This window comes from Takifugu rubripes, chromosome 21 (assembly GCF_901000725.2).
Source record: "Takifugu rubripes chromosome 21, fTakRub1.2, whole genome shotgun sequence".
In the NCBI taxonomy this organism is placed as follows: Eukaryota; Metazoa; Chordata; class Actinopteri; order Tetraodontiformes; family Tetraodontidae; genus Takifugu; species Takifugu rubripes.
The window spans coordinates 5,503,125-5,575,213 of NC_042305.1; the positions used below are offsets into that span (position 1 = coordinate 5,503,125).

Sequence of the window (72,089 nt, forward strand, 5' to 3'; positions counted from 1 at the left end):
AGTTTTACGAACGAGGTGTTTACGGTATCTGAACGCATCCCTCGCGACCCTCCAGTGTACAAGTTAAAAGATTACGATGGAGAACCCATCCAAGGGTCATTTTATGAGCCAGAGCTACAAAAGGTAACGATGGGGGAAGACAGACTTTTCCACGTAGAAAAGATTCTGAAGCATCGCGTCGTCAGGGGTGAAAAGCAAGTCTTTGTAAGTTGGAAAAACTGGCCGGAGAAATTCAACAGCTGGATCAAAGCCGCAGATTTAAAGAACGTATAAAAATCAACTCGCGATCGCAACGGATATCATTTCATCATGTACGGTCCGAAGGACGAGGGTTTTTTTATTACCCTACCCTCCAACGCCAGCGTCGATGTTTTTAAAGAAAACACGAGTTCCAGTTACCGCGTGGATTTGCCTCAACATATCGATTTAGAGGGAAGCTGGGAAGTAGCTTTAACGCAGATTTCATACCCGCACACCTTTTATCACCTTTCTCAGGAGGATGCCTACTTTTACTGGAGGGAAAACCCTCAAGAACCGGCCACGGAGAGCAAGGTGCATCGTCAAGAGATGAAACAATCATATTTCAACGGCTTCTCAGCCTTTAGATTCGAGATGGACGGACAATTTAGAAGAATAAAGTCTGATATTTACCTCGTCTATGACAGTCTTCTGAAAAGATTTGATTTCCAATCGGGAGGTAAAACCCACGTACTCTTCGAAGGACCCCTGGCATATTTGATGGGTATGAAATCAGGGGAATGGTTTACGTTTGACCAAAGGTATGCGTACTATCCCTGCGATTTACGAGCTGGGTTTTATCACATGTATTGTTACAGCGACGTAGTTGCACCGCAGATGGTCGGCGACGTTTATGCGCCACTTTTGAGAACGATTGATGTAAAAGGAACGTTCGGTGAAATCGTCACACAGTATTTCAATCCTGCTTACTATTTACCGGTGTCCAAAAACCACATTGAAAACATTCAGGTGGAGATAAAAACGGATCAAAACAAACCGGTAAAATTTTCATACGGCAAGACTATCGCGACTCTCCACTTTAGACCTAGAACTTGAACCCCAGGGTTATATATATTCCAATCGCCCGCGTCCTCATCATTCATTTTCAGGAGGCTGATCAGCTATCCACACACAAAGTGTTCAAGGCTAAGAGAAAAATAGAGAAAAAGAAAATGGCTCGGGTAGGTTTGAGAGAAGATCCTCACCGATTTGTACAATATTATGAGAGTCAAGTAGGGGGGAATTTGCCGGGGTTTTACGGTGCACCGGTCATGTACGGTCGGGGGATAGGATCTTTGTTTTCTAAATTATTTCGTTTCGTCAGCCCTTTGGCCAAGAAAGGTTTCGAAATAGCTAAACCTCATCTTAAAGCCGCTGCGAGTAACATCGCCTCCAACGCCGTCAAACACGTGATGGAACGGTTCGCCGGTGATCAAGAAGATGATCAAGAGATGAAGCAAGAAGGATCCGGGGGCATTATGGTGTTGTCGCGTAGGAAGAGAAGACGACCCCCCGGAGAACGCATCCCCTCGAGCTTTAATAAACAGCCGTTCGGTAAAAGGAAGAAATCAGTTGCAAAAGGCCGTCGTGTGAAGAAGAAGTCCGTCCGGAGCGCTGATATTTTTTAAGAATATCTTTTCTTTGAGAAAAAAGAAAATGGCTCTAGTACATCAGAAATCTCCAGAGTGTACTCTGGCCGAATTGGATTTATTTTCAGCACCTATGACGCAGCTGTCTATCGATGAAAAAACCTACACGGAAATTTCTCCCCTGTCAGCCATCACCGACGGGGGACCCATTGAGTTTTTCATCCCCGGAGACGGGGACCGGTATCTGGATCTGAACGACACTCTGTTGCATCTCCGTGTAAAAATCACCAACGCTAACGGATCGAACCTAGCTAATGACGCAGCGGTGGGTCTTATCAATTATCCTCTAAATACAATTTTCAGTCAATGCGACGTGACCCTGGGGGATCGACTCATCTCTCAGTCGAGCGCTACCCACCCCTATCGCTGCATGATTGAGACCCTGCTCAACTTTTCACCGGACACGCTCTCCAGTCAGTTTACCGGGGGTCTTTTTTACAAAGATACCGCCGGGTCAGTGGACTCTATCGTGCTCGTGAACGGTCCAAATAAAGGGTTAACGAGGAGAGCCGCGTCCACAGCCCGTTCCAGAGAAGTACACCTGCTCGGTCCTCTCCACGGGGACATCTTTTTCTGCGAGAGACTATTGCTCAACTCTGTCGATTTGAGAATTAAACTGATGCGAGCCAACGATGCTTTCTGCCTCATGGGGGCGCGTGACTCTACTTTTAACCTAAAAATACTGGGGGCTTCCCTATTTGTTAAAAAAGTAGCCGTGTCCCCTGCAGTCAGGTTAGGTCACGCCGCCGCCTTAATGAAGGGCAACGCTCTCTACCCCCTTTCACGCGTTAATGTGAAAACTTACTCTATTCCGGCAAACTCTAGGGTTTGCAACCAGGAGAATCTGTTTCTGGGTAGCATACCAAAGTACGTGGTTCTGGGTATGGTACACCACGAGGCTTTCACAGGAAGACGAGACCTGTCGCCTTTTAATTTCAGACACTATGACATCGAATACCTGGCTCTCTGTCAGGACGGCCGGCAAGTTCCGGCTAAAGCTTTCCAACCCGATTTTAACAACGGGGTGTCCGTCAGAGAATTCTACAACATGTTCCTGGCTACCGGGAGACATCTCAAAGATTTACCCCTGAGTATCAGCCGTGATGACTTTAATGACGGCTACTCTCTGTTTGTGTTTAATCTCAATCCGAGCGATGACAACGACGCACTGTCTACCGTCTCAAACGGAAACCTCAGGCTGGAGTTGAGATTTAGAACACCCCTGCCGCACACCGCGACCCTTATCGTCTACGCCTGTTACGATTCTATTCTGGAGATCAACGCCAAGAGGCAGGTGCTGGTGGACTATTATTAAAAGATGGACAACGTTCAACTAGAGAACCTTCTGCATAGCCTGCTGGGAGATGTGTTTTGCGGGGTGTGGGCGTCCGATCAACTGCCCATGCTGAATCCCTCTTTTAGAACCCCGGCCTACTTTATCGTCAACACACATCCGGCTCACATGCCGGGGGAGCACTGGTTAGCTTTGACGCTGGAAAATGGTGGCATAGCCACCTTTTTTGATTCTTATGGATTTCCGCCGGACTTTGATCACTACCCCCCGAGCATCTTACAGTTTCTGGAAAAACGTTCTAAAAACATTGAGTACCACGACGTTCAGTTGCAGCACCACATGTCGACGGTCTGCGGACAACATTGCATCTATTACCTCTGTCACCGCGCGTGCGGGCTATCTTTTGATCAAGTACTGTCTTTGTACAATGATGATGTAATAAAGAATGACTTCATGGTGTACGACTATGTGAGGAAATATCAGCGCTGTATTAGAAATAAAATCAATGGTCCCTCCAAGCAGGGGTGTTGTTTTTTGCAATGTTTTAAAGATTTTTAAAGTTTTTGAATGAATGACTGTACGCTCGAAAAAAATGTTTAATAAACGCTTTATTGGTAAAAGACAAAACTTTGTGTATTACATTTATTCACGATGAAATGTTAATCCAACGCGGGGGGTCATTTGTTCGTCTTCTAGTTTTTGACGGTAGATCCGCAGGTGTTTCAGAGTCTTGAGATCCGATCGCATCCATCTTGAGGAGTCGGTATTGATTACGCGCTTTTGGGTTACTTATAGAAGACAAAGGGATGTTTAATGCTGAGAGAGTATTTAAAAAATGTGTCCATCCGGGAGGTTCAGAACCCTCTGATTTTTTCTTTTTAAAAGGAAACAAGAGTCGTTTGAATAGATCGATCATGTGAGACCCTTTTACAACGTTGCCCCGGTACACAAATTCCCCTTTTGTATTCCAAACATCGTGACGGTCGGATAATTTCTTTAAGACGTATTCGGCGTTCTTGCGATCTCGCGGTGGGAGGCTCTGCAACACGTCGTCGATGATGCTATCGGACGTCCGTACGTCCGTCCCAGAATCTGCCTCTGCCTCCGTCTTTGTCAGATTCTCTGTCAGATTCTCTGTCTGATCCTGCTTCACAAAGGTCAGATATCTTTGCAGTAACGCGTTATATTTTTTAATTTTTTCATGAGAGCTCAGCCCCTGCTCGTTTAAGATGGCTCTCATCCTAGCATCCAAATCGTCCTCCGCGACATCTCTGATGGACTGGGAGGGCCGCGTCAGGCGGTTGAGTTGATGAGGGGTGACGAGAAACATTTTTTGGGCCTTTTTCAAAGTCATTTTCGTATCAATCCTCCGACGAGGTTCCCGATCAAAGGTACCACCGCTGAGAGGAGAGGTAAAAGAAATCCGCCCGTCTGCTTCTTTAGAACCTGTTGCTTCCTCTTTAAACTGGTTCTTTTATCAGCCAACAGTTTGATAATTTTTTTCTGTCTCTTCAGTTTTTTAAATTGAGAAGGAGTCAGGGGGACGTTTCCTTTTAGAAGATTTAAAGAAATCTCACACAGTGTCTGGATAAAATCCGGGGAGCTGTGAATAAGAATGTCTCTACGTTTCTTGGGTGTGGCACGGTACAGGGCCTTCAGCAGGGGTGCGTTTCTTTTTATACGCGCTGACATGATGATCTACGTCGACGCTCTGGGGATGTAAACGGCCGCTTGCTGGTGAGGAAGTACACCCGTCCTCAGTCTGTACGGATCTGGGCAGACGGGGGTGAGATCCACTATTAAATACCCGTGAGGGTCTTTTGTGGCGTCTTCAAAACTCTCCAAGAAAAATGTCTTTTGTGATGGAAAAATCTGATGAGCCAATATATTCATTTGTAGTTTATCCCGTGGGTTTTTAAACATGACCAAATAATTGCTGTTCAAACTGATGGTGCGACTGTGTTTACCCTGGTGAAACACGTTTTGAGTCAACATCATAACACTCATGTTTCTGTGGTGGCGATACTGTGTAAAAATCTTTACCACTTCAGGATGGTCAGAGGCTTGAAAAATAACATCGTCCAAAATAATCAAATGCTTTTGATCAGGAGGAAACAGTGTTTCATCTTCAAAAGAATCAGGCAGACCTTTGACAAATTTAATGTTTTTAATCATCTTTTGCAGTTCAGTGTACATAGGTTGAAAAGAGGTATAAATCCACACGATATTGTCAGGTACAACATTTATTACACGGTCACAGTTTTCCAATACATTTTTTACAAAATAGGTCTTTCCACACCCGCTCGGACCCACGATTAAACAAGAAAAAGGAAAGATAAACCTAGGATCAAATTCAATTTCCTGCATTTCTAATACCCGAAAGGCAGAGTTGTTCCGTCAGCAAAGAGTCGTCTTTTGTCATACACCACCCTAAATTTTTTATCAAATGACACATTTCTCAATGCGAAACCCTTTTTATCACGTCTGATGCTGTATTGACGGATCTCGATCGTGTTTCCCTCTTGTTTATTACTCAGGTAACCCTCCACCAGCTCTCTGACACTGTCAAAGCTCACACGCTCACAACATTCCCGGGTCTGAGTGATACCTTTCACACGCATGACGACTTTCTTTTTATTTCGTGTTTGGTACGCGTAACTCTTGGGACCCGCCGCTGCAAACTCTTGAATGCTGTCACCATCCAGTTCATCCGTCAGGTCACCTAAATAGTTACCCAGCTCTAGAGGTTTCTCACCCTCTTTGACCAGATAGATTAAACTATCTGTGTCGATGTAAAACACTCTGTCTTGTAGTTTTTCCAGATAACTGTACAGCTTCAGTCGTGCGTGTGCTGTGGTGAATGCTGCAATAAAAACATTACTCTGTTTACCTGGGGGTTGAACGTACCTGTCGGTGTATTTCCACCTGATGAGAGCTCTGTTGCTGTGGAGAACGGAAAAGTATTCGACTTTGTATTTACCTGAAAACATGTAACTAAAGAATTCTTTAGGATCTGAGACAATGGTGGTTTTAAACAAATTATCTCTCTGTGCAAACTTTCCCCACAAACTGTTGAGACACAATTTAGCAACCTGTCTTTTCACAGGATTGGTCTCGATTTTGCCAGCATCTAAAAGAATGCCCTGATGCTCCTGATAGTCCCTGATGTATTTTTCCCTGCTCTCTCGGTCCGTCGCCTCAGCGGGGTAACCCGAGGGTTCCTGCTTTCCTTTCAAAAAGGTGTGTATGTAGTCGGTAAACACAGTGTCGCTGCTCTTGTCAAAGTGCCAGACTTCTGTAATTTTACCCACCCTGTACCCCACCTCCAGAGCTTTGATGAATTCAACGGTGACCCAGACCCCCGTCAGAGCTCTGCCCTCATCGTCGTGTTCGCAGGGGCCACCCTCATTGTTAGTTTCGGCACAGGTGCGACACAGTGTAAAGAGTAATTTACCTCCCTCACTTTTGTGCGGTAACACGGGGAATAAAAGACCTCGAGGAGGATACACAGTGGCTCTGATGAAGCCGTAGTAGCTGCGTGGGTCCTCGAAATCTTTGTAGATGATCACGGGGTGACCAAAGGGGTAAGAGCAAGTACTGTTGACAAACGGGTACAGTGAGGTGACATCAACATAGTGGATGGTTTCATCGGGCGCTGCCGTGTGTCGCAGTTTTAAAGCGCTCGTTCTACCTCCGAAAAGTGCTTTTCGGGGGTTGAGAGGCTCAGGAGCGTTAAAGCAACGGAGAAATTCTTTAACCTCCGTGCATGTTGTTTTCATCTGGTTCCACGTGTGTTCTCTCATGACTACAACATGAACCCCATGTGTGGTCTGTAGCTCACTCACCCTCTTCTCACTTTTGTAGTGCAGTTCACCAAAGGTGACGCCTCTCATATCGCACTGTACTGTGGGATCAAAGCAACTGGGACAGCCGTGGTAAAAACATCCATGAAATTCCCAGACATGTTTTACACCGTCAATCTCAGCATATCCGTCTACGAAAAATGCACCAATCTGTTTTTCACCCATGTTTAGAGCATGCTGTATAAAGATTTTTTCTTTGTGCATCAACCATTCTAACCATTGAACCGATGCGCTAGAGAATCTTTTGCTCTGATTCAAATAGTTGTGAGGGCAGGGGATAGCCAGAGTGTTAGGAGTCAGATAATTGGTGCGAAACACCTTCATACAGGCTCCGGCTATGGTGATAGAACCAAAAGGGTCTACCCCCGTCTCACCTAGGAACTGATCTCTAAATTTAAGACTGCCCTGGGTGAGAATGTCAACATCATTTTTGCAGTACAGCGAGGCCTCCTTTTTGAAGTCAAAGGTACCTCGGCTGACCTCGTTGTACCACGGGTCAAATTCTTCCCGTTCGCGCACCGTCATGCGATCTACGTCGTAGTCGGACGGAACGGGATAGGGCCCCACGTAATTGAGGTGAATTTCTGAGCTAAATTTGTGTGGGAAATACCCCTTGGTCTTGTCAGTGAATCCTAAGGCTTTGGGCATAGCGCTGAGACGCATGGGGAGAAATGACAGGGAATCTATGAATTTGAGACCATAATGGGATTCCTCAAAACTGAGGATTTTACTCCCGTTCATCAGAATCTGTTGTGGCGTCACATCCAGTTCCAACATACCTTTTAACACCAGATAACTGTCAAACCCCTTGGCATTATGGGCTATAAAGATGTTCTGTTTGTATCGTGGCTTCCTGAAATGCAAAATAAACATTTTAGCACAGTCAAGACCATAAAACGCCTTCTCTTCACCTTTGGATGTTTTTGTATGCACTAAAAAAGGAACATGCTCTCCATTTTGACCCACAAATGTTTCAAAATCATAAAAAACCAAATCAGGATGTGAGATGTCTGGTTGGAGGGTAGGAATGTAACAACTATGATCGACTTTAGAGTCGCTCTGCAGTTTTTCACCACAGATTTTACATTTTTTCACCGCACAGCGATGCTTTGCATCGTCTAACGACAAATTGACACTGTAGTATAGTTCGCATCGTGCGCATTTTTTGATTTGGTCGCAGAGGCTGGACTTTCTGCTTGAACCGACCAATTTGTGTCTGGTGAAACAAGAGGGTGAGCGACACGTTCTGTTACAGTCAGAGCAAACCACTGTGTTGAACCCTTCTGTGGGGCAGGCAGGATCGTTGCACACTGCGCAGTAACCTTTACAAAAGTGGGTATAGGGGTGCTTAAAAGTCTTGTAACAATAATTACAGACTGACGACCCCAGGAAGGCTTTGAGATTTTTTATCCCATAATAGTGATTTTGTAGTAAAAAGAGAAACAACTGATTGGAACGATCAGAGAATTTTGTCTCATAATGTGAGAGGGGTTTACTGTGGCATGTTCTGTAAAACACAACAATTTTACGCCCCAGAATATTTTCAAATTTACCAATGTCACTGAAAGTGACGGGGGTCTCATCATTTAAACCAGCCTGATGCTGCAACTTCCTCGCAATATCAAGGCATTCTCTTTCAGTAAGTTTCGGGTAGATAACGTGAGCTAGACTGATGGCGAAGCAAAGCTGGTTGTCTCTGTTGTCTACGATAAATAAGTGACGTCTTTTTTTGTCAATGATTTCACAGTCTAGAGTTTTCTCCATCTTACGTTTGGCACCTCCTCCTGGGTTCTGCACCACGTGAAGGATGAATTCTATATTCTCATCCGATGAAATGATACCGTTTGACTGCACAATCCGATCTAGCATTCCATTAAAAGCCGGTAGAATATTTTCACCTTGTTCATCCACAGCAACTGTAACATGATTGTGTACGTTTTCACCCACCACCTCCAACTGTATTAAATCATTGCGACTACTATGTCGTCTGGCAACATCCACCAATTCGCTGATAACCCCTGTTACATCTCGATAGAATGTTGCAATGTCAGGCACATTTCCCCGAGTGGGAATGTTAAAGGAGCGTCTTGTTCTCCATGTGTTAAAATCATTAAAAAACCTCTCACCCCGCTCAGGAGAGAGATCGGATGGATTTTCTCCTAGCCCTCCTCCCCCTTGCTGAGGAGAAAGTTTAGGACGGGCCATGTGTGTAAGGGGTGATGGTCTGCTCTCTGACCCCCCTTCTCCTGGCCTCTCATCCGGTTCAGGAGGGGGGTTAGGAAGAGCCGATTGTGTCTCTGCTGAATCCGTCTCTGATCTGATTGTTACCGCGTGTAAGACATGATCACTTTGCGTGTGGAGAGCTGATGAAGGAGAATGATTTTCAAACTCTACTGCATTAACTGCATTAAGGTTTTCGAGGGCATCATTTATGAGTTGTAAGGTGTCAAGTTCTAGGACGTTTTCATTTTGCTCTGTAAATTGTAAATTTATTGGAATGGAGATTGGAATTTCACTTAATTGATCAACAGCTATTTGTAAAGCATTCGGTACTTGATTAAAATATTCAACATTGAAATCCTCATCACTTAATTGATCAACAGCTATTTGTAAAGCATTCGGTACTTGATTAAAATATTCAACATTGAAATCCTCATCACTTAATTGATCAACAGCTATTTGTAAAGCATTCGGTACTTGATTAAAATATTCAACATTGAAATCCTCATCCATATCTTAAACAAAAGACAGAAAAAGGAAAAAAAAAATTACAGCTTTTTCAACACTGTTTTAGTACACCTTTGGTTACAATTGGAGGAAACAATATACCGTATGACATTATTGAAAATCTCCAGCACTACCTTGTCTTGGGGGTGTTGGGAATGAATGTAGCAGCCTGTATCCTCCTCCACCCTGCCAAAGAGCGGTTCAGGAACGCTCTCGTGGTGCTCGTGCTGTTGTTGGGAATGAATGTATCCGACTGTATCCCCCTCCACCCTGTTGAAGGACGGTTCAGGGACGCTCTCGTTTAATCTCAACCCTGAATCTGTAATTAGATGAGAGATGAGTTATTATTTTTTTTATATATTATTATTATTATTAGTCAAGAAGATATAGTATAAAATATACCATCAAACAATCTCCTGACAATGTTAGACTTGTGTCTCTGGTTCCTAGGTCTCCTTATCGGCCTCGCAGGTTCGAAAGGATCTGGTGAAAGGGAGAGTGGAGCTGCCGTGGGTCCCGCTGTAAGTACAGGGGTCAGAGTGGTACACGCTTGCCGTATTCTACGTCTCCTCGCAGGGGCAGAAGGTTCACGGGAGGGTGGAAAGGCCGTGGGAGTCACAGTGCTCAGAGAGGCGCACGTTTGAAGGTTCTGTTTTGATGGTTCTGTTTAGACAGAGGGGAAAATCGTTAAAATACAAATCATCAAAACGGCACATATTTTGTATATACTTCTAATCACAGATAAATATATTACCTTGTACAGTCGACTTCGGTCCTCCTGGCTGTCTCACACGTCTTCTGGAGAGTTTGTTCGTCTGCTTACTTGAGTCAGTCCCATGTTGAAGTGCCGAGGTTTCCCTCTCAATCTCAATTTCACCAATTTCAGTTACACAGCAATTTGTCCCCTGCACGGGGAGTGGGGTTTCAGAACACAGCAATGCTTTTACTGCTTTTTCAGTTTCTTGGTTGTCTTCGGATACCAATCTTTCAGCCCTGGCTAACAGATCTGAAAAATGTATCATAAAAAGTTATATTTCAGCAATCTATGAACAACTGAGCTGTTCATAAAAAACAAAACAAAACAAAACAAAAAAAAAACTGTATGTAAAATACCAATGTCTGTTTGCGTGAGGGTTATTCCTTCAAACTCATCGGCGCTGACTTTAAAGATACAGAAAATTACACTTAAAAATCTAGAATAAAAATAGAACAACTTTCAGGTTAAAAAGATCACGGATTGCTTACCAGGATAAATTGGCATATGGTGAACCTCTACTGTAACTTCTAAAACACAGTTATTCGTAAATAGTAGTTAATCATTAATAGTTCATTCATTAATAGTTTTCTAAAACTATTTAGAAAACTACAGAGAAAAAGTTTGGGAAGAATTTGAGGCTTACCGGTAGTCATCTTTGCAGCCATCTTTGTTTGTTACACGCGCTCGCAGACGGTGAAGCTTCCGATGAAGTTCTGGAGGACTGAGCTAATGACTGTGAGATGATCATGTATATATTCGCTTTACAATGCTTGGCGAGAAGGAAAAAAAAAAAAAAAAAGTTGATTGCCGCCGAAAAGTCTGATATTGACGATTGCCCCGGTGGACCAACTGGTGGTGATGTAGCTCCCATGGGGATACCTCCCTACACGGGAACTCTACCAAACAACAGGTTCAGGCGATATAACTCATGTTAAGAATGTTTTTCTCCAGGAGGGCCTCCAGGTCTCCAGGGGATTTAAGCTTCTTCAGTTACACACCTCGGACACCGGAAGACAACGTAGGCCCCTAAATTTCTTACTTGAGGCCACCAACTCTTTTCTCTTTTCTTCTGAACCACAGTGTTAGGGTTCTAACAGTCTAACTTTCTCCAATAGTTTTCTCTTCTCTAGTTTTCACAAATGTTTCACAAAATGTTTGTTCTGTGGAAGGTTTCTGTTCTGTGTTGTTTCTTTCTTCACAGCCTTCTTCAGTCACACACACCATTCTCGGTTTGATCAGTTTCAACACACCCCAGTCATTGGAAGACATCGTAGCCGACAACATAGGCCCCTCACTGGAAGATTCTTCCCGCTGATAGAGAATCAACTCCCCCGTCTTGTAACGAAACACATACCCAAAACTCCCTGTTTGACTATAAGGCTCCAAAGACCATTCTTGCTGCAAAGGCTCAGAAGGTGACGCCTGAGAACGCTGTACAAACACCGTGGATTTTTCAACTACTTTTCCACACAATTCTCTTATAACGGTCACAGCCGTCTCACCAATCACGGATGTAGAACTACTCATGTTGTCCACAGATGGCTATGCCAGGACTATGGCAAAACTGTTTTGTAACTGTTTTGTAACTGCTGCCCGTCCTTTTTTAAAAAAGGCGGGAGGGAGAATGGCGGGAGGCGGGAAAGGGAGGTGGGGGGGGGGGGGACAGATGTGGGCGGGTTCAGGGAAAGGTCAACCTGTCACTTTGACAAGAAGTACCCCATTTCTTCTCTCTGGCATTCCAAAACATCACTGCTCTAGAGGAGATCTGCATGGAGGAATGGGCCAAAATACCAGCAACAGTGTGTGAAAGCCTTGTGAAGACTTACAGAAAATGTTTGACCTCTGTCATTGCCAACAAAGGGTATATAACAAAGTATTGAGTTGAACTTTTGTTATTGACCAAATACTTATTTTCCACCATAATTTGCAAATAAATTCTTTAAAAATCAGACAATGTGATTTTCTGGATTTTTTTTTCTCATTTTGTCTCTCATAGTTGAAGTGTACCTATGATGAAAATTACAGGCCTCTCTCATCTTTTTAAGTGGGAGAACTTGCACAATTGGTGACTGACTAAATACTTTTTTGCCCCACTGTATGTACCTTCCATTCACCCATATAATGTATAACATCACCATAATTTGTGTCTTTCATCAAAGTATATCTGACCACAGTGCAAAAAGAGCACACAAGTGCCATGTCTAATCCTGAGTTTAATTTATTTGCACGGTTACATTTTATCCTGTAATAAAACTTTACTAGTCTACTGTGTTTAGATGTGGGAGTCTTTGTTTCAAAGAACAGTTGTAGCACCTAACAGTGGATTCATGTATGCAGAAAAAAGAAAAAAAAGGAACATTAATAATATTTCAGTCATTTTCCTGAACCCTTTACTCAGTCTTAGCAACAAATTCCAATCCTCTGACACATACGGGCCATGCGCTTGATAGTTTTCCACTGTTTCTCCGTTCGTCTCCTTTTCCAGTAGAAAAAATTCATTTTCTGCTGAACTGATGTTCTTGTTTGATCTTCAAACCAATTTCATTGACAAAACACAGATTTCAAGTTTAATTAATTTGCCTTAGCTATAAAATTGCAATATTTTGCCAGTTTCTGCAACAAATCCTACGTGGTGATGAGCAGAGTTGTCAGCACACATACGTGCTGCACTACTTGCACTAGTGTAGCCTCTCTCCACCAAGGTGCTTCCAAACCAAAATGACTTCATACCAAAGAGAAGATCACATCCAGAAACAAACTCCACCCAGGGATCATGGAGTTGCAGTGATAAGTGAAGGCAACATTGAACTGTGTTACCCTCATTCACTGACAGGATCACATGAACTCCAACTCTGGGCGCCTCCCTGGTGAGGTGTTCAGGGCATGTCCCTCTGGTAGGAGACCCCCGGGAAGACCCAGGACACGTTGGAGAGACTATGTCTCTCGACTGGCCTGGGAACGCCTGGGGATCCCCCCGGATGAGCTGGAAGAAGTAGCTGGGGAGAGGGAAGTCTGGGCTTCTCTTCTTAGGCTGATGCCCCCGCAACCCGACCCCGGATAAGTGGTAGAGGATGGATGGATGGATGGATGGATGGATGGAAGTTTAAAAATTCCTCCTCATCCGGAATCACAAATTCTGTCTTACCCAATTAGAAAAAGCTCTTTTTGACATTGAATTATACTAATTAACAAACATATTTTGGGGAATAAATGATGACAAATGAACCTCAGAATTGTAATGATATAGGTGATGGAGTTTTTAAAACATCTGCCTGCCATTTTTTGTGATTCCTTATTTAAAAAGTCCAGGACTGCTGATCGTCACAGAGACGTTACTGACAGTGTCTGTCAGACAGTCTCTGCTTCATTTGCTGCTGCCTTTAGTAAAGGAACTTATAAAAACTAGGCTTTAACAAAAGCCTCATTACAGACAGATGACTTTTTAAAATGTTGTTGATCTTTCGTTGATTTCGTTAGCAACAGGATCTCTATGCTTTGCTGTAGAAGGTTCTTTTTCTGTTTCTTTGCTGTGTTTTTACTCATGTATACATGAAATGTGGAAATTAAGGTCATTGTAAAGCTTCCTTAAGAGGAATTAAATTTACCTTTGTATAATGACCCACATTTGGTGACCCCACTCAGCACAGGTTACCTTATGTACCTTATATGGTTAATTTTTTCAAAATGTTTGCTCCTTTGACAAATGTTAATGGAATGCTAAGAAATACTGATTGTGCACATATTGCTGAAAAGCTTTTGAGTAATCTCACCTTATCACCTGGGCGAGGTCTCATCACAGAGACACGGTCATAGTCTTTTCTTAAAAGGATGCACAATGCATCCATTTTGTTCTATGGGAATGGAAATCAAATATTTAAACATTAAACATTTCATTTTCTGATAGTTAAAAGCATCAATGTTCGTTGGTTGCACTGTGCACGCGGTGTTGTATTCACTTTACTTAATATTGAACACTTGGTGTGTTGTATTCACTTTAATTAAAATATGAACACTTGGGACATTCTAGTCACCTGATAACAACAGTGAGAAACAACCCATATTAAACAAATACAGGGCTTCGCCGACTATTAGCATGAGCATGGCCTCACCATCTCTTTCACCCGATGTCTTTGTCTGTTCAGCGTGTGAAATGTTTAGTTACTCCTCTGCCTCCCTTAGTGAAGGGAATAGGTGCAGAAAGTGTAGTTTATTTACAGCTATGGAGGCGAGACTTAGCGAGCTTGATACGCGGTTCCGCAGCTTGGAGTTAGCTGGAGTTGCGTCAGGTAGCCAGGAGAAGCTAGCCGCTGCGGAGCCGCCTAGCGTAGCTTCAGCTAGCGCCCCCCCGGCAGCAGCCGAGCAGCCGGCTAGCCAGGGCGGCTGGGTGATGGTTCGCAGGAAGCGTAGCCCAAAACAAAGGCCCACGGTGCACCACCAACTGCTTCCCGTGGCTAATCGTTTTTCCCCACTCGGCGACACACCCGCTGAGAAACCGACCCTGGTAATTGGCGACTCTGTTTTGCGCTACGTGAAGCCGACTCCAGCGACCACAGTTAAGTGCATTCCGGGGGCCAGAGCGGGCGACATAGAAGCAAATTTATGGCTGATGGCGAGACGTAAACGTAAATTTGGTAACTGGGCCAAGGGATAGTTAGGTTGTCAGACTTCATGCCCTGGCAATGGACTCTGTTATTGTAGGCTTATGAACTGGCCTGGAGCTCTGTAATATTTGTATCTTGAATTGGTTCTGTTGCTAAATACATTTTGAAATTGGCATTTTTCTAATTGAAGTCTTCATTCAAAGAACACGCGGATTAGCAGTTACATACAAGAGGTATTGCGATCCAACAGGTGCCTCTCTCATTTCTAGTAGTTTGGATAATTTTATTAGACCCAAAGTGACCTGACAATCCAGGGTCCAGACCAGGATGCAGAGGTGTAGTCTTACACACCTCTCTGCTGCTTCCATAGAACCCTCATCCACCAACAATAACATATTTAACACTATAGAGGTAGTCTCTGTTCCACGGTTAAAAGTTCACCAAGCACAGAGCAGGGGAGCGGTCAATCACCATAATCTTATTAAAATTAATACTAAAGCACAAGTTGGAGAAACTAATATCACAATTAAGTGTGGACTGTTAAATATTAGATCTCTTTTGTGTAAATCCCTGTTAGTACACGACCTGATAGCGGATCATCACATTGATTTATTTTGTTTTACTGAAACCTGGCTTCAGGAGGAGGAGTATGTTAGCTTAAATGAATCTACTCCTCCTACCCATCTTAATTATCATATTCCTCGTGTTACTGGTCGAGGAGGGGAAGTGGCAACAATCTATCACTCCAAGTTATTAATTAATCCTAGACCATAATATAGCTCCAGTTCATTTGAAAGCCTGACTCTTGGCATCACACATCTGAACTGGAAGGCAGAAAAGCCACTTCTGTTTGTAGTTGTATATCGGCCCCCTGCTGGGCCACATTCAGAGTTCCTGTCTGAGTTCTCTGATTTCTTATCTGACTTGGTCCTGAGAACAGACAAAGTCATTATCATTGGAGACTTTGATATCTATGTAGACGTTGTAAATGACAGCTTTAGAAATGGCTTCATTTCATTACTTGAGTCAGTTGGTTTCCTCCAGCAGATAAACCAACCAACTCATAACTTCAACCACACCTTAGATCTAGTTCTGACTTATGGTGTTGAGGTAGAACATGTGTCAGTGTTCCCTCAGAACCCACTCCTGTCAGACCATTCTTTGATCACTTTTACATTTATGATTAAGGATTCTTCTATGCTCAGAGCACAGTCTTACTATAGCAGATGTCTTTCAGATAATGCTGTAGCTAAGTTTAAGGAAGTGATCCCTGTGCTAGATTCAGATTCAGATCCTTTATTGTCCCACACGGGGAAATTTACAGTGCAACAACAGCAGCAAGAGCACTCAGAGAAAAATAAGATAAAATCAAATAGAACAGGATTTGGAATATACAAAGAGGATGTATATTTACAATAATCCAGATAAATGGATGCTCGGCCTCTGTGTACCTGTACATAGTACAGAGGGTGAATACAATATACATATCAGAATATATAATATTCAGATTGTGTTAGCGGGTGTTATGTTTATTGTGCAGTCTGACAGCAGCCGGCAGGAAAGATCTGCGATACCTCTCCTTCACACAGCGAGGGTGGAGCAGCCGCTCACTGAAGGAGCTGCCCAGTGCTGTCAGGGTGTCCTGTAGGGGGTGGGACGTGTTCTTCAACATGGATGACAGCTTAGCCATCATCCTTCCGTTTCCCACCACCTCCACCGAGTCCAATAGTAAAAGAAAATAGTAAATCAGAGGAGGTGTGCCCCCTGGTATAATTCACATATCAGGACCCTCAATCAGAAAGTGCGAAGACTGGAAAGGAAGTGGCATTCTTGTAAAATAGACAGCTATCATGTAGCCTGGAAAGACTGTCTATTAGTTTACAAAAAGGCCCGTCGCAAGGCTAGAACAGCTTATTTTTCTTCTTTAATTGAGGAAAATAAGAACAACCCTAGGTTTCTTTTCAGCACTGTGGCCAAATTAACCAAGAGTCACAGTGTTTTAGATCCAGGTATCCCTTCTTCCCTTAGTGGTGAAGACTTCATGAGCTTCTTCACTGATAAAGTTCTAGCCATCAGAGAAAAAGCTAACCAGGCCATTCCAACAACTGGACCATCACCAGATGTGCTGACTGTGGGAACATACAGATTCTCCAACGAGCCCTTAAACTCCTTCAGCCCTATATATTTTTCTGAGGCGTCATCGCTAATTCAGAAATCCAAGACCACCACGTGTCTTTTAGATCCCATCCCAACACACCTGTTGAAGGATGTTTTACCATTGATAGGCAGTTCTATCCTGGACCAGATCAATGGTTCTTTAGTGACAGGTTATGTACCCCGTTCCTACAAAGTGGCAGTGATTAAGCCGTTGCTTAAAAAAACATCACTAGATCCTGATGTATTAGCAAATTATAGGCCGATATCCAACCTTCCTTTTATCTCTAAAGTTCTTGAGAAGGTGGTGGTGACTCAGTTACTGGAGCACCTGCAGAGGAACAGCCTGTTTGAGATGTTTCAGTCAGGCGTTAGAGCTCATCACAGCACAGAAACAGCACTTCTTAAAGTTACTAATGATCTTCTCATAGCTTCAGATCATGGACTGGTCTTTATGCTGGTTCTGCTGGACCTCAGTGCTGCTTTTGATACGGTTGATCACAGCATCCTGTTACATAGACTGGAACATGTGATTGGGATTAAAGGGACAGCACGAGACCGGTTTACATCATATTTATCTGATAGATACCAGTTTGCTCATGTCCATGGTGTTCCCTCCTCATACAGTAGGGTTAGCCATGGAGTTCCTCAAGGTTCTGTACTTGGACCAATCCTCTTCACCTTGTACATGCTTCCCTTAGAGAACATTGGGCCGGATTCACCAATATGTTCTGAAGAATCTTCTTAGATTCTTTCTTAAGTTGTTCTTAAGAAAACCCTACGTCGGATTCATCAACGCGTTTGTAAGCCCCAGAATTGTTCGCAGCTGTGTTCTTAGATTGATGAATGCCATCTGTTCGTAAGTTGAAAGCGCGTGCCAGGTGAGTCTAATTAATATGTGATTAGCATAAGTCACCGCCCACTAATGCCCATAAAAGGAACTGCAGCAGGACCCTGTAGACAGAGCAAAAAGCAGCAAAATGCCCAAAGCTTGCCTCTCCACGCCTGATTTCTGACGCCGTGTTGAACAATTAAGAAAGGATGGCTAACACGCTTGATAAAATTGCCTCAACCCTGATGACTATAGCCAACACGCTTAAAGAAATCAACGAGAATGTAAAAAAAAAAAAGAATGTAAAAAAAATAAACGTGTAAAAGCTGTGCTCTGAAACCGGTCTCTCTTTTTTTTCTTTTTGAAGTGAATCAAGACTGTTAGACTGAAATTGTGACAATAATGCATTTTATTCACAAACGGGCAATTAATCGCGCTCGAACGTGAACCGCGTGCCTGCAGTCTGGCCCCATCATTGCGTCAGGACGCACATCCTCACGGGGTTGTGGCTCTGTCCAAACACATCCAGCGCCCCTTTAACATGCCGATGGTGCGTTCAATGGTGGAGCGACTGCGCGCATGCATCTGATTGAATAAAATTTCCTGTGGAGTCTGAGGGTTGGTCAGTGGTGTCAACAACCAGGGCATATCCTCGATCCCCTAATAAAACGTTCTTACGAACAAATTTGTTCTTAAGTCCCACTTACGAACATTTTACGAAGATTGTGGCATTCACCAATTTCTTGTTATCCTGGATTTATGCGTAGGTAAGAACAAATCCTACGAACACTTCAATCAATCAATCAATCTTTATTTATATAGCGTCTTATACAATCAAAATTGTTTCAAGGCGCTTTCCAGAATCCCAGGGCCTAACCCCAGACAAGCAACAGTGGCAAGGAAAAACTCCCCTTTAACAGGAAGAAACCTTGAGCAGGACCAGGCTCATGTAGGGGGACCCTCCTGCTGATGGCCGGCTGGGTAAAGAGAGAGGAGAAGAGGGAGGACAGGTAGAGGATAGAATAGGTAGGAGAGGAGAGGAGAAGTAGAGTGAAGGGGAGGTAGAGGAGAGGAGAAGGAGGAGGAGGAGGAGGGGAAAGAGGAGAGGAAGGGAGAGGAGAGCAGAGGAGAGGGAGAGGAGAGGCACAGAGCACAGAAACACACACAAAAAGACGATATACAATCACTTCAGCGGGGCGGAGGTCATTATGCAGCTCCGAAGGCGGCGATACCTGTAAATAAATAGAGAGGGGAGGGGGGGGGAGAAGCAGAAAAACTACACAAGAATCAGCAACTAGTCTGCTTGATGAGGAGGAGGAAAGGAGAGGAGAGGAGAGGAAACCATGACCCAGTGGGGTGACAGCGGCCTGTCAGGTGATCATGATTCTGGACCCCGGCAGCCTTGGCCTATAACAGCATAACTAAGATGTGACCTAACGATTAGACGACCCCCTAGGTATGATAATCTGTCTGTCTATGATAGTAACTGGAACTACAGAATTAGTAACAATAAGCTTTTTCAAAGAGGTTTGAAGTTTGATCTTAAAAGTAGCGATGGAGTCAGCCTCCCATACCCGGACAGGGAGCTGGTTCCATAGCAGGGGGGCCTGGTAGCTAAATGCTCGGCCCCCCATTCTACTCCTAAAGACTCTGGGAACCACAAGTAGACCAGCATTCTGAGAGCGGAGTACTCTTACGCACATTTCAGTGCCGACATGTTGGCATGGTTGTGTTTTCTTCTCTTGTGCAGTTCAATAAAATTCAATATTACAATGATAATTCTGTCATATTTATTTATTTATTTGTTTATTTCCTATTTTTGGTGATTTACTGAGAATTTTAAAATTACGTAAATGTGCCAATGACTAAACATTAATCAACCAAATTGGAAACCATGTGTAACCCTGGTTTACAAAGCCTCATACAATAAAAGCATGTTAATAAAAAAAACAGCTAATAAGAAATACATTTTAAGTGATAGACAAATGGATTAAGATGGTTAAAAATCATTAAAATTGTATGTTTCATGCCATTTTGTTTGAAGCGACTTGAAATTTGTGTTTAGACTCTTATTTTGAAGGGCTGTGCTGACGTGGACCAGGTGACTAGCCACAGCCAATCGGGTTGTTTTGGCTTTTCGACTGCACCTGAATTGGAGATGAGCAAACGTTCTTCACAGAGCCGCTGATTGGGATAGAGAAAAAAAAGAGTGAAAAAAGGAGTTGAACTGGAGTTGTTTTCCTGCTCCGAGGAGGTATCTTTGTTTGTTTCAACTTGTCCGTGATTTGGTGAAGTTATTTTTGATACCAAACGGGACTTGGTGAGTGTAAAAGTTTATTTAATTTCATGTAAGAAATGTTTTCTCATGATTTATCAGTCATTTTGTGGAGATGCAAAGCTAATGTGGCGGGTTTATGTTGTTTTATTAAGATTAAGATTAAGATGAACTTTATTCATCCCCGTGGGGAAATTGAATTATAGTAGCAGCGTATGCAGAGTAAAGAGACAGAATAAGTAAATACAGATAAGATTAGAATGTTATAAGCATATATACAGCATATATTATAAGCATATATATATATAATATATATATACATAATATAATATATACATATTATAAGCATATATACATAAATACAGAATAAATTAGAAATAAAATTACAACATGAACATTACATAGTTATTGTTATTGGCTGGGTTTGGATGAGTTATAGAGTCTTATAGCGGACGGCAGGAAGGACTTCCTGTACCGTTCCTTAGAGCAGCGAGGCTGCAGGAGTCTGTTGCTGAAGCTGCTCCTCAGTTTGTCCACTGTGTTATGGAGGGGGTGGGAGGGACTGTCCATGATTGTCCGCAGTTTCAACACCATCCTGTCCCTCACCACCTCGTCCAAGTTGTCAAGTCTACAGCCAACAAAAGACCCTGCCTTTTTAATGAGTTTGTTAAGTCTGTTGGCATCCTTTGCTTTAATGCCTGCTCCCCAGCACATTGCAGCAAAGAAGATGGTGCTAGCCATGACAGACTGGTAGAACATGTGGAGCATCCTGCTGCAAACACTGAAGGACCTGAGTCTCCTGAGGAAATAGAGTCTGCTCATGGCCTTCTTGTAAACAGCATCAGTGTTTGTGGACCACTCCAGTTTATTGTCCAGCTGGACACCCAGGAACCTGTAGGATGGGACTATTTCCACATCTTTCCCACTAATGCAGACTGGGGAGGGAGGGGACTTGCTTTTTCTGAAGTCCACCACCATCTCCTTCGTCTTGGTCACGTTGAGCTGCAGAAGGTTCTCCCTGCTCCACCTGACAAAACTCTCCACAAGGTCCCTGTATTCATCCTCCTGTCCATTCTCCACACACCTGACTATGACTGTGTCATCCGAGTACTTCTGGAGATGACATGTCTCAGAGTGGTACTGGAAGTCAGCTGTGTAGGTGGTGAACAGGAATGGGGAGAGCACAGTTCCTTGAGGAGCTCCTGTGTTGCTCATCAGGGGGTCGGACACACAGCTCCGCAGTCTCACAAACTGTGGCCGACCTGTCAGGTAGTCCTCGATCCAAGAAACAAACCATTATGTTAAAATGGTGAATATACACGGTGGGGAAGATGCTGAGGGGGAGCATGAGCCTGTAGATGTTTTTTTAAATTTATTTATTTTTGCCGCTGAGACGGCGAGTGCACTACTTTTCTGAGTGTTGAGTGAACTGAAATGGACTTTTATTTAATTTTAAAGCTACCATATGTATTATTTGAGTTTATATGTATTTTATTTGGTTATTATGGTAGGCCTTTTTAAGAGTGGACCAAAAACAGTCGGAGAGTTGGATTCCACGTGCGTAATACAAGATGGCGAGCCACCCATGAAGACCACGATGACCCAGAAACCGTGCATCACGCAGAAGCAAAGCCCCCCTGCTGGAAATTGCACGTTTTCATCAGAACTGGTAGGATTTGCCCACATTTCTCTGCAAAAGTGCAGAAGACTCCCATAGACTCTAAATTAAAGGTTCAGGACCATAAAAGGATCTTTTCGTTTAAATTTAAAAAAAGTTCATTTATTTTTGGAAAACAAATTGTTCAGTCTTTTGCTGAATTATTTTGAGTTTAAATTTTACTATGGTATTTTTGGTTAGTCATCCTTGTGAGTACTTTAAGGGTATTGTTCCAAGTGTAACTGGTTTGTTGGTATAAACAACAAAGTGTGAGAAATGGTTGAAACTTAAAAAAAAAAAAAAAAAGGGATTGAAAACTACAAACTTGAACAAAAAGGGAAGAATATTTCTTTCTTTTTTTTAAGTAATATCAAAAGCCTGTCAATTGTATGTCAACTGTATATTTGATGTTTTTTCTGTCTGTTTCATTCAAATAATATGCCGGCAATTTAAACTTATTTTCTGGTCTGTGGTTATTATTATTACATTTAATTCATTCACTGCTCCAGTAGTCGAACCTATCTGGTCCAGGGTAACTGTAGCTGACTAAAAAGTGCTACACATGCCAAAACTGTCTTTTTATTTGATTTTATCTTGATTTATTTTATTAGGGGATCGAGGATATGCCCTGGTTGTTGACACCACTGACCAACCCTCAGACTCCACAGGAAATTTTATTCAATCAGATGCATGCGCGTAGTCGCTCCACCATTGAACGCACCATCGGCATGTTAAAGGGGCGCTGGATGTGTTTGGACACAGAGCCACAACCCCGTGAGGATGTGCGTCCTGACGCAATGATGGGGCCAGACTGAGCGCGATTAATTGCCCGTTTGTGAATAAAATGTATTATTGTCACAATTTCAGTCTAACAGTCTTGATTCACTTCAAAAAGAAAAAAAAGAGAGACCGGTTTCAGAGCACAGCTTTTACACCTTTTTTTTTTTTTTTTACATTCTTTTTTTTACATTCTCGTTGATTTCTTTAAGCGTGTTGGCTATAGTCATCAGGGTTGAGGCAATTTTATCAAGCGTGTTAGCCATCCTTTCTTGATTGTTCAACACGGCGTCAGAAATCAGGTGTGGAGAGGCAAGCTTTGGGCATTTGGCTGCTTTTTGCTCTGTCTACAGGGTCCTGCTGCAGTTCCTTTTATGGGCATTAGTGGGCGGTGACTTATGCTAATCGTATGTTAATTAGACTCACCTGGCACGCGCTTTCAACTTACGAACAGATGGCATTTGTCAATCTAAGAACACAGATGAATCCGACGTAGGGTTTTCTTAAAAAACTTCTTAATAACAACTTAAGAAAGAATCTAAGAAGATTCTTAAGAACATATTGGTGAATCTGGCCCAGTGGATTCAGTTCATTGTATCCCTTGTAGTTATTCACAGGGTTGTATTAACTTTTTTTTCAAAGCATCAAGTGTTTTTTGAAGAATTGCCCTCACAAACAGTTCACAGCTTGTCTCATGAAAAGAGAGTGTAAAAACTTTGAAAGAAATTGCAGGGGTTTGCGGGTAATGACTTTGAGTGTATAAAGCCGTCACATGTGTCTGTCACAGCCTGATGGCATCATCTTGGCTGAAGCTCTGCTGATCCTGATGCTGCTCCTGATCCTGACACTACTCTGGTGGTTCTGGCCTCTTTGCTGCACAGTGGTGAGTTTTTTAGACTCATAGCCCAAAGCAAATGGCACTTTACAGACACGGTTTTTGAATGTGCCAGTAGGGGCTTAAAGGTCACCTGCTGCAACCTGTAAAAAAAGGATTTCAACATTGACAGAATCTTCTGGCTATAGGCTGAACTCATCTGTGGAAACCCAAAAGACTCATTAGTCCTTATTGTTTCCCAGACCTAACCTTCAATGTCATTTTGCAGCAAGTGATTTAGAAAAACAATGAAAATATGTTTCTTAAATTTAGATAAGTTTATAAATTTAGATAAGATAGGATTTAGATAAGTTTTTGTAAGTTTGAATAAATTAAAATGAGAAGAAACATATGTAGGATTCCATAAATATCTAGTGGAAACAGAAAGATGTTTCATCTGTCATGTAAGATGCTTATTTGATGCTAAATAGCTTGGAGGTGAGACTATTTGTGCTTTTACTGGATTTAAGAACTGAATGGTCAACAACCAGACAAATAGGAGCCACTTGCTGGGGGAGCCTGTTAGGAAGGAAGAAAGTGATCAGTTTTCTTCCTGTGCTGTTGCCGTCAGAGGAATGAGACGGAAGCTTCAGTTTACTTTCTGCAATGGCAACCACACGTCTGCAATGTGAGCTACAAGTGTGGGCCCTGGTGAGGTTTATTTTTATACTAGCACACGAACATGTAAGATTACAATAAGCGTAAGTGTAAGCATCACAGGATAAAACAAAGCATGATATATACAAAAGGAACATATAAGAAAATGGGGGATGGAGTGTCACAGGATGGTTAGGTTGTCTCCTGCTATCCTGAGGCGATAGATAGAACATCAGCTAAAGTAGGTCACAGGGTTCTGGTCAGGAGTGATAAGTAGTTACAGCATTGTTATATGAACAGTTTGAACCTAACAGAGCCCATCAGGTGAGTTGTTAGGGTGGAAGAAAGGTGGTCCCTACTGTCCACTCTGGCTAAAACATTCATGTTGCTCTACTCCAATCAGTGACCTTTGTCCATGAGGTGCAAGACAAGGCAAATCAAAGTACTTTACACAATAGAGAATACATTAAAACAAATCAAGAAGAATAGCAAGAAATAAATATATAATAAAAACTATATTAAAATGATGAAAATAAGGAGGAAAATATTTTATCTTTTAGAAGGCCTGGGCAAATAAAGTTTAAAGGCCTCAATGAACTGAGTGGGAGAGGAGTCATCAGGCCTTCAGAGAGCTTGTGTTCGTGTTGGCTCAGTGCTGCGGTATGGATGACCTGCAGCTATCAGACTGCCTTTTTACAAAGCTGTCTGTGTGGTGGGTGCTATTGGGACCCAAAAGCAGTACTCTGGAAAGCTGGGACCGTTGGTAATGGCCTTTATTAGTACAAAGGCAAAGAGGAACTCAGGCAGACAACGAAACACAGGAAACAGTCCGTTCTTCAGGCTCAGGGCTCACACAAAGTCTATGGGTTTCAGGCTCGGGGATTGGGTTGAGCTGAGCCAGAATGCGGAACCGAGGGGGAAGGACGTGAACCCTCGGAACCGTTTACAGCAGGCAGGAGTGACAGAGAGGGGCTTACAGGAGATGAGGCCGACGATGCAGCAGAGCAGACTGGGGACGAACAGCAGCAAAGTTGGGGCCGGCGGAGAAGTCAGGACCAGGTGAGCAGACAGTAACCAGAAACGCTGAGGCAGTTAGTTTAGTTATTCTTTACGTTGTTAGTTCGTGGTAATTAGCGAGTGATGCTAGCTAACATATTAGCATGTGGAGCCGTGTCGTGAGTTATATATACAGTGGTGGTCAAAAGTTTACATACACTTAAAGAACATAATGTCATGGCTGTCTTGAGTTTCCAGTTATTTCTACAAATCTGATTTTCCTCTGATCGAATGATTGGAACAGATACTTCTTTGTCACAAAAAACAATCATGAAGTTTGATTCTTTTATGACTTTATTATGGGTAAACTGAAAATGTGACCAAATCAGCTGGGTCAAAAATATACATACAGCAATGCTAATATTTGGTTACATGTCCCTTGGCCATTTCTACTTCAATTAGGCGCTTTTGGTAGCCATCCACAAGCTTCTGGCAAGTTTCTGGTTGAATCTTTGACCACTCCTCTTGACAGAATTGGTGCAGTTCAGTTAAATTTGTTGGCTTTCTGACATGGACTTGTTTCTTCAGCATTGTCCACATGTTCTCAATGGGGTTTAAGTCAGGACTTTGGGAAGGCCATTCTAAAGCCTTAATTCTAGCCTGATTTAGCCATTCCATTACCACTTTTGATGTGTGTTTGGGGTCATTGTCCTGTTGGAACACCCAACTGCGCCCAAGACCCAACCTTCGAGCTGATGACTTTAGGTTTTCTTGAATAATTTGAAGGTAATCCTCCTTCTTCATTGTCCCATTGACTCTCTGTAAAGCACCAGTTCCATTGGCAGCAAAACAGGCCCACAGCATAATACTACCATCACCATGCTTGATGGTAGGCATGGTGTTCTTGGGGTTAAAGGCATCACCTTTTCTCCTCCAAACATATTGCTGGGCATTGTGGCCAAATAGCTCAATTTTTGTTTCATCTGACCACAGAACTTTCCTCCAGAAGGTCTTATCTTTGTCTATGTGATCAGCAGCAAACTTTAGTCGAGCCTTAAGGTGCCGCTTTTGGAGCCAGGGCTTCCTTCTTGCACGGCAGCCTCTCCATCCTTGGCGATGCAAAACATGCTTGACTGTGGACACTGACACCTGTGTTCCAGCAGCTTCTAATTCTTGGCAGATGTGCTTTTTGGTGCTCCTGGGTTGACTCTTCACCCTCCTGACCAGTTTTCTCTCAGCAGCAGGTGACAGCTTGCATTTTCTTCCTGATTGTGGCAGTGACAAAACAGCGCCATGCACTTTATACTTACAAACAATTGTTTACACTGTTGCTCTTGGAACCTGCAGCTGCTTTGAAATGGCTCCAAGTGACTTTCCTGACTTGTTCAAGCCAATGATTCTCTTTTTCAGATCTGTGCTGAGCTCCTTTGACTTTCCCATTGTAGCGTTTGTGGGTGTTTTTATCCAATGAGCCCTTTTTAAATGGCCTCAGAGAACTCACCAGCTGTAGTCACTCATGATCACTCACAAGAAGTTAAGAGGCCATGCTATGAAGCTCATGTCATTGACACAACTTTCTAAGTCTCCAAAATTGCTCATTCATGTTGCTGTATGTATATTTTTGACCCAGCAGATTTGGTCACACTTTCAGTTTACCCATAATAAAATCATAAAAGAACCAAACTTCATGAATGTTTTTTCTGACAAAGAAGGATCTGTTCCAATCACTATATCAGAGAAAAATCAGAGTTGTAGAAATAACTGGAAACTCAAGAACTATGTTCTTTACAAGTGTATGTAAACTTTTGACCACCACTGTAGATCGTCTTAGTGCGTTTGGTGTACGTGAGTGTTTTTTATGCTGTTCTATTTTCTGTATTGTTTCAGTTTTACAAAAATATAACTCAATGGATAAAAGAAAGAAACAACACAGTTGAGCCTTGTTGTGGTTCTTTCGAACTTCATACTGTTAGCTGACTGCCTAGCCTCGCCCGAGAGAGAGAACGCGTCGTGAGGGCAGTACACCTGTTTTGCAGTAATTTGGTAATTCCTGTTCGGCTCTTTTTTTTTTGCTGCTGACCTCAACTCGGGATGTTGTGGATCGGTGGAAGGAATACTTCGAGGACCTCCTCAATCCCACCAACACGCCTTCCAGTGAGAAAGTAGGGCCTGGGGACCTGGAGATGGGCTCACATATCTCCGGGGCTGAAGTTGCCGAGGTAGTCAAAAAACTCCTCGGTGGCAAGGCCATTCTTGGTGAGTCTCTGTTGCCCACCCATGGGTCCAAGTCCCAGCATTGGAACCTGAATATGTTATATGTGGTGGTTGGATCATTTCCTCAACATAATTGCTAATAGCATGTAGCTTGTGTGATTTATGTGCGCAGGGCATTTTTAAAATAATATTTCGCCATGGTCTTGGCTCTTGAAGCCCAAGTTAACAGGTCATTGCGATGCAGTAGGTCCTGCTCTCAGTCTGCCTGCTAAGTGCATGAGAAATGATTTCTTAAATATGATGAGTTCTTGCAAATCAAATTAGCGGCTCAAGACATGACAGAAAAGGGCTGATTTATTTTTCACAGATCTTTTTAGTCGTGTCCTATTGTCAGGTTCTAATTTTAACAAATATGAAAAAAATGTGTTGTTTTTTTTAATTTACAAACTCCACATTGGTCAAAGGTCAAAATGAATTACATGAATAAGAAATGTATATAATTATGATAGCACAGTTTTATAGTGAATGTCTGAACATCTAAGTCAGTATTTATGTGCCTTTTACTCTCTAGCCTTCTAACCAGTTGCACAAGCCAGTTAATCTGGAGAGCAGATTTCTAGGTCAGTGCATGAATGTTGTAAAACAGGAAAAACAGGAATTCCCCAGACATTGCAGTTGTGCAATGTAAAATAAATTATTTTTGTTTAGCATAGATCATTTAAACCAGTAAGGTCAAGCAAGTTTATTTGATGATGCTTGTGCAGGTGTACGAGGTGTCACGAGTTGTAGAACAAAGACTCCTTCGAAAATGATGAAGATGTGAGAGTCAGCAACCTTCAAAATGCTACAGTTTATCATGCTAACCTTGTGACGATGAAGTAAGTAGATGGGAAAGTACTGAGAGAAAGGCGTAGTTGCTAAGCATTATAAAAGGGACATGTTTGTTAGATTGGGCAGAGATCTCTCTGCATGCTGTTGTTGCATGTGTTCTGACTGACTTATTAAACTCTTAAAAGCAGCATTTTGACTTTGTGTTAACTGAAGAAAATCCTCGACAGCAACCATCATGTTGCACAAAAAGAAAACATTGCTGTGACATACAAACTATAGTACTTAGTTTTGATCATTTGTGGCAGTTAATTGTATGCTCCTTCTGCTTCCCCACACAGATCATCCATGAACCCCCTTCACTGGCTGTGGAGGAGAGTTTGGTAGGACCCTGATCTGTTTGAAGATTAACAGAAAATACTTTATCAATGGGCTTTCACAGAGAAAGCCTTTATATAAACCTCGAAAAATAAATAAAATATTTTGAGTCCAATGTAAAATACAGGCTAACAGGCAAATGGAGTCATCAGGGTGGTTGAATTGTTGAATTTACCTAATATTCTGCCTCTATTTTCATCACTGCCTCAATTATTGCTCCCTACATCTGACCTCCAGTTAGCATCTATTTAAGATTTAAAGATTTGACCAGTTCGCTGTGTCATTTTCTCAGATCTTTCAGCACAAAGAAGGTGTGTATTTTGTGCAGTAGACAAAATATTTTTAACTAATGACACTGAAAAGGTTCCCTGAAAATTCATGTAGTACAAACAACTTCCTTACAACAGAGAGGAGAGGAGAGGAGAGGGAGAAGAAGAGGGAGTGGAGAGGAGAGGAAGAATGGGCCGGATTCACCAATATGTTCTTAAGAATCTTCTTAGATTCTTTCTTAAGTTGTTCTTAAGAAAACCCTACGTCGGATTCATCAACGCGTTCGTAAGCCCCAGAATTGTTCGCAGCTGTGTTCTTAGATCTGTTCGTAAGTTGAAAGCGCGTGCCAGGTGAGTCTAATTAACATACGATTAGCATAAGTCACCGCCCACTAATGCCCATAAAAGGAACTGCAGCAGGACCCTGTAGACAGAGCAAAAAGCAGCCAAATGCCCAAAGCGAAATGCCCAAAGCTTGCCTCTCCACACCTGATTTCTGACGCCGTGTTGAACAATCAAGAAAGGATGGCTAACACGCTTGATAAAATTGCCTCAACGCTGATGACTATAGCCAACACGCTTAAAGAAATCAACGAGAATGTAAAAAAAAGAAGAATGTAAAAAAAATAAACGTGTAAAAGCTGTGCTCGGATTGTGACAATAATGCATTTTATTCACAAACGGGCAATTAATCGCGCTCGAACGTGAACCGCGTGCCTGCAGTCTGGCCCCATCATTGCGTCAGGACGCACATCCTCACGGGGTTGTGGCTCTGTGTCTAAACACATCCAGCGCCCCTTTAACATGCCGATGGTGCGTTCAATGGTGGAGCGACTGCGCGCATGCATCTGATTGAATAAAACTCCTGTGGAGTCTGAGGGTTGGTCAGTGGTGTCAACAACCAGGGAGCCAGGGCATATCCTCGATCCCCTAATAAAATAAATCAAGATAAAATCAAATAAAAAGACAGTTTTGGCATGGTTTCCAATTTGGTTGATTAATGTTAAGTCATTGGCACATTTACGTAATTTTAAAATTCTCCGTGAATCACCAAAAATAGGAAATAAATAAATATGACATAATTATCATTGTAATATTGAATTTTATTGAACTCCACAAGAAGAAAACACAACCATGCCAACATGTCGCCACTGAAATGTGCGTAAGAGTACTCCTGAGTGTTCGTAGGATTTGTTCTTACCTACGCATAAATCCAGGATAAGAAGAAATTGGTGAATGCCACAATCTTCGTAAAATGTTCGTAAGTGGGATTTAAGAACAAATTTGTTCGTAAGAACGTTTCGTGAATCTGGCCCAATCTTCGTAAACTGTTCGTAAATGGGACTTAAGAACAAATTTGTTCGTAAGAACGCTTCGTGAATCTGGCCCATGGTCCTTGCTGTCAGCAATCTTCGCCAGCTAGAGAGGAAACTTGTCACTATAATTCCACGTGGCTGATTAAACCATCTTTGCACACACTGAAGACACACTGATGCTAAAAATGATTCTTCATCCACATTAGCAGCATTCCACATTAGCAACATTCTTCAGTTGTTATTATCAAAGGGTTTTAAACATGCTTTAATCACAAAAAGAAAGTTAAAAATGAACCTGTGTTTCCTTGAAGTCTTTCACCCCTACACAGTAAACAGAAGCATCCAAACTTCTGGAGCGATTGGCCTGGTCGCACCGAAGCCAAAACAGGAAGCAGTTTAGCACCTGACTCCAATTGCACCTCTGTATTTCATAATACTATTCAACGTGTTTGTCTTGGGGGGGAAAAAAATTGAGCAACACCTTCTTAGTTGAATAATATTATTCTACTAGAATGATGATGTCTTATAATTGAGATGGCACACAGAGACAAAGATTTGATATCCAAGAATGACTTTCTGCTTGTTTGGTATTGTTGATATTATTTGGGGACCATTGATAACCCACAATTCCAAAAGAAAATATGAAAAGCTGAAGGGAATTATCGCTATGGCCAACGTGCATTCCAGAACCTTTTAAAAACACAACCTGTCGTGCTTTATCACTCTGTTGGATAAATAAATCAGTAGAGGCCAGTGCAGCTGTTTGAAGTTCCCCTCATATGAGCATGGTCCTGCTCAAGGTTTCTTCCTGTTAAAAGAAAGCTTTTTCCTGCCAATGTTGGTTGTTAGAGCTCATCTATAAAGTGCCTAGAAACCATTTTGATTGTAACAGAGGCTCTAAAAATAAAGAAATTGAATCAGATTTAATGTTAGTTGGCTGTGCTTGATCTTGTTCATCACATGTTATTTGCTTATAGCTGGAGCCACATTTAACCTCTATTCATCTGTCTCCTACCTCTCTCTCAGCATAGTAGAAGAGGTCTTCATGCAGCTCTCCATCTGTCAGAGCAATGATAACACTGGCAGAGCGATAACCTATGGGCATCATTCATTGCAAAAAACTCCATAACCATGAGATACTGCTTGGATTGCATTTATTTGGTAGTAAATCAAATTACTTAACATCTGAAAGTCTAAGCCTGGCATCCTAATTTCATTTACTTTTGAGTCACTTAAGACTTTATCAGCTGTTGCAAGGGCGATTCTTATTGATGGGACATTTTATCCCCATTCAAAAGCTGATGTATTGCATTGTTGTCATATCACCATCAAACATATGTCAAAACTGAAAAAATTTCACACAGTGACCATTAGTATGTGGACATATTTATCAACCATTTTAAAAAACAGTGTAATCAGAAACTCACCTTCGCTGTTTCCATAGTATATTTGCTCACTTGCCTGTAGAAAAAAAGAACAAACCTTCATGGTAGATATGTAAAATTTAATAAATAAACATCTTCTTATACTCTAATACAACAGGATTTCAGTGAGATGTAGTATGAGCTGGGTAATGCAGCACAGCACCAGACTCACCCTCAGAATGCCCTCATGTGTCTCCCCAGGAAGAACTATCTGCAGGTCCTCCAAACCCTTGTGAATATGTTCCCTGAGCATAAGATGCCATTATCAATACTGTAAGCAATCAAATCAAGCTAAAATTCTTATTAAAAAAAATAGTATTACAAACACCAGACATCAGAAGTGGGGGAAAAATAATAGTTTTGATTGGCACGAAAACAAGATTGGTGAATATATTGGCTTTCCAAACTGAAATTAGAGGAGGAGGAAGTAAAGTTATTTTAGAAAGAGATAAAAAAAAAAACATTGTCAAATACTGACGAACCGTTAAAAAGACCATTAAGAAAATGATGATTGATCAGCGGCTATTTCTAGACTCATTCCGCTGGCTTTTGAGAAAGGTTTCTAAGGGGATATGCACCCACCTGTCTTCTGTCAGGCTCATTACGATTGTGCCTTCAGTGGAAAACACAATGAAAGACATCCGCAACTGTGGACTGAAACACAGAATGGAAGCGCAGAATCTCTGTTAGAGCAATAACCCCTCACATTTGTCTTAAATCTGGATTTATTTTACCTTGTGAATTTATGAGCTAGATGTTCAACAAAGTGGTAGATTTCAGTCCAGTGATTCTGCACACTACCAGACCTGAGAGCAGAAAAATTAAATGTTTAATATATTTGCAGATACCGATTCACTATTCTACCTCCCTCCTGCCAGAATGGAGAAAAGGCAGGGCCGGTTATCTCTCCTGGAATGTTGGGAGTGTGGTGAACTGGAGAGATAAGTGAGAAACGGAGAAAATTACTGTCAAGTGCCAGCCAGGAAAGAACTAGAGACAATTTTGATTGTAACAGACACTATTTAACTAAAAATTGAGGAGGCAGTGGCTGAAACTGATCATTGACTGGTAACCAGCTGCAGGTGTAACGGTCTCCAGTGAAAGAGGTGCAAAGATGAATCCACCACACCTCCTGGAGAGAGAAAAGACAGCGAAACACAAAAAATGACACAAAACACAGAGGGCCAGAACATAGGGCCGGATTCACCAATATGTTCTTAGGAATCTTCTTAGATTCTTTCTTAAGTTGTTCTTAAGAAGTTTCTTAAGAAAACCCTACGTCGGATTCATCAACGCGTTCGTAAACCCCAGAATTGTTCGCAGCTGTGTTCTTAGATTGATGAATGCCATCTGTTCGTAAGTTGAAACCTGATACCAGACCACTGACTTAGCCACATCTTGCCCAGCGTAACTCAAGTGCAATCAATATGAAGATCATATTTTTAGGTTATAGCAATTTATGAGCTGATTTTGTTGAATATTTCAAGACAAATGGCACATTTACTCTATTTATGGAACAGTAATTTATGAACCATCTGTTTTCAGAAAGGTTTAAAGAGTGAAGCTCTTCAGCTGTTAATATCTATGACGCTTATTTACGATTTCTTTGTTATTACCCTTTTTATAAATAAAAAATAGAAAAACCCCGCTGAATGACCATTATCTGTGAGAAATCCCAACTTGTAAATAACATGATAGCCAATTATATATATGAATGGAGCCAGACAAACCTGTTCAGCTCCAGAAACTGGCTTGTCTCAAAGGATGACGAGCTTACTCCACTTTAAGTCAGATAAAACTGAGGTAATCACATTAGACCAGTCATCAGACTGCTTGGTTTGAAGCAAATATATGGAAAATACTGTAATAATGAGGGAAAAAGGGAAAAAAAAGTCACAATGCATTTGGCAAAACATACCAAATGATACAAAATTGTACTGAAAACCATTGCATCCCTCCTTATAGTAATTTAAAACTTCAATGTGGTGCTAATATGATTCAAATTTCGTACACAATTTAAATTTAAAGAAACTTTATTTGTCTACTCAGGGCAAAAGTCAATGCAACAACAAACAAAATAGATGTAGACTAAATGCCAGACATTTATGTGCAAAACAGAAGTTTGAAAATTTGTTAAATACATTTCTGTAAAAAAAACTTTTATAGAAAAGAAAAACAGATCAAATTAAATCAGAGATAAAGGAGAAATGCTAAAACTTTTTTTAAGCTTAATTTAAAGCAAAAGAGTGAAGAATACTGCACGCACTGCTGTTGCCAACATCAACACACTTTGTGCACTGCCCTCTTTAAGCAATCATCAGTTAATAAATGCTCAGTTCAGTCCCAAACAGACTACAGATCTGGAACTGTAGCAGTTCAATCTGGTCTTGAGTTATTCAGATCTTGCTTGAAAACCGACCTCACCAAATGAATGCCTTTTTTCTAGAAAGTGCACACGCAGCTGTATACATGTGGCATTACTTGACAACACCTGAGAACAACACCACAAATAATTTAGGAGCTTGGCACAGCGGTCTCTGGGTGAGGTGACTTCTTCACTGTTGCAGTTCATCTTGGGATCCGGAGCTCTGCTTCTCACACACCATTCCCGCAGCATTTATTTTAACCAGCAGCTGCTCTGGGGGGCGCAGGAACACCAGAACAACTGTGATGTTGTCAGTGGAGCCGGATGCCTTAGCATGACATACCAAGTGTTGAGCAACTTTCGATCCGTAATCATCCTCCAACTCTTTTGATAAACAATTTTCTGTAGAGTCATTGGGGTGCTGAAGTGCATCTAGGACCAAATTTGGGACCTCTGAAGGTTTGACAGAATCAAAGAACCCATCACACGCGAGAAGGATGTAGTCCTCATCTCCATACAGATGAGTTACCGAACAGTCTGCATCTCCCGATACATAAGGTTTCTGGTCAAAGTCACCTGAAAGAAGCAGTACCATTTAATGTAATCTGTAAACAGACAGTTACAAAATAAAATGGAATAAGTTTTGATTGAAAACAATACAAAATGTCAAATGCCACGCCCACACTGCTACCTGACAACCAGATATACTTAGGTCATCTATTGTAGCAGCAACAACTTGGCCAACTTTGTCATGTCCCATTCATGCTGTACAATTATGAAAGTGTGTAATGATGACAAATTGCTATTGTTACAGTACACTTCACAGAGAACATGAAATTCAATGTAATAGCAACAGTACCAATACTAAGTTAGCATTATCACTGTAAACCAGCAGACGTTAGAATCGCCTGCTACGTTGGTAAGATGACTTGGTGGTAATGGAGTGGTACGAAGTGTTATAGATTTGAGGTGTGAGTACAATCCAAAAGATGTAACAATTTAGTTTTAAAATGAAATGTCCAGGAAGGAACGTGTGGCAATTATTGCCAAGGAAGGATATCTTCTCTCTTCATGACCACTGTAGAACCCAGCTAAATTAAGGCCCTTGAGGACTGGGTTGGGACAACTTTGTATTACATGATGTGTTTTAGTACAACCTCACTGTCTCAGCCAACCACAAAGTGCCATAGGATGTCCATGCCAGTGGAAAAAGATATTTCCTATTTCCCACATTAATCATGCTGGGATGATTTTTTTGAGAACAAGGTGAGAAGACTCTAAAATGAGGGCAGCAAATAAATAAAAACAAAATTGCGACAACAAATTTTACTTTTTGTTCGAAGTATATGGTATCATTGAGTATACAGGTATGTGTATGACCTGCACAGGCATTTAGTGGTGGTTGATTGCTACTGATTTACCTATAGCTCTGGACACAGCATAGGTTCCATTAACACGCCAGCATCCCATGAAGGTGACACAGCCACCCAGATCCTCAATTCTCTGCTTCTCATCCTAAACAGAGCAAAAGTACAGCTGCTTTAGGATAAAAATCACCTTAAAACCATTTACACGTACTTCTGATTTCACCAGCGATCAGCAGATAAAAGTTCCGGTTTCGTCCCTACTTCAGTCACAATGAATCAATACAAAAATGCTACGACTGTTGGGGAAAAAAACTATATAATGGCAAAGATTCTTTTAAGTTCCAGAAATGGTGGTGTGCCTGTTGACAATGACTAAGGCGCCACTGAAACAGAACAAAAGGTTACACAGTCTCTTCCCCAGTCTCCAGTGGGCCAAGTCTCAGAATTGATAAGAGCCAAATCCGGCACTGCCAAACACAGGCTGTTAAACAGCGTGTTGCTCCCCATCCTGTATCGTGTGAAGCCACTGGACTCTAAAGATGGAATATTTTGGAAAGTGGCAATAGCTGAAACTTAAAAATACCCCCTTCATTTTACCGCTGATTTACTTGGAGTACAAAGTAAAGTGGAAACTCCTTTGACAGTCACTGAACTACATCACGTAGGTTATAAAATTACTAAAGATACAATTTGGCTAATGAACATGATTATCAAAAAGCAACAGCAAAATGATCATGTATAAGCCTTGGTCGGGTTGAATTCATTGCTACCAAGAGTGTTTTAAGTTCTAAATTTTCCACAGTGAATAATGAATATGTTTGATCAAGGATAAAATACTGATACTAATACTGCCAATAACAATAATAGTTGTTGCACTAGTTTGATACATTTGTGAAATATGCTTACCTCTCTGTCAGGTTTATGGGGGTCCATGAGGGTTACCACCTGTCCTTTTCTGACCAGTATTGCTTGACAATCTCCCAGCCAGGCCACAGTGAGCTCCTGACCACAGATCAGGGCAGCAACACCTGTAGTGCCACTACGCAGATGCTGCCAAACACACAAACACACACCTACAGCAAGAGTGTGCATGTATATACAGTATAAAGTGAAGGCTGTGTGTTACGGCTGCTTCCATACCTCTCTCTTAGCTTTGACCTTAAACATATCATCTGTGTGCTTGAAGGCAGTTTTTAAAGCTGTAGCAACATCACTCTGCAGGCTCTCTTGGCGACCTAAAGCAACATGAAGGTGTGTGGCAGCATAGATGGCAGCATCTGCTCCCCCATGACCGTCAAACACAGCATAGTAGGCACGCTGTAGCTCATCCTAGGCCAGAGTGCAAGTCACACACAAAATTAAAACAATGACCGCTATATCTAATTAATATAATATAGAATTAATGCTGCTAATTATTTAAAGCACAATAATTGCAATTGAATTGTGTTTGCAAGTTTCCTTGTTTCACCGAGGCTTGATCTTACGGACATCTTCCCAGGCAAATTACAGGAGTTGGGCTGGGATATTGATCACGACTACCATAGTTTGGTGATTTGCTCATTATCAGGCCTCAACTGTTCAATAATTTGGCTGTATGCAAGCCCGTGCTTCCATTCTACATTTGCACCACAACTTTTCACATCTTTACCTAACGTTGTTAAACTTACTGACTTAATGTTTGGAAACTTGACCGAATAAATTCCAAAAAAATCTTTCAAACATGGAAAAATATATTATTTTGCAGGTATGGAAATGGGGAAGCATAAACTAGGCTTAAGCCAGTAATACCTTCCAAAATCACAAATCACAAAAAAAAAAAACGTGTCTAAAATGTGTGCGTGCATGTGTATGTATATCTATCTATCTATCTATCTATCTATACTGTATATATATTTGTCTAGGCAACTGATGGAATGAGTAAACAACTATTTCTTAATTCTCATTTCTTAAACAACTATTTCGAAAGACACAGCAGTTAATCATGCAGAGACATGTTGAGACCTGAATTCCAAAGAGCTGGTTAAATTCAGCCAGGGCCACGTGTTTGTCCTCCATCTTCCTCCTCTTGTTTTTGATGGCATGAACGGAGCAGTGGAGGAACACAGACGGGGCAGATGGGGTTTTAGGGAGGTTTTGATACCAAATAAGGGCAGTATTGATCAGCTTGTTCAGGAAGACATGTTGGACTGCTGCCGACTCAAGCACTAGAAGACAATAATGATAAAAAAAAACAAGAAAACAGAGTGGAACCTTATTTTTTTTAAATTAAAGAGTCAGTGTAGCGTATTGCACGATACAACTTAACATTAGAGGCTATTATGGGGTTCTATTTTCAGTATTACTAAAGATGCTTCCAATTTCAGGAACAAGAACTCAAGAAAGGATTTGTATTTATGGAGGTTTGCACATTACTGCATGATTTCAGGTTGCTCCAGTTACTGCCTTATATACAACAGTTAGTTTCAACAAAGTAATCATTGAAAAAATCAATTTTTTGATTTTTTGGACAGAGCTATTCTACAGTATGAGGGCTAATACACAACACACTGGGGAGTACTGGGCAATACATCACAATAGGCTGTGGTTTACACTCATCATAGCTCAGGGGGTTTCTTAGGCCCGACACCAAGCAGACATAAACCTGGCGTGATGTATTGCTTTTATAAAATGGTTACCAACTATTTAAATAAGCAAACACAATCATGTTATTATTATTATTATTTTTTAAAAATGGTACTGTGAGGTCACCCAAAAACAATATAAACAAAAAAAATGAAGGCCTACATTGTCATTACACTGGCAATTTGGAAATGTATATTTTCTTACCATTAATGTTGGCTTAAATTGATTGTTGGAGAAAAAGCTAAACAGGCTGTCCAAACAGCTGCTACACCATCACCAAATGCATTGATTGTAGAATCATTCAGGGTCTTTAATGGGCACTTAAGATCATTTAACTCGATAGATTTTTCTGAGGTGTCACCTTTAATTCAAAGATTACCACGTCTCATCAAGACCCAATCCCACCACGCTTAATGAAACATGTTTTACTACTGATTGGCAGTTCTGTTCTTGACCAGATCAATTGTTCTTTAACAGGGGGTAAAAGCATCTTAATATCCCAATAAACCGCTCTGCTCTCAGATTACTGGTTTTCTTGTGGTTGCCAGAATCTTTAAATGTAGAGTGGGAGGCTGAGCATTTAGCCATCACCCCCCTGCTGTGGAACCAGCTCCATGTCAAGGCACAGGAGACCTCTCGGTTTATAAGATTATACTTAAAACACTGCTGTTACATAAGTTACAGGCATTATTATAATCACACCAATGATCATCTTGACAACAGAATCATCTAATTCTTGGGTTACCATTGTACTTATTTTGCCATCGGCCAAGGCTGCCGGGGTACAGAAACATGATCACCTGACAGGTTTCTGTCAGCCTGATGGTTTATGGCCGCCTCACCTTGCTGTGCCTCTCCTCTAGGTCAGTGATGACGTCATTACCACATTTACTTGTGTACCTTTTTTGTGCTTCTCTAACCCTCCCGTTTCTATCTACAGGTATTGCCGAACTCCTAGCTGTGCACTGACTTACCAGCTCGTCTCTTTTCTGACAGCTTACTGTAATTAATGTATTTACACAACGTGTTCTCTCCCCTACCTGTCCTCCCCCTTCTCCTCCCTCTCTACCTAGCCGGCCATAAACCAGAGGGTCCCCCCATATGAGCCAAGTTATGCTCAAATTTCTTCTTGTTAAAGGGGAGTTTTTCCTTGCTACTGTTGTTTGCTGGGGGTCAGGCCCTGGGATTCTGTAAAGTGCTCAGAAAAATTTTTGATTGTAAATTCGTTCTTGAATCAGCATCACGGCAGTCACCACTCCAAAATACAATATATATGGTTCATTTGATTGCTACCACACAGCAGAGTGTCAAAACAAATCAGCTTCCTCTTCAAGGTCTGTGAAATTCCAAGCGAAATCTCGCACATGCAAGCCTGCTGTCCACATGCTCTCCTAAGTTGACTCAAAACCAAGCTATCAGGGTGTGTTAGTCGAATTACATTCAGACTTGTCTGGGCCCATTTAAGTCGAGCTGAGGTGTCCACGTGATTCTACGTAATGCAACGCTCAGGTTTTCTTACGGATATTCTTTTTGAAAAGATTCTATAATAATTGATATGCTTACAGATTACTTGTTCCTCTCCCTGGTTGACCTCAGCTGCCTGAGGACAGTTGAAAGGTGAAAGGTCATCTTGCTGCAGCTGTGACAGGGCCACCTGGCAGAGAAGGGCACTAAGGACTGTTGGAGAACCCCTGAACCAATAAAAATCCACAGAAATAAAAGCTGTGTTAAGACTTACAATTTTACACACATCAATAAAATATGCAAAATGGACAACGGATCCTAGAAAACAAGGGAATATGAAATTATCGTCATTACTTCTTTTCCTTTCAAAATGACCTTTCTATTGCAAAGTGGGCTTTGTAAACAGGATGCAAGTTGAACAATGATGTTTTTACTAACAGGATATGAAGACTTCCTGACAGGAACAACTAAAAAAAACATGTTTTCCATCGTAACAAGGAGAGCTGCTCATTACCTAAAACAATGATTTTTTCTTTTAAGGTAACTGCAAACAGAACTATTTTGTCTGATCACTGTGAAGCTTGACAGAAGTCATTCACAATGAAAGTTAATGCAAGGAGAAACATCCAGATATGCAAAAGTTTCCAATGGCAACAGATCACTCTGCCCATTCACTGCAGTGTAGTGTAGTCAAATATTAGATTTTATTAGTCCTTTTTAGATCCCACCTGTTTCATGATTCTTTACCTCTCATTGCACACCTTACTGAAAAAACTTGTTTCTGGTTTCAGAAAAGGATCTATCACATCACCATCACTTACAGACACACATGGTTGATCTATGACGAAAAATAAAGATAAGTACTTTTTTGCAAAAGTAATAATGTGAAATTGTTTAAATTCTTTTAACTTGTACACATTCCACTACTTTCAATTTTATAATCAGAATGGTTATTTCAACACATAACTTTATGCATTACTATGTTGGTCCTTATTATGGAAGGCCTTTTCTCCAACATTGCATTAAAAATACAAGAATTGAATGTGATTTCAGCCTCCCATTTGTACCTTGTAGCCAGCACCTTGAGGCCCATCTCGAGGCTCTCTCCTTGCAACTCCTCTCGGGAGACTTTACAACTAAGGGGACTGACAGGCAGTGCTGCATCTTCTTCCAGTGGAGCTGGGAATTCCTCCACAAATCTTCCCAGAAAACTCATGCACTCTTCCTCATTCATGTTTCAGAAGCAGTAGATTCAGCACACGGGTCCAGTGAGCTGTGGTTTGGAATCTGACAGGATCGTATGCAAGTAATAGAAAACACATTAAACAAAAAATACCCCTGGACAATGAACTTAAACCAATCAAAGAATCAAGAATCTAATCAATCATTAAACTTTAAAACAAATCTTGTAACTTGGTAGAAGCTGACAGTAATTTAAATTTTAGATTTTATTGAGACATAGTGTAAGTGTATAGCTGAAATTATGTTATTAGAAAAGTAAATGCCTTTCAAACTCTACCAAAGGTCACAGTAACTCTTTTAATTAGCTATTTGGGCTGCCAAAAAAGGTAATTTTAACATTTTGGACATTTACAGAATAACGCATCTTAAATTAATAATAAACAGATTGTTAAACACATTTCAATGATAACAGTCAATTGAAACACACCGGTTGGTCTAAATTTTCAAATATCTATTATTATATAGTTTATGGTAGCAAGAAATTATCAGTTACCTGAGATTCGGAATAAAATATAAATTAATAACAAACATTAAAACAAGCAGCAAAAACTCCTGACTCGACCGTGATACGTCGAGACACATAAAAACTGTTGACGGGAATTTCTTAAATATTTTCTTTGTTTGTCTTACCCGAGGCTAGCTAACGTGTTCGCTGTCTTAACATTCCGCCTACACAAACGACACGCCCGATTACCAGAAGAATGAACGCGCTTCAATGAAAATGCACAAGTCTGCGCCGTTTGGAACGCTGGAAACATAAAAACATTACTTTATGTCCGTCACAAAACTCGTTTCATATATTATTAATAACGATACGATCTCTTCCAAAGTCAGCCCGAAGTGCGCCCAGCGCAGTCTCGGCTTTGCGCATGCGCCAAATAACAACGTAGCTGGATCTAGGAAGCGCCTCAGAATTTGAACTATGAGCCCTGTTGGCCAAACTTGGTACTGCATGGACGGCATCGGACACGCGCTTCCATTGGGCCCACCAAATTATTTTCCATAGTCTAACTTGGCAAAAGAGACGTCTATAACTCAGGCAATAAATGGTTTGTGGCTACATAAATCTATTATCAAGATTATTAAAATCACCCCTATTTAAAACATTGTGTTCCCTTTTTCAATTTCTCTTTTCACCTGAGTTCTGGCGTATTATTTTCGACAACGTGAACGCGCATCGAGGGCATAATCCAGCCGGGTTTTCTATCCCACTGAATGCATTTTCAGCCTGGTAGGACAGAAAACCCGGCAGTATCGTGGCCCTCGAGGCCTGACTTTGACATACAGTAGCGGATCGAGGCCCGCGGATATGTGCTATTATTAAGATGTGCTAATATTTAAAATTTTACAAATGTTAACTGACTCATTTGTCCTAGTCAACTAGCATTTTTTAACTAGTTATACATATTTAAAATTAAATTAGATCTATCTCATATACATGTGGCAGCATGGAGTTCATGCGCTGCCCATCACCTTAATTGTTCAGGCAGTTGCAGCTGTGGCGTTCCCCTTAAAAGGAGACTGTGCTGCACTTTCTTGTTGTCGAGCTTTTGGGTGCCACGCCACAGCTCACTTGGTCCTCCTAATTTGATTGCTGTGCGGTCGGGCTGTGCTATCCCATGCGCACCTGGGTCTGCTGTCATCAGAGCTGGGGAGCCGTGGGTGTCTTTGGTTCGTCGGCTGTTTGGCCCTGCTAGCGGGAACGCTGTGGTGGCTCGGTGTGCGTCTCCACTTTAGAGATTTCTTTCCCTTACCTGACGGTACGTAGCGGCTGCTTTTAGCCTCACCATATGGGAAATTGTCAGCAACCTAAAATTGCTTTCTCTCTTAACAGGAGAAATTGTTACAGGTGCCGGCTCTAGTGCGCTTTCCCCCCGTTGCTGTTGGCCGGCTGCTGTTTTGCCCTCCGCATCGCGTTTATCGCGTATGCTCCCGACTGTCACTCCTGTCTACCTCTGCGAGGTATCATCGTGTGTGTGAGTGAACTGCGCCTCTAGGCGGGCGAGGATTGCCTTTATTTTGGTTTAACGTTTTGTTGCGGGGGGAGGGATTTGGGGTTGATTTGTGATCGTTGTTTGTGTGGGTTATTTTTGCATGTTGTTTGGGGGTTTGATTAAGTGTGTTCTTTGTTTGTGTGGGGTTACTTTGCATGTTTATTTGGGTTTGACTAAGTCTGCTCTTTGGTCGTGTGGGTTATTTTTGCATGTTATTTGGATTTGATTGTGTTATTTGCGTGCGGTGTGGGTTATTTTTGTATGTTTATTTGGGTTCTATTATTGTGTACGTTTTCTGTTATTTTCTAAGTGGTGCCGAGCCTACCCTGTGGGGTGCAGGTGTTTTTAAAGATAACTGTTAAATCTTGAATATGAATTTAATATCTGTGTGGCGTGGGCCCAGACGGGGCTCAGTATCTCTTTTCCAAGTCGACAACGCCACCCCAGGAATTCCACCTGGAGAATTATCAAGGCCGCACAAGTGTTTCTAATGAGGATAAGAGACTGGTCCAATGTACAAAATTAATACCTTTATTTCCGGATATCCGCTAACAACAATTGCTAAAATATTCACACACACTCAACGTGCAGATATTAAATTCATATTCAAGATTTTACAATTATCTTTAAAACACCTGCACCCCACAGGGTAGGATCGGCACCACTTAGAAAATAACAAAACGTACACAATAGAACCCAAATAAACATACAAAAATAACCCACACAGCACACAAATAACAATTAATCAAATCCAAATAACATGCAAAAATAACCCACACGAGCAAAAAACACACTTAGTCAAACCCAAATAAACATGCAAAATAACCCACACAAACAATAATCACAAATCAACCCCAAATAAACACGCAAAATAACGCAACAAAACATTAAACCCAAAATAAAGGCAATCCTAGTCCTCCTAGAGGCGCAGTTCACTCACACACTCGCACTTTAGATTGGACCCCACACGATGATACCTCGCGGAGGTAGACAGGAGTGACAGCCGGGAGCATACGCGATAAACGCGATGCGGAGGGCAAAACAGCAGCCGGGCAACGGGAGGAAAGCGCAGGAGAGCCGGCACCTGTAACAATTTCTGTTAAAAGAGAAAGCAGTTTTAGGTTGCTGACAATTCCCCGTATGGTGAGGCTAAAAGTAGCCGCTACGTACCGTCAGGTAAGGGAAAGAAATCTCTAAAATGGAGACGCACACCGAGCCACCACAGCGTTCCCCCTAGCAGGGCCAAACAGCCGACGAACCAAAGACACCCACGGCTCCCCAGCTCTGATGACAGCAGACCCAGGCGCGCATGGGATAGCACAGCAATCAAATGAGGAGGACCAAGTAAACTGTGGCGTGGCACCCAAAAGCTCGACAACAAGAGCAGCCAGTGCAGCACAGTCTCCTTTTAAGGGGAACGCCACAGCTGCAACTGCCCGAACAATTAAGGTGATCGGCAGCGCATGAACTCCATGCTGCCACATCTGCACGATGGGTGTGTGAGTATTTTAGCAATTGTTAGCGGATATCCGGAAATAAAAGTGTTAATTTTGCACATTAAACCAGTCTCTTATCCTCATTAGAAAACACTTGTGCGGCCTTGATAATAATTCTCCAGGTGGAATTCCTGGGGTGGCGTTGTCGATTTAGAGAGGAGATATTCTGGGCCCCGCCACATTCGGAAACAGAAACTTTTTTATTTTACACTCAAAGATATTCTAAGATTCGGCATTAAGAGCTCAATAACTCCAGAGGAACACTCATTTTTCAAAGAAGACACCACCTTGTCTTAATTGATTCATCATTGGAGCTATTTCATGATTACCACCTCATACAGAAACAACGCTATTTCATATTAGTTCTTTTGCTGGGTTTTTATTAAATTATTATACATTCTAAATTATTTAAACACTGCCTCATTGTAACAGTCACTGCAGCGGCTTGGACACAATCAGTGAAATGTATTTTCCCCCCAAAAATACCTTTATAAAATAAAAAGCTTATTATTAAAACAATTAAAGTCAAGTAACAATTTTCACACCATGATATAATGGTATATATTCTCAAGATGTCATCAAATTGTAAGAACAAAAACAATGCTGGCTGAGTATGCTTTTTATTACCCCCTTTATTTTGAAATAGTTTAAGATGACCATAATTCACCCCTTTCTGAAAAGAATTATAAACTTCACATTGATCTTACCATGGCTGGAGTCTGGAGGTGGATGTTTTAATTCAATTTTATTTATATAGCATCTCTTACAATAGTTGGATTGCATTACCTCTCGTGTGTCACTGCCAATCCGCGTGTTCTTTAAATGAAGACTTCAAGTAAACAAATGCCAATTTCAAAATGTATTTAGCACATAGAATCAATTCAAGATACAAATATTAGAGCTCCGGGCCAGTTCATAACCCGAGCAACAACAGAGTCAATTGTCAGGGCATGAAGTCTGACAACCTAACTATCCCTTGACCCAGTCTTTTATAGAAAGACATATGTTAATTATTGATGCTAATTCAGTCCAATCTAGTCCTCCTTCTTGGGTGACCTCATCTTCTTCCAGCCTCATTTGGTGTTGGTGCAGTCCTTCTTCTCCATTGTCTTCTCAGATGGCCAGATCAGAGGTCTTATTCCTGTCCAGAAACTTATCAATCACCAGTAAATTATGCTGTCATGTTTTACGATGGGGGTCTACCATTTCCTGTCTGCCTGGCTCCAACTGTCTAAGCAGTATTCATGTGAAAGAAGGGTCAACTGACTTGCTTATGTGTATTCCTACTAAAGATTATATACTATCCCTAACTTCTGAACTAACTAACATAAAACAAAAACATATAGTATAACACATGCTAATAAGATAAAAGATGCTAACAAGATAAAATAATTCTCTTCACAATCAAATTGTTTCTAAGCGCTTTACAGAATCCCAGGGCCTAACCCCAAACAAGCAACAGTGGCAAGGAAAAACTCCCCTTTAACAGGAAGAAACCTTGAGCAGGACCAGGCTCATGTAGGGGGACCCTCCTGCTAATGTAGAGAGAGGAGAAGGGGGGAGGACAGGTAGAGGATAGAATAGGTAGGAGAGGAGATGTGATGAGATGTAGAGGAGAGGGGGGAAGAGGTGAGGTAGAGGAGAGAATAGACATAGATCATCGAGAATACATACAAAAATACATTAAGTAAATTGTGCTGCCGGTGGAGTTAGGTTGAGTGGGTCAGCAGGGCCGAAGGTCAGTATGCAGCTCTGAAGGCGGCGATACCTGTAGATGAGTACAGAAAGGGGGGGGAAGCAGAAAAACTACACAAGAAATAGCATCACTAGTCTACTTGATGAGGAGGGAGGAGAGGAGAGGAGAGGAAACCATGACCCAGTGGGGTGACAGAGGCCTGTCAGGTGATCATGTTTCTGGACCCCGGCAGCCTTGGCCTATAACAGCATTGCTAAGATGTTAACCTAATGATTAGACGACCCCCTAATTATGATAATTTGTCTGTCTATGGTAGTAACTGGGACTACACTATTAATGACAATAAGCTTTTTCAAAGAGGTAGTTTTAAGCCTAATTTTAAAAGTAGAAATGGAGTCAGCCTCCCATACCTGGACAGGGAGCTGGTTCCACAGCAGGGGGACCTGGTAGCTAAATGCTCAACCCCCTATTCTACTTCAAGAGACTCTGGGGACCACAAGTAGACCAGCATTCTGAGAGCAGAGCGGTCTATTGGGCTGGTAAGGTGTCACTAGCTCCTCCAGGTAGGATGGAGCTAGGCCTCTGAGGACCTTGTAGGTCAGAAGAAGGATTTTGAAAGTTATTCTAAATTTAACAGGCAGCCAATGAAGAGACGCCAGTACAGGAGTAATGTGATCTCTTTTGTCAATACCTGTCAGAAATCTAGCTGCAGCATTTTGGATCAGCTGGAGGCTTCTTAAAGAGGTGTTTGGACACCCTGATGATAAAGAATTACAATAGTCCAGCCTGGAAGTAACAAATGCATGGACTAACTTTTCAGAATCTTGCCGTGTAAGTAGTTTCCTTATCCTTGTGATGTTTCTCAGGTGAAAAAAAGCACTTCTAGAGACTGTTTTAATGTGTGAGTTGAAGGAGAAATTTTGATCAAAAGTTACTCCAAGATTCCTCACAGAGAGACTAGATGTTAATAAGATACCATCTGGAGTGATCATGTGATCTAATCTATCCCTGAGAGGTTCAGGACCAAACACCATGACCTCAGTTTTTCCAGAGTTAAGGGGGAGGAAATTTGAAGATATCCAGGACTTTATGTCTTCAAGACAGGTCTGAAGCTTCACTAACTTCTCTGTCTCCTCTGGTTTCATGGATAAATATAGCTGAGTGTCATCAGCATAACAATGAAAATTTATCCCATGCTGCCAAATAATGTTTCCTAAGGGAAGCATGTACAGGTGAAAAGGATTGGTCCAAGTACAGAACCTTGTGGAACTCCATGGCTAACCCTACTGTATGAAGAGGGAACGCCATGGACATGAGCAAACTGGTATCTATCAGATAAATATGATCTAAACCAGTCTAATGCTGTCCCTTTAATCCCAATCATATGTTCCAGTCTCTATAACAGGATGCTGTGATCAACTGTATCAAAAGCAGCACTGAGGTCCAGCAGAACCAGCATAGAAACCAGTCCATGATGTGAAGCTATAAGAAGATCATTAGTAACTTTAAGAAGTGCTGTTTCTGTGCTGTGATGAGCTCTAAAGCCTGACTGAAGCATCTCAAACAGGCTGTTCCTCTGCAGGTGCTCCTGTAACTGAGTCCCCACAACCTTCTCAAGAATTTTAGAGATAAAAGGAAGGTTGGATATCGGCCTATAATTTGCTAGTATGTCCGGATCTAGTGATGGTTTTTTAAGCAACGTCTTAATCACTGCCACCTTGTAGGACCGGGGTACATAACCTGTCATTAAAGAACAACTGATCTGGTCCAGGATAGATCTGTCTATCATTGGTAAAAGATCCTTCAACAGGTGTGTTGGGATGGGATCTAAAAGACACATGGCGGACTTGGATTTCTGAATTGGCGAAGACACCTCAGAAAAATATATAGGGCTGAAGGAGTTTAAGGGCTCATTGGAGAACCTGTATGTTCCCACAGTCAGCAAATCTGGTGATGGTCCAGTTGTTGGGATGGCCTGGTTAGCTTTTTCTCTGATAGCTCAAACTTTATCAGTGGAGAAGCTCATGAAATCTTCACCACTAAGGGAAGAAGGGATATGTGGATCTAAAACACTTTGACTCTTGGTTAATTTGGCCACAGTGCTGAAAAGTGCTGTTCTTGTTTTCTTCAATTAAAGAAGAAAAATAAGCTGTCCTAGCCTTATGAAGGGACTTTTTGTAAACTACTAGACAGTCTTTCCAGGCTACATGATAGCTATCTATTTTACAAGAATACCACTTCCTTTCTAGTCTTCACACTTTCTACTTGAGGGTCCTGATATGTGAATTATACCAGGGGTCACACCTCCTCTGATTTATTATTTTCTTTTTCGGGGGGCAACAGAATCAAGCGTGGTTCGCAGTGAGGTTGCTGCACCTTCAGCAATAGAGTCAACCTCAGCAGGGCTAAGATTATAATGATAGATCCCTGGGGAAACACACAGTGGTCCTGGGATTAGCACAGGGATCACTTCCTTAAACTTAGCTACAGCATTATCTGAAAGACATCTGCTATAGTAAGACTGTGCTCTGAGCATAGAAGAATCCTTAATCATAAATGTAAAAGTGATCAAAGAATGGTCTGACAGGAGTGCATTCTGAGGGAACACTGACACATGTTCTACCTCAACACCATAAGTCAGAACTAGATCTAGGGTGTAGAGGTCTGTGCGTCCTTCCAGGGATATGCCTCCCCAGACCATCACTGACCAACCACCAAGCCGGTCATGCTGTTGGTTATGTTGCAGGCAGCAAAACGTTCTCCACAGCATCTCCAGACCCTTTCACGTCTGTCAAATGTGCTCAGGTTGAACCTGCTCTCATCGGCGAAGAGCACAGAGCGCCAGTGGCGTAGTTGCCAATTCTGGTGGTCTATGGCAAATGCCAATCGAGCTCTACAGTGCCGGGCAGTGAGCACAGGGCCCACTACAGGATGTCGGGCCCTTAGGCCACCCTCATGGAGCCTGTTTCTGATTGTTTGGTCACAAATATTCACACCAGTGGCCACCAGTGGAGATAATTTCGTAGGGCTCTGGCAGTGCTCATCCTGTTCCTCCTTGCACAAAGGAGCAGATACTGATCCTGCTGAGGGTTTAAGGACCTTCTGCGGCCCTGTCCTGTGACGGGTGCAATTTAGACCCAAAAGCAGCACTCTGGAAAGCTGGGATCGTTGGTAATGACCTTTATTAGTACACGGGCAAACAAGAACTCTGGCAGACAAGGAAACACAGGAAACAGTTCGTTCTTCAGGCTCAGGACCCACACAAAGTCTATGGGTTTCAGGCTCGGGGATTGGGTCAGAATGCGGAACCGAGGGGGGAGGACGAGAAACCTTGGAACTGTACAGTTCCGTTTACAGCGGGCAGGAGTGACAAAAAGGGTCTTCCAGGAGATGAGGCCGACGATTTAGCAGAGCAGACTGGGGATAAGCAGCAGCAAAGTCGGGACCAGGTGAAAGGAACCAGAAAACGCTAAGGAAGAAGTCGTGGTCAGGGACGGAAGGCTGGTGAGTTTACCGAGAGTGTTGAATTGCAATACCTCTCGTATGTCACTGCCAATCCGCGTGTTCTTTAAATGAAGACTTCAAGTAAAGAAATGTTGCCAATTTCAAAATGTATTTAGCACATAGAATCAATTCAAGATACAAATACAACAGAGCTCTGGGCCAGTTCATAACCCTACAAACAACAGAGTCAATTGTCAGGGCATGAAGTCTGACAACCTAACTATCCCTTGACCCAGTCTTTTATAGAAAGACATATGTAAATTATTGATGCTAATTTAGTCCAATCCAGTCCTTCTTCTTGGGTGACCTCATCTTCTTCTTCCAGCCTCATTTGGTGTTGGTGCAGTCCTTCTTCTCCATTGTCTTCCCAAATGGCCAGGTCAGAGGTCATATTCCCGTCCAGGAACTTATCAATCACCAGTAAATTATGCTGTTACGTTTTACGATGAGGGTCTACCATTTCTGGCTCCAACTGTCTAAACAGTATTCATGTCAAGGAAGGGTCAACTGACTTGCTTATGTGTATTCCTACTAAAGATTATATACTATCCCTAACTTCTAAACTAACTGTAACATAAAACAAAAACATATAGTATAACATGCTAATAAGATAAAAGATGCTAACAAGATAAAATTATTCTCTTCAATCCCCCTTTTGGCCTAGCGCAAGCTAGGCCAATATAACAATTCACTGACCGCTTCCTTTGCTGTAATCAAGAATAATAGAAGTTTAATCATGGTGCCATCTTCTTTAGATGTTCCCGGATCTGTCCAAGCGTTCTCTGTGAATTATCTGCTGGGGTACATTGATTCCAGTGATACTAGAGTTAGGGTTAATGTGTTAGGGTGTTAGTATGTTAGGATGTTAGGATGTTAGGGTTAACATGTGATGTTCACTCTACAGCTTCAAAGGGACCAGTCCACCTGTGCTCTGACCACTTTCACTTAATGACTCTCAGAAGAACCCACTCAGTTGTGTGTGGAATTCCTGGATCCTCACTGACTGTTGTTACAGAGGTTGCCTGTTGGGAGAAAACTGAGAGAGTCGTTTTTAGTTGAACAAAATAAGATTTATATTTCATAAAAGTGCTGGGCTGGCCTATGGATTTTCTGCTCCTGGTCCCGGAAAGAGAACACCCCTCTCGAGCTCAAAGGGGGTGAATCCTGTTCGGGAGCTAACAGAGCTTCGTACTGACATCAAGGCTATTGGAAGCGCCTGTGTCCATTTCATTCCACTGTGAGCACATATGTTGCCAATTTTGCTCTTCAGTGTTTGATTCATTCTTTCTACCTGCGTCTAACGCCTTCTCTACTTCTTGTAAATCTTTATTCTTAAAATGAGTTCTATTATCAGACCTAATTTGTTTTGGGAAACCGTGTGTCGGATTAATCAAAAATTTAATAACACTTTTTGCATCTTCTGCTTTTACGGGAACCGCCTCTGGGCAGCCAGTGTATGCATCCACTGCCACCAAGAGGTATTGGAACCCATTGACTCGGTCTATCATGTCAGTGAAATCTATAATTTTTCTTGCCCTGTCATGGGGGCAACTGGAAACTTGCCCTCATGTGGTCGAATTGTTGATTTTACATTAAAGTGTTTGCATATTGAACATTCTCTGCATCATTCGTGGTTTCCTGCAGTGTGTCAGGCCGTGGGCATCTTCCAGAACAGCATCTAACAGACCGGGCGGGAGAACAGGTCTTCCGTCTGGGCCCCCCTTTTCCTTCCAAACTGTTTTTTCATGTGGAGACGCTTCTTCTTGATCACAACCAAGTCTTTCCCTGTCGTATCTTGGTGAAATTTCCTGAACTGTTTTCTCTACCAACAACAAATTGTAAATTGGTTTATAACCTGCCGCCTTCTATGCTGCCTGATCTGCCGCATCATTACCTTTTCCCTCTAATGGTTCTCCTTGCTGTGACCTTGTGAGAAGAATTATTGTTGTTGTTATCGTTTCAATGCTATAGTAAGTATAGTAAGTAGATTTAGAATGTTTAATCAAAAGGAATGTATGAGTGTTTGAACCAAGTGTTGATGCTGTTAGGTACCCAGCACTGAGAGGTACCATGTTCAAGGACACGGAGAAGTCGGAGAAGGAATCATGAGGTCAGATTGACATAAATGTTGTGTGCACCAAATAAAAGAGGAGAGCGAGCAGCAGACTGACGGAGTTGAGAGAGGAAGCTTGAACTGCTCGTCAGCTCTCCCTTGCAAGGCCTCTTGTTGTCTGTGTGGTTGATCTGAGTCTAGTAAACGAACAGCGCGGGTGACCAAACATCACCCTCACAAAAATTGGTCCTTCGAGCCGGATCCCAAGACCTGGAGAGGAGCGCCGTGGGACGACCGAACGCCGAAGTCTGCGCGCAGCCGGAGTCAAAAGGACGTCCGAAGTGAAAGACCTCGTCACGAGTTGACGGAAGGCCGGTCTTCGTCCCTCCCAGGGCGACCATCTCCAGTGACGGGAAGAAGGCACTAAAACAACTCCGAGAGAAACCATAGCGACAACGGAGTGAGTATAAGACACGAAAAGCGCTACACAGAAAATACCGCGGTATTGCCTGCCTGGTCATCGGGAGAGAAGCAGAGGCAAGATACACCCGCCTCCTCGGAGGTAGAAGCCTGGTGTATACTCTCCTGATCGAGAACGATTGACTATAAGGCCACGGCAGGGGGACTGAACTAGATATCCTGTAGGGATTGAGGGTTGTTCAGTCGGGAGATCAGGCGTCTCCACTCAAGTACATAAAAACTGATGAAATAAAGTGCAAACATGGGCAACCAACATTCCACAAAAGGTGCTGAATTCAAAAACCCAGCATCATGTAAACACATGGAAGACAAATATCCAGGTTCATGCTCATATGTTCAGCTGTGGATGACTAAGTTTAATTGGGATGGTAACTTAGACAGGCCAGGCAATATTACAAAATTAAAAGAAGTTACTATACTAACGGTACTGAAACACAGCAAGTCCTCATGTGCGTTAATGGCAAGAAATGGGGCACTGTTAGAGGAGATTGGGTCCCAGTGGATCCAGCCACTCAACAACCATGGCAGCCTGGCAGCCAAGAACTAAATGACAGACTTGACAGACTGTACGAGCGCATGCGAACTGTTTTTACTAGACGAGCTGACTACAGCGCCATTACGGCCACGAGACAAAAGACTGACGAAAGTTTTGAAGACTATAGCATGAGAATGAAAGATGTGTTCCGAAAAAATAGTGGAATTCCGTATGCGGAAGAACCAGAAGGTCCCTACCAACAGCAATTAAAGCAAGCTATACATGGGGGATCAAAATCAGAGATAAAAACCTGGGTAGAGAGACAATTAGTTGATTTCGGAACTAGTAACCTAAACCGCTATGAACAACATGCTATGCATGCTGAAAGACAATGCCAAAAAAGTAAGAACCAATCAACAGGCATGTTTTTCAATGCCAATCCTCTCCCAAGCCGAGGCCGCGGACGTGGGCGAGGCCGAGGCGGAAGGGGAGGAGGAGGCAATTTCAGTGAAAAAGATCAGTGTCATTATTGTAAAAATTATGGACACTGGGAACGTGATTGCAAAAAAAAAGGGATACAATAGAGGACAGCAGCAAGGTTCTAATCCACCTCAACAATGACTAGAACCGGAAAAAGATGTCACAAAAATTAAAACAAATCAGGGCACAAAATTTGATCAATTTGAAAAAGATGACTTAGAAGATGTTTTAGACTTAGAAACCATCTTCCTGTTTGCTGAAGGCAAACCAGAAATACAACTGACCGTGTTAGGCAATTCTTTAACATTCTTAGTAGACACGGGTGCAGGTAAATCAGTAATTAGAGATCCAATAGCCCTGGCACCAACTTCTACACAGATTTTTGTGAGATCAGCAAATGGTCTCATAACTAAAGAAAAAATGTCAGTTCCTGTAGATGTTTGTGACCCTGTAAGTGGAATCACACTTAAAGCCCCTTTCGTGATCTCCACCACATGTCCCATAAATCTATTAGGAAGAGATCTTATCTCTCAGCTTCAGTTGATGATTCGTACCACAGCCGAAGGAATGTGGTCTGTAGATAGAATGGTTAATCTGTGGGTAAGAGAAGCAGATGATGTCATTCTTAGGACTTGTGAATTTTTGCAGATCATGGATCTTAGATTATGCGAAAATAACTGCCCCTTTACAAGCATTGATGTATGATAATCCCTTAGCAATGACTGATGTGTTAACATGGACCCCTGAAGCTGAAGAAGCATTTACACACACAAAGCAGGCCCTTGTAGGTGCTGGAGTGTTAAAGCTGCCAGACTATCAGAAGCCTTTTGAGCAGGTCGTAGATTGCAAAGGTAATTTTATGACTTCAGTTTTGTTGCAAAAACACGGAGATAAGAGGCAGCCAGTGGCCTACTACTCCCACAAGCTAGATCCCGTAGCTTGTGCACTCCCACCATGCGTTAAAGCAGTGGTGGCAGCATCTGAGGCAGTAAAAGCCTCCGCAGGAGTGGTGCTATATCATGAGCTAACTTTGCTAGTTCCACATGCAGTGTCAATACTGCTGCTACAAAGTAAGATAGCATTCCTGTCGCCAGCACGTCATCTTTCCTGCATGGCAGTATTGCTGTCTCAGCCGAATCTGACGATTCGACGCTGCACGACCTTAAACCCAGCAACGCTGCTACCCACCGCAGAAGAGGGACACCAGCACAACTGCCTGGATGAGGTCTCCATTACGGTCCTGCCGCGACCAGATCTCAGTGATGTCGCGTTGACTGCAGGACAGACACTATTTGTGGATGGATCATCGAGAAAGGATGACTGTGGACGCACTAGAACTGCCTATGCAGTAGTCACAGCAACTGAGGTGGTGGAGGCGAAATCACTTCCCTCCTCCTATTCTGCTCAAGCTGCAGAACTCGTCGCACTCACATGTGCCTGTGAACTAAGCAAAGGACAAGATGTTACCATTTACACAGATAGTCAATATGCTTTTTCCACGCTGTTTGTGTTTGCTCAACAATGGAATTTAAGAAGGATGAAAACGTCGACCGGCAAACCGGTCATGCATGCAGAACTGTTAAAAAAGTTATTGGCAGCAGTACAGCAGCCACGTAAAATAGCTGTATGTAAATGCACTGCACATACTAACAACACAGACGCAGTCTCACAAGGCAATGCCTTTGCTGACAGAGCCGCAAAGGCTGCAGCAAATAACAACACACTTCTTGATAATGAAGAATCATTTACCTTAGAACCTGCAGATAATGATATTCTAAAAGAAATGCAACAAAGTGCTCCAGGAAAAGAAAAGGCCACGTGGAAGAAGCGAGGAGCCAAACTGGATGATAAAGGACTATTAACCATAGGAAACAAGCCAATCCTTCCCCGGAATATGCATAAATGGGCAGCATTAGTGAGCCATGGGCCATGCCATGTCTCAACAGGAGGGATGGTACAGATGGTTAATGAACATTATTACACTATAGGATTTCATACATACTCAAAAAAAAAAATTTTGTTCACAATGTGCTATTTGTGTAAAACACAGCCCACAGGGAGCCCTTAAGGCCCCTGCAGGCACTACACCATTACCAAATCATCCATTTCACACAGTTTTTCTAGATTTTATTCAGCTAACACCATGTGAAGGTAAACAATATTGTCTAGTAGTGTTAGATGGATTTACTAGGTGGGTAGAAATTTTCCCCACAGCAAAAGCAGATGCACTGACAGTAGCAAAAGTCTTATGTAGAGAGATCATTCCCAGGTTTGGCATCCCGAAGGTCATCTGGAGCGACAATGGAAGCCATTTTGTAAATGAGATAGTGAAAACTGTAGGAGTAACTTTGGACATTGATTTGAAGAATCACTGCGCATACCACCCTCAGAGTGCAGGATTGGTTGAAAGAGTCAACGGTACTATTAAGAACAGACTGAAGAAATGTATGGACGAGACAGGAAAGAACTGGATGTTTTGTCTCGACCTGGTGAAATTATGGATGCACATAACACCACACAAGAAAACAGGCATCACACCCTTTGAAGCATTATATGGGCGGCCTTAGAGGTGGAACACGACTAGATGGGAAGGTCCTTATCAAGTACAGCTGACCACAAAGACTGCAGTTCGAGTGGACGGAAAACTGTCGTGGATACACCTTTCCCATTGTAAGAAACAGAAAATTCTTCCAGGTGAAGGCGAGGGAGCAGTGGCGGACTCTCCGTAAACGGCTGACGGCCTGTATAGGTCCAGCAACGGCTGAACCCCGTCGGAACCTGTGAAGAGGATCTAAAAGGAAATGAAGTTGTTCTTCCTAATTGTGGTGAGTGCTGTGACGGCGGGACTCGTGAGTTTTGGTCTTTGGAACTTCCGACAGGAGGGAGGTAATCAGGGACAGAAAGATGCTCTGAGACAGGATGAGAGCTACGCGCGCGCTAAACGCACCGTAGTTAGCCACTTAGAACATTCGTGGTTAGAACAAAATCCAGAGTCCTCACACACTTACAGTTTGAATACATGGTGGCGCTATGCTAATTTCACAGCTCGGACACAGAATCATTCTCGTTGTTATGTTTGTTCTATGCTACCAGTTTCTGTGCATACACCGCAAGTAACTGCTGAACCAATGACAGGGAGTGTAGGACAGTGCTTTGTCCACATAGGGCTAAGCCGTGACACGAACTTAACACTCAAGTTGTTGGATGGAACGTGGTTTGCTCGCAGCAACTGCACCCAAGAGCCACTACGGACAATGACAGGGAAAGCCAATAGATTCAGATTCCCTGTGCTAGGTGCAATAAATCACACATACTGTTATGCACGGAGTGGTGGTAGAGATTTGGGGTTGTTACACAAGGATGTCTGTAAAGTTGTTTATACGTCATGCGCACTGGGAGTCAGTCGTGATGTGAGGTTTGACACTTCGACTAATCGGCCTTATCGGAAAACGTGTCTACAGCAAAAGAAAAGTTCCGAACAGTGTGAACAGGAGTGCATTGATGACCCCCGGCACTTATGTGGTTTATTTACCTTAGATGAAGCAACACAGAGGTGTCCAGAAGGTTATAACTGTACATGTAACTATCCCGCTTTCGCGCCAGGAGACAAAGGCACGCAATTAGTGAATAAGGGATGGTGGTTATGTGGACACAATGCGTATGCAGACCTACCAGCAAACTGGTCAGGAGTGTGTGCTCCAGTACATCTCAAGGATCACACAGTCATAATTTATGCTGCTAATGCTAGATCTGCACCACAGTTGCGTTCCAGGAGAGATTTGAATGACGAGTTCAAACCACATGACTCAGTGTGGGGCACAGATGCACCACGAGAGTTTAAGCATTGGTCAACCGGAAATAAAGTGACCATGACACTCTTTCCGTGGCTAGGAATAGGAAAGAACATATTGAGATTGGAAACAGTTGATTATAGGTTGAAAGTATTTACTAATTTGACAAAAGTTGCTCTCACAGGAGTCAAGGAAGAAATGACAGCGCTAAGACTGATGACCATGCAGAATAGGATGGCCTTAGATCTCATAACGGCCCCCCAGGGAGGAGTTTGTGCAATGGTAGGAGATTACTGTTGTACGTTCATCCCAGAGAATGATGCGGACGGTCACCTGATAGATAGCGCATTGAAAAATTTAACTAAACTACAGAGAGCTATGATTGACGCTGGTAGTCCCCCACCAGATTGGCTTACAGGAATGTTGTCAAGGTGGAGGGAACTGTTGTTCAAGATAGGAATGATGATAGGGATAGTGCTGCTAGTATTAGCCATACTAGCTTGCTGTGTAGTACCTCTTGTTCGGGGTTGCATTGGCCGGCTCGTGGGATCAGCTGTTACTAGTACTTTGCTGCAGGTGGAAGAACAATCTCTACTGGACAACGATGAAAAGGAATCAGAAGAAGAATGGACAAATGTGATGCAAGATGTAAATGAAATGTTTGAGATGTCTTAAGCTGTACCCATGTTGAACTCTGAGTGTAAGAAATGTGTTTCTAGGAAAATGACGTAATGCATTTAAATTTCATGAAATGAAATGATGTAATACTGACAATGAGAATCTAGACGCATTTAACGATAAACAGGAGGGAAATGTGAGAAGAATTATTGTTGTTATCGTTTCAATGCTATAGTAAGTATAGTAAGTAGATTTAGAATGTTTAATCAAAAGGAATGTATGAGTGTTTGAACCAAGTGTTGATGCTGTTAGGTACCCAGCACTGAGAGGTACCATGTTCAAGGACACGGAGAAGTCGGAGAAGGAATCATGAGGTCAGATTGACATAAATGTTGTGTGCACCAAATAAAAGAGGAGAGCGAGCAGCAGACTGACGGAGTTGAGAGAGGAAGCTTGAACTGCTCGTCAGCTCTCCCTTGCAAGGCCTCTTGTTGTCTGTGTGGTTGATCTGAGTCTAGTAAACGAACAGCGCGGGTGACCAAACATCACCCTCACAACCTTTGCACTTTACGACTGCGACCTCTGCTGGTTCCATGAGTGCCTGTGTCAGTTGCCTCATCTCTGCCTCATTTTTATAAGAGAGCCTGATGCTGTGTTAAAACCTGCCCGCAACCATTGACAAAGTTCTAAGTGAATCGCTCCCACTACATATGCTAAATCTGTATAGATGGTCACTCTCTTTCCCTTTGATATTTCTAATGCTCTAATAACTGCCTTCAATTCTGCAAGTTGTGCTGACTCTTTACCTGTTAGGTTTCCTGTTTCCACTTCCTCAAAATCTTCTTCCGATTTTCTATTGAATATTCAGCTTTCAGCCCCTCCTGTGGGTGTCTGAAACAACAGCCATCTGTGATTAGTATTTCATCTGGATCCTTTAACGGCTCCGCCTTGAGGTCTACTCTGATTTTTTCACCTTTCTTCACTTTCTCCTCACATCTGTGTGGTTCGCCCTCTCCTATACCATCTGCCATATTGATCCCTTCATGTGTGTATGTTATATGTGGTGCCGTTAAAATCTTGTCCATCCTGGTCTGTCTAAGTGAGGTCATGGTGAATGCTGCTGAGCTGACCAGTGATACCACACTCTGTGTTGTAAGAATTGTCAGAGCGTAACCATCACTAAACGTGCTGTTTTTTGTAAAAGTTTTGCTACACCTGCTACATGCCTTACACATTGTGCCTGCCTGTTTTCAATGGGGCCCAGCATTATATTTGCATACATTAAAACTTTCCTTTCACCCCCTTTTTTCTGAAAGAGAACACCATTTACTGTATGTTCTCCTCCAGAAACATCCAAAAAGAAAGTATCTTTATATTCCGGAATGGCAAAACATGCAGATGTCGTGAGTGCCTGTTTAAGAGCAATTAACACTTTCTCTCCCTCAGTTGTCCATGTTAGCCGGGCTGCCAAATCACGCATTCCCTGTTCATTCACCATTGCACGTAGGGGCGTAGTCTCTTCTGAATATGTAGGAATAAAATGTCTACTATAGCTTGTGAGACCCAGAAATGACAGCATTTCCTTTACAGTCTCTCATACCACTCATTTTGTTCAGCAAAGTTGACCTGTGCAGCCACACCTTCAGGCCCAACACACAAACACGGTGATGTAATCATCCAAAAATTTCCCTATAACTTTTCTCTAAATGCATCCTGATACACCTCATTATTCCCACGGTTGTAAAATAGGGTGACATGATAGGGATCAACTGGCGGGCAAAGGGTCTCAGCATCGACAACCAGGGCCTCCAGCTCTGAAACAATGCCACAACACCGACACCAGGTGAGGTCTCAGGCTCAAGTTCTCCCCAATAAATGTATGCCCACACCCCCTGTTCTGGAGAGGGTGTCACACTCATCAGCATTTGTCCCTTCACACCTTGGTGTGGAATACAGCAATTCAGTTTCATTCCATTAGGAAATTGCACCACCAGACCTTTGTCTCCACACAGAATAGCTGCTCCTGTCCTCACCAGGAGATCTCATCCCAACAGGTTGATAGGGCAAAGTGGTGAAATGACAAAGGGGTGCAACATAGTCTGTCCGGCAAAACAAGTCACTAATGGCACAGAAAACGGCAGTCTCTCCGGTCTCCCTGAGAACCCCACAAGCTCGACGGTGTCAGATGAAATCAGCTCCGGTGTTAAATTCCATGAGATAGTGGAATAGCGGGCTCCTGAGTCAACCAAGAAAGAATGTCCTCTTCCCTGCACTGTCATGCGGACGAGGGGATCTGCCAGTGCCTCGTCCATGGGGGCCCCTGGGCCCCATCAGTGCAACTCATCGTAGTGCCAGTTTCCCACTGGGAATTGGCCTTGTGGAGCAACCTCAGGATTTGGAGCACGATATTGAGGTCTTCCCCTTCCTCTGTTTCCTCTGTTAGGCTGGGGGAAGAAAGGAGGCTTTGGGCCAGGTCCGAATGTTGGAGCATTGCCGATGTGGCAGGGCGTGGCCTGCCCTCCGCACAGGTGCCATATGGAGGTAATGCCTTAATTGGTGGGCGGGGAGGAAAGGTTTATATAAGGCACTGGCCAGCTGGCTTTAGTTGTTTTCCCCCTTTGAAGGTATGGCGGGGTTGCAGCTTATCTGGGTGGTTCGACCAGCTGAACCTGTTTCACGGAACGAGCATGCTGTTTGGCAGCGCCAAGGTAAAAGCACGGCATGCTAATGCATATTACCTCTGGTGGTCACAACGTACAGTGCAACAGTGCTTGAACGTGTGCTTGCGGCTTGTTGCAGAAGGTTGGTGCTTCCTCCCGCCATCCTTCCGTCTAGAGCGCTTTGCCGTACGGGCGCGCGTGCTAGTTTGCACTGGGCAGGTAAGGGGCAGCAATGCGCGTCACTGACTCCCCCACTCCATTGATAAATGGTAATGGGGCTGTTCTTGCTGCAGTTGGCTGCCGGCTGGTGTCAGTGGGTCGCGTTGCCCCAGCGGGAACCCCTCACGGAGTGGTGGCGCCACCAAATACAGTTGGCACAGATTACCTCGCCTACTGGACCCACTGCTGCTTTGGCTCAGTCCTTTAGTTCGGGACTCTCTCCTGTTCGCTCTCGCTCTCTCCCCTCGCTCCCCTTCGCTCGGAGAAACGGCGCTGAGACTTAGTGGTACCGCCGAGGCGACTACGGAGCTATTGCCTTCATTTTAGACTCTTAACAGTGTGTAAATTGTATCATCAACTTACATTTACTCTTTAGGTTTTGTTTCTTTTCGTTTCTTGGTTGACGTTGTGTTCTTTTAGACTATCTGGTCACAATTTATTTGCCTGTCTGTGTGAGGTGTGTGTGCTCGTCGCGTCTAATTGTTTACCACTGAAAATTTAATTGTTCTTTTTCTTTGTGGACAGGTGCTGCGGGCCAGGTGCCACTAACCCAACCCCTGGTGGAGGGCGTTTTCATCACACCCCTCTTGTGTGGTTTTTCTTGCAGTAGCACGGGTGTTTTTAGTTTGTTTATCTCCCCTAATTGAGTTTTACCTGCCAGTGGGGCCCCAGCCCTGTCCACCTCTTTTGTTAATTTAACTTTTGTACAGCTGAGTTATTTTTTTGTTGAGTATTGGATTTAATAAAATTGTAGCACATAACTCTTAATCCCGTCTCTGCCTCTGGAATCGAAACTTATCTGTGTGTGCCTGTTCACTGGTTAATTCCTGGGGTGAAATTCCCCAGGTGGCGTTGTCGTCAACCGTTACACCTCCCACCCCGCCACACCTAGTACATCCGGATAGTTGCGATTTGGGCAGTCCCTTCGCCAATGACCATACCCTTTGCAGGCGTGACACTGATCTCGGCCTAAGTACCCGCCTATCAAGCCGTATCCCTGCCCGCCGCGTCTCCCACACATGCCTCCCCTTGGACTGACCCAATACGGGTTTATCGGAGCAAAATCTTGCTGCGGACCTAACAGATCTGGCTGCACCTGCCGAGGAAACTGCTGAACCATCGTTTATCATTAAGCTTTTTCCGTGCCTCATCTAACTGCATTTTTAGGAGCTGTTCCTACGCTGTCATCACCCCCTCTTTCTTTCCCTGTTTAGCTTTAAATGTGTTGATGTGGTGAGAGAGATGTCTCTCCCTGACATCTGCTGTACTGCCTGGAAGGTCAGGATTTCCTTCCATGGCTTCTTTCACCAATTGTGGAAGTCCTAAAATTATGGCCTGACGGAACAAAGTGGTGTGTAAATTATCTGAGCCAGGATGGCACCCTGTGGCACACATCCATTCCTCTTTACACCTCGTAAGGAATCCATGTGCCGACTCCCTTTCCTCCCACTTAAATCTTAAGTTCTGCATTGCTCCTGGAGATACTGGAAATATCTGTCTCATAGCTTCACCAACGTTGGTTGCACAAGGCCCAAAACGTGCAGCATTAGGTCTGTCTTTAATGCCTGCTGCTACCTCAACTTTATCCAAATCCCAGAGAGACACTTGTCTCCCTAAAATTCCTCTAAAGTCTTCCATCGCCAACTGCATGCTCTGTGTTAAACTAAAAAGGCTGGACATCCACTTGCCGCCTCCCTCTGCAGATGGGGGCATCTTATCCACCAAACAATTAATGTCTGTGATAGCAAATGGAACATATACTGGTTCCTGTCCTCCTCTTTTCTGTATCAGAGGGGCCTGTAGCTGCAGTCTTCCTGAAACGGGCCCCTTACTCCTTGTGTGTATTCCTATTTGATTCACCTCATTGTTTATGGCCCCTGCCAACGGTAAACCTCTATACTCACACTCACTCTCTTCCCCTGATTCTGATTCATAATTTTCCATACTTGAACCTGGATCTTTTTCATATAATTTGGTCTGAGATTCATCAGGCTCCTGAAGCTCCAATTCCCCAATAAATGTAGCTGGAAGTTTGAGGGTGTCTGTCTTACTCTCACTCTCCTCTTTATCACTGCCATAAATCAGTCTTGCCTTCTCCCTGTGCTCAGCCCTGGCAAATCCTCCTGAGGGATCAGCTCTTTTCACTTGTTTTGTTGATTGCTAAGTGTTTTAAAGACATTTAATGTAGATTTTGGGAATAAATATAGTTTGTTGGGAGATTTTAGGGCAAACCACCTGAGCTTCCTCTCTAAATTCATTTTTTCCTAACTTATCTTCAACCTCTTCCTGTCCCTGTTTAATCCTGCTGACCTGTCTCAAGTTCCCACACCGTCTCATGTAACTCCTGCATTTCTTCATTTCTGTCCACATCTAGCTGACCACTATTAATAGTCAAAACTGGCAATTGATATAGGGGTGGGGAAGAGGTAGTAGGTAATGATGGGTAAAGAGTGGTGTTATGTGTCAATGTCTGGTTTGGATCTTCTAATGAAGGCTTGTCTACATTGGGCACTCGTGTGACCCCTCCCCCTAGATCTGCAATAGTGCACTGCTGCACCTGCCACAGAGAAGAAATGGACCACTTCTTGTCAAAGTGACAGGTTGACCTTTCCCTGAACCCGCCCACATCTGTTCCCCCCCCCCCCCCCCCACCTCCCTTTCTCCCTCCCGCCTCCCGCCTCCCGCCATTCTCCCTTGCCCACCTGTTTTTAATAAGGAATGGCGGGAGTTACAAAACAGTTACAAATCAGTTTTGCCATAGTCCTGGCATATCCATCTGTGGGCAACATGAGTAGTTCTACATCCGTGATTGGTGAGACGGCTGTGACCGTTATAAGAGAATTGTGTGGAAAAGTAGTTGAAAAATCCACGGTGTTTGTACAGCGTTCTCAGGCGTCACCTTCTGAGCCTTTGCAGCAAGAATGGTCTTTGGAGCCTTATAGTCAAACAGGGAGTTTTGGGTATGTGTTCCGTTACAAGACGGGGGAGTTGATTCTCTATCAGCGTGAAGAATCTTCCACTGAGGGGCCTATGTTGTCGGCTACGATGTCTTCCAATGACTGGGGTGTGTTGAAACTGATCAAACCGGGAATGGTGTGTGTGACTGAAGAAGGCTGTGAAGAAAGAAACAACACAGAACAGAAACCTTCCACAGAACAAACATTTTGTGAAACATTTGTGAAAACTAGAGAAGAGAAAACTATTGGAGAAAGTTAGACTGTTAGAACCCTAACACTGTGGTTCAGAAGAAAAGAGAAAAGAGTTGGTGGCCTCAAGTAAGAAATTTAGGGGCCTACGTTGTCTTCCGGTGTCCGAGGTGTGTAACTGAAGAAGCTTAAATCCCCTGGAGACCTGGAGGCCCTCCTGGAGAAAAACATTCTTAACATGAGTTATATCGCCTGAACCTGTTGTTTGGTAGAGTTCCCGTGTAGGGACTTATCCCCATGGGAGCTACATCACCACCAGTTGGTCCACCGGGGCAGTCGTCAATAGACTTTTCGGCGCCAATCAACTTTTTTTTTTTTTTCCTTCTCGCCAAGCATTGTAAAGCGAATATATACATGATCATCTCACAGTCATTAGCTCAGTCCTCCAGAACTTCATCGGAAGCTTCACCGTCTGCGAGCGCGTGTAACAAACAAAGATGGCTGCAAAGATGACTACCGGTAAGCCTCAAATTCTTCCCAAACTTTTTCTCTGTAGTTTTCTAAATAGTTTTAGAAAACTATTAATGAATGAACTATTAATGATTAACTACTATTTACGAATAACTGTGTTTTAGAAGTTACAGTAGAGGTTCACCATATGCCAATTTATCCTGGTAAGCAATCCGTGATCTTTTTAACCTGAAAGTTGTTCTATTTTTATTCTAGATTTTTAAGTGTAACTTTCTGTATCTTTAAAGTCAGTGCCGATGAGTTTGAAGGAATAACCCTCACGCAAACAGACATTGGTATTTTACATACAGTTTTTTTTTGTTTTGTTTTGTTTTGTTTTTTATGAACAGCTCAGTTGTTCATAGATTGCTGAAATATAACTTTTTATGATACATTTTTCAGATCTGTTAGCCAGGGCTGAAAGATTGGTATCCGAAGACAACCAAGAAACTGAAAAAGCAGTAAAAGCATTGCTGTGTTCTGAAACCCCACCCCCCGTGCAGGGGACAAATTGCTGTGTAACTGAAATTGGTGAATTTGAGATTGAGAGGGAAACCTCGGCACTTCAACATGGGCCTGACTCAAGTAAGCAGACGAACAAACTCTCCAGAAGACGTGTGAGACAGCCAGGAGGACCGAAGTCGACTGTACAAGGTAATATATTTATCTGTGATTAGAAGTATATACAAAATATGTGCCGTTTTGATGATTTGTATTTTAACGATTTTCCCCTCTGTCTAAACAGAACCATCAAAACAGAACCTTCAAACGTGCGCCTCTCTGAGCACTGTGACTCCCACGGCAGCTCCACTCTCCCGTGAACCTTCTGCCCCTGCGAGGAGACGTAGAATACGGCAAGCGTGTACCACTCTGACCCCTGTACTTACAGCGGCACCAGATCCTTTCGAACCTGCGAGGCCGATAAGGAGACGTAGGAACCAGAGACACAAGTCTAACATTGTCAGGAGATTGTTTGATGGTATATTTTATACTATATCTTCTTGACTAATAATAATAATAATATATAAAAAAAATAATAACTCATCTCTCATCTAATTACAGATTCAGGGTTGAGATTAAACGAGAGCGTTCCTGAACCGTCCTTCAACAGGGTCGAGGGGGATACGGGGGGCAACGATCATCCCCAACACCAGCACAAGCACCACGAGAGCGTTCGTCAACCGTCCTTCAACAGGGTGGACGGGGATACAGCCGGATACAATCATCCCCAACAACAGCACGAGCACCACGAGAGCGTTCCTGATCCGCTCTTTGACAGGGCTGAGGATACAGGCTGCTACATTCATTCCCAACACCCCCAAGACAAGGTAGTGCTGGAGATTTTCAATAATGTCATACGGTATATTGTTTCCTCCAATTGTAACCAAAGGTGTACTAAAACAGTGTTGAAAAAGCTGTAATTTTTTTTTTTTCCTTTTTCTGTCTTTTGTTTAAGATATGGATGAGGATTTCAATGTTGAATATTTTAATCAAGTACCGATTGTTTTACAAATAGCTGTTGATCAATTAAGTAATGAGGATTTCAATGTTGAATATTTTAATCAAGTACCGAATGCTTTACAAATAGCTGTTGATCAATTAAGTGAAATTCCAATCTCCATTCCAATAAATTTACATTTTACAGAGCAAAATGAAAACGTCCTAGAACTTGACACCTTACAACTCATAAATGATGCCCTCGAAAACCTTAATGCAGTTAATGCAGTAGAGTTTGAAAATCATTCTCCTTCATCAGCTCTCCACACGCAAAGTGATCATGTCTTACACGCGGTAACAATCAGATCAGAGACGGCTCTTCCTAACCCCCCTCCTGAACAGGATGAGAGGCCAGGAGAAGGGGGGTCAGAGAGCAGCCCCTCAGCCCATCTTTCTCCTCAGCAAGGGGGAGGAGGGCTAGGAGAAAATCCATCCGATCTCTCTCCTGAGCGGGGTGAGAGGTTTTTTAATGATTTTATCACATGGAGAACAAGACGCTCCTTTAACATTCCCACTCGGGGAAATGTGCCTGACATTGCAACATTCTATCGAGATGTAACAGGGGTTATCAGCGAATTGGTGGATGTTGCCAGACGACATAGTAGTCGCAATGATTTAATACAGTTGGAGGTGGTGGGTGAAAACGTACACAATCATGTTACAGTTGCTGTGGATGAACAAGGTGAAAATATTCTACCGGCTTTTAATGGAATGCTAGATCGGATTGTGCAGTCAAACGGTATCATTTCATCGGATGAGAATATAGAATTCATCCTTCACGTGGTGCAGAACCCAGGAGGAGGTGCCAAACGTAAGATGGAGAAAACTCTAGACTGTGAAATCATTGACAAAAAAAGACGTCACTTATTTATCGTAGACAACAGAGACAACCAGCTTTGCTTCGCCATCAGTCTAGCTCACGTTATCTACCCGAAACTTACTGAAAGAGAATGCCTTGATATTGCGAGGAAGTTGCAGCATCAGGCTGGTTTAAATGATGAGACCCCCGTCACTTTCAGTGACATTGGTAAATTTGAAAATATTCTGGGGCGTAAAATTGTTGTGTTTTACAGAACATGCCACAGTAAACCCCTCTCACATTATGAGACAAAATTCTCTGATCGTTCCAATCAGTTGTTTCTCTTTTTACTACAAAATCACTATTATGGGATAAAAAATCTCAAAGCCTTCCTGGGGTCGTCAGTCTGTAATTATTGTTACAAGACTTTTAAGCACCCCTATACCCACTTTTGTAAAGGTTACTGCGCAGTGTGCAACGATCCTGCCTGCCCCACAGAAGGGTTCAACACAGTGGTTTGCTCTGACTGTAACAGAACGTGTCGCTCACCCTCTTGTTTCACCAGACACAAATTGGTCGGTTCAAGCAGAAAGTCCAGCCTCTGCGACCAAATCAAAAAATGCGCACGATGCGAACTATACTACAGTGTCAATTTGTCGTTAGACGATGCAAAGCATCGCTGTGCGGTGAAAAAATGTAAAATCTGTGGTGAAAAACTGCAGAGCGACTCTAAAGTCGATCATAGTTGTTACATTCCTACCCTCCAACCAGACATCTCACATCCTGATTTGGTTTTTTATGATTTTGAAACATTTGTGGGTCAAAATGGAGAGCATGTTCCTTTTTTAGTGCATACAAAAACATCCAAAGGTGAAGAGAAGGCGTTTTATGGTCTTGACTGTGCTAAAATGTTTATTTTGCATTTCAGGAAGCCACGATACAAACAGAACATCTTTATAGCCCATAATGCCAAGGGGTTTGACAGTTATCTGGTGTTAAAAGGTATGTTGGAACTGGATGTGACGCCACAACAGATTCTGATGAACGGGAGTAAAATCCTCAGTTTTGAGGAATCCCATTATGGTCTCAAATTCATAGATTCCCTGTCATTTCTCCCCATGCGTCTCAGCGCTATGCCCAAAGCCTTAGGATTCACTGACAAGACCAAGGGGTATTTCCCACACAAATTTAGCTCAGAAATTCACCTCAATTACGTGGGGCCCTATCCCGTTCCGTCCGACTACGACGTAGATCGCATGACGGTGCGCGAACGGGAAGAATTTGACCCGTGGTACAACGAGGTCAGCCGCGGTACCTTTGACTTCAAAAAGGAGGCCTCGCTGTACTGCAAAAATGATGTTGACATTCTCACCCAGGGCAGTCTTAAATTTAGAGATCAGTTCCTAGGTGAGACGGGGGTAGACCCTTTTGGTTCTATCGCCATAGCCGGAGCCTGTATGAAGGTGTTTCGCACCAATTATCTGACTCCTAACACTCTGGCTATCCCCTGCCCGCACAACTATTTGAATCAGAGCAAAAGATTCTCTAGCGCATCGGTTCAATGGTTAGAATGGTTGATGCACAAAGAAAAAATCTTTATACAGCATGCTCTAAACATGGATGAAAAACAGATTGGTGCATTTTTCGTAGACGGATATGCTGAGATTGACGGTGTAAAACATGTCTGGGAATTTCATGGATGTTTTTACCACGGCTGTCCCAGTTGCTTTGATCCCACAGTACAGTGCGATATGAGAGGCGTCACCTTTGGTGAACTGCACTACAAAAGTGAGAAGAGGGTGAGTGAGCTACAGACCACACATGGGGTTCGTGTTGTAGTCATGAGAGAACACACGTGGAACCAGATGAAAACAACATGCACGGAGGTTAAAGAATTTCTCCGTTGCTTTAACGCTCCTGAGCCTCTCAACCCCCGAAAAGCACTTTTCGGAGGTAGAACGAGCGCTTTAAAACTGCGACACACGGCAGCGCCTGATGAAACCATCCACTATGTTGATGTCACCTCACTGTACCCGTTTGTCAACAGTACTTGCTCTTACCCCTTTGGTCACCCCGTGATCATCTACAAAGATTTCGAGGACCCACGCAGCTACTACGGCTTCATCAGAGCCACTGTGTATCCTCCTCGAGGTCTTTTATTCCCCGTGTTACCGCACAAAAGTGAGGGAGGTAAATTACTCTTTACACTGTGTCGCACCTGTGCCGAAACTAACAATGAGGGTGGCCCCTGCGAACACGACGATGAGGGCAGAGCTCTGACGGGGGTCTGGGTCACCGTTGAATTCATCAAAGCTCTGGATGTGGGGTACAGGGTGGGTAAAATTACAGAAGTCTGGCACTTTGACAAGAGCAGCGACACTGTGTTTACCGACTACATACACACCTTTTTGAAAGGAAAGCAGGAACCCTCGGGTTACCCCGCTGAGGCGACGGACCGAGAGAGCAGGGAAAAATACATCAGGGACTATCAGGAGCATCAGGGCATTCTTTTAGATGCTGGCAAAATCGAGACCAATCCTGTGAAAAGACAGGTTGCTAAATTGTGTCTCAACAGTTTGTGGGGAAAGTTTGCACAGAGAGATAATTTGTTTAAAACCACCATTGTCTCAGATCCTAAAGAATTCTTTAGTTACATGTTTTCAGGTAAATACAAAGTCGAATACTTTTCCGTTCTCCACAGCAACAGAGCTCTCATCAGGTGGAAATACACCGACAGGTACGTTCAACCCCCAGGTAAACAGAGTAATGTTTTTATTGCAGCATTCACCACAGCACACGCACGACTGAAGCTGTACAGTTATCTGGAAAAACTACAAGACAGAGTGTTTTACATCGACACAGATAGTTTAATCTATCTGGTCAAAGAGGGTGAGAAACCTCTAGAGCTGGGTAACTATTTAGGTGACCTGACGGATGAACTGGATGGTGACAGCATTCAAGAGTTTGCAGCGGCGGGTCCCAAGAGTTACGCGTACCAAACACGAAATAAAAAGAAAGTCGTCATGCGTGTGAAAGGTATCACTCAGACCCGGGAATTTTGTGAGCGTGTGAGCTTTGACAGTGTCAGAGAGCTGGTGGAGGGTTACCTGAGTAATAAACAAGAGGGAAACACGATCGAGATCCGTCAACACAGCATCAGACGTGATAAAAAGGGTTTCGCATTGAGAAATGTGTCATTTGATAAAAAATTTAGGGTGGTGTATGACAAAAGACGACTCTTTGCTGACGGAACAACTCTGCCTTTCGGGTATTAGAAATGCAGGAAATTGAATTTGATCCTAGGTTTATCTTTCCTTTTTCTTGTTTAATCGTGGGTCCGAGCGGGTGTGGAAAGACCTATTTTGTAAAAAATGTATTGGAAAACTGTGACCGTGTAATAAATGTTGTACCTGACAATATCGTGTGGATTTATACCTCTTTTCAACCTATGTACGCTGAACTGCAAAAGATGATTAAAAACATTAAATTTGTCAAAGGTCTGCCTGATTCTTTTGAAGATGAAACACTGTTTCCTCCTGATCAAAAGCATTTGATTATTTTGGACGATGTTATTTTTCAAGCCTCTGACCATCCTGAAGTGGTAAAGATTTTTACACAGTATCGCCACCACAGAAACATGAGTGTTATGATGTTGACTCAAAACGTGTTTCACCAGGGTAAACACAGTCGCACCATCAGTTTGAACAGCAATTATTTGGTCATGTTTAAAAACCCACGGGATAAACTACAAATGAATATATTGGCTCATCAGATTTTTCCATCACAAAAGACATTTTTCTTGGAGAGTTTTGAAGACGCCACAAAAGACCCTCACGGGTATTTAATAGTGGATCTCACCCCCGTCTGCCCAGATCCGTACAGACTGAGAACGGGTGTACTTCCTCACCAGCAAGCGGCCGTTTACATCCCCAGAGCGTCGACGTAGATCATCATGTCAGCGCGTATAAAAAGAAACGCACCCCTGCTGAAGGCCCTGTACCGTGCCACACCCAAGAAACGTAGAGACATTCTTATTCACAGCTCCCCGGATTTTATCCAGACACTGTGTGAGATTTCTTTAAATCTTCTAAAAGGAAACCTCCCCCTGACTCCTTCTCAATTTAAAAAACTGAAGAGACAGAAAAAAATTATCAAACTGTTGGCTGATAAAAGAACCAGTTTAAAGAGGAAGCAACAGGTTCTAAAGAAGCAGACGGGCGGATTTCTTTTACCTCTCCTCTCAGCGGTGGTACCTTTGATCGGGAACCTCGTCGGAGGATTGATACGAAAATGACTTTGAAAAAGGCCCAAAAAATGTTTCTCGTCACCCCTCATCAACTCAACCGCCTGACGCGGCCCTCCCAGTCCATCAGAGATGTCGCGGAGGACGATTTGGATGCTAGGATGAGAGCCATCTTAAACGAGCAGGGGCTGAGCTCTCATGAAAAAATTAAAAAATATAACGCGTTACTGCAAAGATATCTGACCTTTGTGAAGCAGGATCAGACAGAGAATCTGACAGAGAATCTGACAAAGACGGAGGCAGAGGCAGATTCTGGGACGGACGTACGGACGTCCGATAGCATCATCGACGACGTGTTGCAGAGCCTCCCACCGCGAGATCGCAAGAACGCCGAATACGTCTTAAAGAAATTATCCGACCGTCACGATGTTTGGAATACAAAAGGGGAATTTGTGTACCGGGGCAACGTTGTAAAAGGGTCTCACATGATCGATCTATTCAAACGACTCTTGTTTCCTTTTAAAAAGAAAAAATCAGAGGGTTCTGAACCTCCCGGATGGACACATTTTTTAAATACTCTCTCAGAATTAAACATCCCTTTGTCTTCTATAAGTAACCCACAAGCGCGTAATCAATACCGACTCCTCAAGATGGATGCGATCGGATCTCAAGACTCTGAAACACCTGCGGATCTACCGTCAAAAACTAGAAGACGAACAAATGACCCCCCGCGTTGGATTAACATTTCATCGTGAATAAATGTAATACACAAAGTTTTGTCTTTTACCAATAAAGCGTTTATTAAACATTTTTTCGAGCGTACAGTCATTCATTCAAAAACTTTAAAAATCTTTAAAACATTGCAAAAAACAACACCCCTGCTTGGAGGGACCATTGATTTTATTTCTAATACAGCGCTGATATTTCCTCACATAGTCGTACACCATGAAGTCATTCTTTATTACATCATCATTGTACAAAGACAGTACTTGATCAAAAGATAGCCCGCACGCGCGGTGACAGAGGTAATAGATGCAATGTTGTCCGCAGACCGTCGACATGTGGTGCTGCAACTGAACGTCGTGGTACTCAATGTTTTTAGAACGTTTTTCCAGAAACTGTAAGATGCTCGGAGGGTAGTGATCAAAGTCCGGCGGAAATCCATAAGAATCAAAAAAGGTGGCTATGCCACCATTTTCCAGCGTCAAAGCTAACCAGTGCTCCCCCGGCATGTGAGCCGGATGTGTGTTGACGATAAAGTAGGCCGGGGTTCTAAAAGAGGGATTCAGCATGGGCAGTTGATCGGACGCCCACACCCCGCAAAACACATCTCCCAGCAGGCTATGCAGAAGGTTCTCTAGTTGAACGTTGTCCATCTTTTAATAATAGTCCACCAGCACCTGCCTCTTGGCGTTGATCTCCAGAATAGAATCGTAACAGGCGTAGACGATAAGGGTCGCGGTGTGCTGCAGGGGTGTTCTAAATCTCAACTCCAGCCTGAGGTTTCCGTTTGAGACGGTAGACAGTGCGTCGTTGTCATCGCTCGGATTGAGATTAAACACAAACAGAGAGTAGCCGTCATTAAAGTCATCACGGCTGATACTCAGGGGTAAATCTTTGAGATGTCTCCCGGTAGCCAGGAACATGTTGTAGAATTTTCTGACGGACACCCCGTTGTTAAAATCGGGTTGGAAAGCTTTAGCCGGAACTTGCCGGCCGTCCTGACAGAGAGCCAGGTATTCGATGTCATAGTGTCTGAAATTAAAAGGCGACAGGTCTCGTCTTCCTGTGAAAGCCTCGTGGTGTACCATACCCAGAACCACGTACTTTGGTATGCTACCCAGAAACAGATTCTCCTGGTTGCAAAC

At 42.8% G+C, this 72,089-nt stretch overlaps 2 protein-coding genes across 7 annotated transcripts; both read right to left on the reverse strand.

Annotated features, from left to right (window-relative positions):
- Positions 1–30,077: 30,077 nt before the first annotated feature.
- Positions 30,078–32,569, reverse strand: LOC115247595 (anthrax toxin receptor 1-like). Its single transcript, XM_029829804.1, has 5 exons — positions 32,235–32,569; positions 32,083–32,154; positions 31,673–31,745; positions 31,504–31,537; positions 30,078–31,135 (listed from the first exon to the last, which is right to left on the reverse strand). The coding sequence occupies exons 2-5, from the start codon at positions 32,139–32,141 to the stop codon at positions 31,077–31,079; spliced, it is 225 nt and encodes a 74-aa protein (XP_029685664.1). The 5' UTR covers positions 32,142–32,154; positions 32,235–32,569; the 3' UTR covers positions 30,078–31,076.
- A 946-nt stretch (positions 32,570–33,515) lies between these two features.
- Positions 33,516–42,312, reverse strand: ppm1f (protein phosphatase, Mg2+/Mn2+ dependent, 1F). 6 transcript variants are annotated; one of them, XM_029829739.1, is made up of 9 exons: positions 42,034–42,312; positions 40,386–40,605; positions 40,066–40,156; positions 39,418–39,545; positions 37,234–37,436; positions 36,373–36,561; positions 36,139–36,282; positions 35,287–35,380; positions 33,516–34,441 (listed from the first exon to the last, which is right to left on the reverse strand). In XM_029829739.1, the coding sequence occupies exons 2-9, from the start codon at positions 40,480–40,482 to the stop codon at positions 34,056–34,058; spliced, it is 1,332 nt and encodes a 443-aa protein (XP_029685599.1). In that variant the 5' UTR covers positions 40,483–40,605; positions 42,034–42,312; the 3' UTR covers positions 33,516–34,055. The 6 variants fall into 6 exon arrangements, with proteins under 6 accessions (XP_029685599.1, XP_029685597.1, XP_029685598.1 ...); XM_029829737.1 differs by lacking the exon at positions 42,034–42,312 and adding an exon at positions 41,191–41,460; XM_029829738.1 differs by lacking the exon at positions 42,034–42,312 and adding an exon at positions 41,054–41,460.
- Between the last annotated feature and the right edge of the window lie 29,777 nt (positions 42,313–72,089).

Excerpts from the sequence above, each read along its gene's own strand:
- LOC115247595 (XM_029829804.1), bottom strand. The coding sequence starts at position 32,141 with ATGTCTTTCATTGTGTTTTCCACTGAAGGCACAATCGTAATGAGCCTG. Across the intron at positions 31,538-31,672 it reads CACATGAGGGCATTCTGAGG|GCAAGTGAGCAAATATACTA; the intron begins GTGAGTCTGGTG and ends TTTTTTCTACAG. Across the intron at positions 31,136-31,503 it reads ATACTATGGAAACAGCGAAG|ATGGAGAGCTGCATGAAGAC; the intron begins GTGAGTTTCTGA and ends TTGCTCTGACAG.
- ppm1f (XM_029829739.1), bottom strand. The coding sequence starts at position 40,482 with ATGCAGCACTGCCTGTCAGTCCCCTTAGTTGTAAAGTCTCCCGAGAGG. Across the intron at positions 40,157-40,385 it reads CTCAAGGTGCTGGCTACAAG|ATCAACCATGTGTGTCTGTA; the intron begins GTACAAATGGGA and ends TTTTCGTCATAG. Across the intron at positions 36,283-36,372 it reads AGGTCAAAGCTAAGAGAGAG|CATCTGCGTAGTGGCACTAC; the intron begins GTATGGAAGCAG and ends TGTGTTTGGCAG.